At 44.2% G+C, this 71,569-nt stretch overlaps 1 protein-coding gene across 1 annotated transcript; it reads left to right on the forward strand.

Moving 5' to 3' along the window:
* Nucleotides 1-18,481: 18,481 nt before the first annotated feature.
* On the forward strand, nucleotides 18,482-55,981 carry RPIA (ribose 5-phosphate isomerase A). The gene is made up of 9 exons (XM_077766693.1): nucleotides 18,482-18,803; nucleotides 30,180-30,240; nucleotides 31,627-31,682; nucleotides 41,414-41,473; nucleotides 44,640-44,704; nucleotides 46,339-46,407; nucleotides 47,139-47,280; nucleotides 49,642-49,741; nucleotides 55,060-55,981. Exons 1-9 carry the CDS (start codon nucleotides 18,519-18,521, stop codon nucleotides 55,155-55,157), a joined length of 936 nt encoding a protein of 311 aa, XP_077622819.1. The 5' UTR covers nucleotides 18,482-18,518; the 3' UTR covers nucleotides 55,158-55,981.
* The last annotated feature ends 15,588 nt before the right edge of the window (nucleotides 55,982-71,569 follow it).

Below are 71,569 nucleotides of genomic sequence, written 5' to 3' on the forward strand. Positions count from 1 at the left end.
CTTTTTCCAGGTTAGTAGTTTTCTAACTTGACGACATTAGATTTTTAAAATCCTAATGCTCAGACTATACCCTAGACTGACACAATCGGAATCTCTGGGAGTGGGAAGGAGTCATCAGTAATTTTAAAATCTCCCCTGGTGATTCCAGTGGGTAGCCAAGTTTAAGAACCAGTGTCTGGCCAGTACTGCTCAAGCTTTAATATTCATACACATTACCTGGGGGTTTTGTTAGAGTGGAGATTCTACTTAAGCACAAATAAGGCTTGAGAGTGCATTTCTTAAAGCTCCCAGGTGCTGCTGCTCCTATTGGTCCGTAACTCACTGGATTAACGAGGTACCAGAAGCTCTGAGTAGGATACCAAGATTTCCACTGGGGGTAGTGTCAAGATGAGGTAATAGTGGATGCTGGGGACTGTGCCTCTCCATGTCTGTTCTAGCCTCTTCTAGTGTGCCTTCCTGCAGTGCAGAGGCAAGAAACCAGAAATTTCCTTTCCCATTGCATCTAGGGCTCTGAATCTGATTCCTATCCCACCAGTTGTAAACACTCAGTTGATATTTGAATTCAGAACTAAGTGAGGCAGGTCAAAGAATAAGAGGCCCCCATGTTGCCCTGTGGGTTGTAGCAAAAGTTCTAGAGCTGGAGTGGGGGGGGGCACCTCCTCATGCAGCAGAGCCCCTGGTAGACCATTTCCTCGGTACGGACTTGGGGGTTGTTCCTGAATGCTCAGCCTTCTGGATTCTGTGTCTTCAAGCCTTCCCACAGTGCTGTAAATTTTAAATCTAGATTTTAGATCTATCTTGAATTAGATCCTTTCTGCATAAGCTAGGTAGCAGGAGTTCCGTTCTTTGAAACTAAACCTTGGCCAATACACCAAGTGTTTAGAATAAGAGAAAGCCAATAACTTTTAATGGACCAAGAGTAACATCTGTAATACTGAAGAAGGAGGAGGAGGGGGAGGTGGTGGAGGAGGAGAGGGAGGAGGAGGGGGAGGAAGAGGAGGAGGGGGAGGAAGAGGAGGAGGAGGAGAAAAAAGGAGAAGGGGAAGGAGGAGAAAAGGGAGAAAATACAAGAAGCTGGGGCCCAAACAGATGCAGCTTATAAGGAGACAAATGGTAGAGCCCAAAAATTCTCATGGACATGCTTGATGGCATCCAGGGTTCTTTTAAGGACACGGAACTCTCTTATATGTGAAAGTCTCCCATGTTTTGTTTTATTTAGCTTTGTTTTCTACTAGTCAAAGCCAAAGACCTTTGAACTGGCATCCAACCCCTAAGAACTACTAGAATTATCAAATGCTTATTTGGAGGATTTTGAAAGAATGCCTTTCTAGAAGGGTGAGAGGTCAGAGCTGACCCTGAAGGAAGAGTTGAGGGGTTAAGAAAGGGACGCTCCCTTGTTTTCCTAAGATCCCAACTGAATGGGAGTTTCCCGAGTTTGGGGTAAAGTTGTACCTGGTGGCCAAGCTACCTTCTCCTTTGTAGCATGTTGCATCCCAAACTTAAGAACCAAGAAATCACTGCAAGGTGCCTGAAAACCCACACAATCACTAAGCCTTTGGCTGTAGGCTGAATAAATAGTGTCATACACTGATATATGACAGTCTCATAAATGTAGAAATGACACAATTATTAAAATACAACTACATTTAAAATCATCAGAAAATTTACAGTAGATATTTTTAAAGTTTATTTATTTATCTTGAGAGAGAGAGAGTGCGTGCGCGTGCACATGGGGGAGGGGCAGAAAGAGAGGGAGGGAGAGAGTCCTAAGCAGGCTCTGCACGGTCAGTGTGCAGAGCCCAATACAGGGCTCCAACTCACAAACTTGTGAGATCATGACCTGAGCTGAAATTAAGAGTCGGATGCTTAACCCACTGAGCCACACAGGCACCCCTACAGTAGATTTTTAATTATGAGCTTTGTTCAGTCAACAAATAGTAGAAAAACAACTACTAGCGAGTAGAGGTCCACAAGATGTTTCCTTACATAAGTAAAAAAACAAAAAGAGAGAGAGGGAGCACTCATACTCAAAGATTGGGTGTCCTTTTTTTTTTTTTTTTTNGATTGGGTGTCCTTGCCCCGTCCTTCTTGAAGTAGAGATTGGATGTTCCAGCTGCGATACAGGTATAATAGGAAGAGTTTGTTCACAGCTGGGCAAGCAGAGGAAAAAGTCCAGAGGGTCTGAACAAAGGGCAATAGCCCCACCACTCACACTTCACATAGAGACTCTGGGTCTACTGTTCAGCTCAGAGGCCGTGGGTTTTGTTTTAATTACAAAGTCTCCATTCTCCCTTTGATTCAAGGTCATAGTGGGAGAGAAGTCCCACTTGGAAGTAGTCTGTGGTAGCAGCTTAAAAAAAAAAAAAAAAAACAGAAAATTCCAGACCATAGTACAATTATTCACTCATTCAACAGTCTTGACTATCAATTATGTGCCAGGAAAATTACTCGACTCTGAGGGTGTTTGCTACCAGTCCTGTCCTGAGGAAGCTCACAGCTGAGTGAGGGAGACACGCAAATACGTGGGTGACCAAATACAATGGTAAAAGTGGGATGTTTTTAGGGGCACCTGGGTGGCTCATTTGGTTAAACATCTGACTTTGGCTCAGGTCACGATCTCACAGTTTGGGAGGTTGAGCCCCGCTTCGGGCTCTGTACTGATAGCTCAGAGTCTGGAGCCTCCTTCAAATTCTGTGTCTCCCCCTTTCTCTGCCCCTCCCATGCTCATGCTCTCTCAATAATAAATTTTTAAAAACATTAAAATTTTTTTTTAAAAAAGTGGGGTGTTTTCAGTCAGGACCATGCTGAAAGTGATGGTGGCCTATGAATACAGAGAGAGAGTCAGTCATCTGTCCTTCATTTTATCCAGACTCCACCTCAGACTTTACCAAAGAGTAAGCAAGGGGAAGCTTATCTTTATAGACACCTGTCTGTTCCCCCAGAGCCTGAATGAAATGACTGTACCCCCCAGCCCTCAAGGCTGGAGGACAGAACAACGTAGGCTGACAACGCCTTGTGATTAGCTCAGATGAAATTTGGGTTCCCCTCCCCATGCTCACCTCCACCCCCTCCCCCACTGCTGCCATTCTCAGGTGGCCCCGTTCTCAGGTGGCCCCATTCTCCAGCATGGTCACTAGCGCAGCTATGAGTCATTATCACGGGACGTCTGTCTCTGCTCCCACCCTGGTCCTGCCAGATCAAACACACTGGCCACGGAGGCAATTAGCCATGGAGCCCTGAGCCTTGTTTACCTTGAGAACTTGGCACACTCCCAGCAGCATATCCATTATTGATCTATAGGCTGTGTACCAGGCAACTCACTGGACTCCATGCCCTGGCCCAGCTTCCTCTGTCCCATTGCCCCTCTTTGTTTCCGGCATTGCCCACCCAGGTGACGGCCTTTGCGACCCAGGTGGTCGACGTTGGCGCGATGCCCCTCACTTCTTTCAAGTCCTGATTTGGTGGCTGCTCTGAACCACACTGGACCAAATGCTCTTCACAACAGAACGCAGAGCTGTGTGTCTCACATGCTCCTTGGCCCCAGAGGGGTGGTATTGCTGAACACTGACCATGTGTAGTTGAGTGTTTTCATTAGCACCCGCTGACCCGCCTCTGTCTGCCCCGACTTTCATTCCCAAATCACTGTCCATCTGCCCATGCCCAGTCCAAAGGTGAAATGGGGCTCCCAGAAATGCAGGCAGCAAGACCAATTCAGGAATCTGTTACAGTCCACTCACTCTCTTGCAGCTCTTGCCTTTGCTACCCAAATTCTCAGCACTGCCCTGCGGCCGGGGTTGGGGTGCCTCTAAGCTCCACTGCTCTCTAGAACCTGACCACTCCAATGACTCGGCATGTTGGGGAGGTGCATCTGCCGCGCTGGGGAAGGCAGGTTCTGTGTGCCCACCCTTGTTCATTTCAAGGACTCTAACAGTTGCATCCTGAGATTCTGCAAGAAACTTCCCATGATTTTCTGCTTCGCTCCACATCACATGGGAGACAAGGGGGAAACAGGGGGAATGGGGCAGCAAGTGTGCATTTCAGGACTCAGAACACTGAGAGTGTTCATTGCTTTCATGTTTCTCTTGTTGCTCTACCACATCTCCTCACTCTCCCATCTCTCTCATCAGGGTGAAGTAGTGTGGACAGTAGCGTTCCACATGCTTGGCATCTATATCTGGGGACATCATCCTGGGGCCATACCACAGACTCTTGGTGAGGTCTCAGGCTGGATGACTCAGCTGCTACTTAGCTACAAAGTAGGCTGTGGGAACCCAGGGTGAGATTCTGGTTGAGGGGATGTAGGTGGTGGTCCTCTTTCCTTGGACTATGCTCTGTGCCTCAGATGGCGGTAGGGGGATTCTTCCCAGTCCAACACGGTGAGTTTGATTCAAACTGAATGGTGTCTCCACCATTTCTGTGCCAGCTCCCTCACTGCCCAGTCTTCCCACAGTAGCTAGAGAGATCTTCTTAACAACGCAAACTGGGTCATGTCCACCCCCCACCCTCACCCCCACCCCTGCATTAAGACTCTCCAGTGGTTTCACTTTATCAAGAACAAAACCGAGATTCCTTCCCAAGGCCCAGGAGACCATGCCTGAACTGGTCCCTGCCTACCTTGACAAACTCACCTCTTCTTCCACTCCCTTTTCACTCTGCTCCAGCCACACTGAGAGGATTTTGCTTTTCACCAACACCTGTGTTGGGGACTCGGCAATTAGGGACTTGGCCCTTTGTCTGTCATGCTTTTCCCCAGAATGTTAGATAGCCGCCTCCTTGTCTTCATTTGGGGCTCAGCTCAATGCCACGTCCTCTGAGTGACCTACTTCTGACCTTACCGCACTTTCCTAGGCTTTGCTGTCTCAGATTTGCTTGTGGACACTGTTTCAGATTCCAAGTGTAGCCAAGGCCTACCCAACAGCTAGAGGTGGTGCCCTGGTTGGCAGGCCACCTTGTAGGACTTTACATAGGAGGATTTAATAGAAAAACACCTTGTGGTGAGCATGCACACACAACCTACAAGCAAATGTGCCACATAGCATGAACACTTAACATGGCTCTGGTCCCCAGCCCTTTACTCATATCTGTCATAGGAGCCTGGGTAAATATTTGCTATATTGTTGAACCAAGTTTAATTGAGTACATTATTGGACAACATTCAAAACCCCAGGGCCAAAAAAATCTGGGGAAATTGGGCTGTTCCAGAAATTCTTCACAGCAGGAAACAGAGAAAGACTTCATAACCTAAATATAGCTGGTTACCATTGTCTCCAGTGACCAAACAGATCCTGCAATAGAGAGGATGGTCTGCCACCTGGTGGTAACTTTTAACATCGCTCCCCAGTAAACCACAATGAATTCCTGCATTGGCTCAAAGTATCGCAGAAGGTGAGAGCTGGGAGAGTCCCTAGGTTATGACTATTATTTCTAACCACTAAAATAGAAAAACCTGACAAAGAATTTAAAACTTTTTAAAATTTCGGTATAGCTGGCATACAATGTTACCATAGTTTCAGGTGTACAACATTCTGATTCAACTTCTATGTACATTATGCTATGCTCACCATCTACTGTACAACGCTATTACAATATCATTGACTAAATTCCCTATGCTGTGCCTTTTATTTTTATGCCTTATCCATCCCAGAATTAGAAGCCTGTGTCTCCCACTCCCCTTCACCTATTTGCCCATCTTTTTACACCCCCCCCAAATATTTTTAAGTGATTTGTGAATTCCTTTATAATGGGGCATGCCATAGCAGGATAGGGAAAGAAGGAAAACAAAAGTCTTTGGAATATGTATGTGAACTAGACACTCTACATAGATTGCTTCTCTTCACAACAACCTTGTAATATGGATAGTCTTGTATCTGTTTTACAGATCATGAAACGGATACTCAGAGAATTCAAGACGTTTCTCTGAGATTAAACAAGAAAACAAAGGGCACAGCCCAATTCTTTCTGGCTCCAAAGCATGAATTCAGGCTTTCCTATTGCATTTTCCCAAACATTTAACAGATGACCTTTTAAAAAATTAACTTCATTGCTGTGTAGTTCACATACAATGTAATTGTATGTTTTAACATTTTATGTTGAAATATTTACACGTTTACAGGGAGTTGCAAACATTTTGCATCTTCTATAACTACAGGAAAATTTCAAACCTGGAACATTGATATCAGTACAGTGTTTGTGTATGTTGTTTTATCATTCGTGTAAATTCACGTAACCGCTCAAGAGACCAGCACCACAAAGGCCCCCTTTATAGTCACACGGTTCTGTGCTAGTCTCAGTCTATCGACGGTGATGCCATCGGCTAGAAATGCCTGTACTGCCTGTACTGTGAGCCCCCGCAGACATTCCCCCTTTTGGAGCCAATGGCATGGCTGGACTGGCCCTTGTGGTTTTTATTATGATCATTAGACACACCTCATCAACAATCATTAGAGAACTTTGAAAAAACAAAGTTTGTTACTCACAAGTCCTGGAGGGTACCCTGCTTGTCCGGGGCCACACAGTGCGGTTGTGGGTAGAGAGAAACAGCATGGACCTGGGGCTCTGCCTCTATTGGGGTTGAGGGTGGGGGTCCTGGGGTCTCAGTTTCACCCTTTGAGGGAATGGAAACACGGGAGGGAAAAGCAGGGCCACTCAGATGGTCAGTTATCCAGGGCAACCAGGGCCTTCTAAAAGGGGCACCTCATGGGTGGGGCAGTTTGGTTTTTTATCTAGTTGTGGACTTGGCAATGTGTTTATTGGAAATGGAAAGGGCTTAATGGCAGGCACTTACATACAATTAAAAAAAAAAGGTGATGGTTAGGCATTGACACTACACAAAGTCACACCTCTCTTGTCCGCCATTCCTAAAGCCTAGCACCATTAACCTATTCTATAATGTCATTTGACAATATTATTTAATTGGAACCAGACAGTATGGGTCCTTTTGAGATTGACTTTCCTTCACTCGGCATACAACTCTGAGGTCTATCCATGCTGTCATGTGTATCAATAGTTTGTTCTTACGTGTTGCTGAGTCTAGTGCCATGGAATGGATGTGCCACAGTTTGTTTCACCATCCACTCACTGAAGGCATTTTAGTTGCTTCCAGCTTTTCTTATTAGACATAAAGCTTTTGTTGGGCACCAGCGTGGCTCAGTAGGTTAAGCATCTGACTTTGGCCCAGGTTATGATCTCATGGTTCATGAGTTCGAGCCTTGCATCAGCATCTCTGCTGTCAGCATAGAGCCTGCTTTGGATCTTCTGTCTCCCTCTCTCTCTGCTCCAATCCTGCTGCTTCTCTCTCTCTCTCTTCCTCTCTCTCTCTCTCTCTCTCNATCATGGTTCATGAGTTCGAGCCTTGCATCAGCATCTCTGCTGTCAACATAGAGCCTGCTTTGGATCTTCTGTCTCCCTCTCTCTCTCTCTCTCCCTCCCTTTCTCTCTCTCTCTTTCACACACGCACACACACACACACACACATACACAAAAACATTAAAAAACAGAGAACATGTTTGTGAACATTTATGCATAGGTTTTTGTGTGGACACGTTTCCGTTTTTCTGGACTAAATGCCTAGGAATGCAACTGCCAGGTCATATTATAGTTGCATGGTTAGGGTTTTTGAAGATTTTTAAAAAATGTTTATTTATTTATTTTGAGAGAGAGAGTGTGTGTGTACATGAATGGGGAAGGGGCAGAGAGAGGGAGAAGGAGATCCCAAGCAGGCTCTGTGCTGTCAGTGCAGAAACTAATGCAGGGTTCAATCTCAAGAACCATGAGATCATGACCCGAGCCAAAAATCAAGAGTTGGACACTTAACTGACTGAGCCACCCAGGCTCCCCTCAGGTTTAGTTTGTTAACGAAAGCAGTTTGGCAAACCCCTTTCTGGAGTCATGTACTATTTTATCTTTCTACCAGCAGTGTAACAGAGATCCACTTTATCCACATCCTTGCCAACATTTGATATTGTCACCCATTTTTATTTTGGCCATTTTTATAGATGTAATGTGATAACTCTATGGGGTCTTAATTTGCATTTTCCTGATGGCTAGTGATGTTGAAAATCTTTTTGTGTATTTATTTGTCTTCAGTATATCCTCTTCAGTCAAATGAATTTTCATGTGTTTTTTTTTCAAATTCTAATTGGATTGTTTAGTTTTTTTCTTCTCTCTCTCTCTATAATTTTTTAAATATGTATTTATCTTTGAGAGAGAGAGAGAGTGCGCACACAAGCAGGGAAGGGGCATAGAGAGAGGGAGACACAGAATGTGAAGCAGGCCCCAGGCTCCAAGCTGTCAGTACAGAGCCTCACATGGGCCTTGAACTCACGAACCGTAAGATCATGACCTGAGCTGAAGTCAGACACTTAACCGACTGAGCCACCCAGGTGCCCCCCCTTTTTCTTACTGTTAAATTTTGAGCATTATTGCATTCTTTTTTAATCCTAGATATGTGTCTTTTTTCAGACTGGTGGTTTGCAAATATTTTCTCCTAGCCTATAGCTTGTCTTTCCATCCTTTTCATCATTAACAGTATCCTTCACAGAGCAAAAGTTTCTAATTCTGATGGAGATCTATGTATCGATTTTTCTTTTATAGATTATATTTCTGGTATCATGTTTAAGAACTCTTCACCAAGTCCTCGGTCCTGAAAGCGTTCTCCTATGTAGTTGTGGTATTGTGATATAATAGGAAATATATTTTGGTCTTTATCCATTGGCACACAACTCCTAAAACCCTTGTAATTTCCTAAGTGATAAGAGCTGTAAGAACATCCTTTGTCATAGTATTTAACTTTTGTTCCCACCTCCTGAGATAGCTAGAGATCATAAAGGTGAAAGGAATGTCTTGTGTTATTCATTACAATCCCTTTTCATCCACACCTGAGGTCAGGTTAATGTAGTGACTTAGGCAGGGTTGGGGAGAAGCTGGTTGCTGGGGGAACCAATCTTGTGATTAGAGAGTTGGAACTTTCAGCACCACTCCCACCTCAGGGAAGGGGAGAGGGGCTGGAGACTGTTTAATCACCAACGGCTAGTGATTTAAGGAATCATGCCTATGCAATGAAGCCTCCATAAAAATCCCTAAAATAAGGGGTTTGGAGGGCTTCTAGGCCGGTCAACAATTGCACCTGCTGGGAAAGTAGTGCCCCTGGAGAGGGCACGGAAGCTCAGAGCCCTTTCCCACATTCCTGGCCCTATGCATCTCTTCCATCTGGCTGTTCCTAAATTGTATCCTTTTATAAGAAACTGATAATCTAGTTAGTAAACTGTTATCGTGAGTTCTGCGAGCTATTCTAACATATTATTGAACCCAAAGAGGTGGTTGTGGGAACCTCCAATTTATAGCCAATTAGTAAGAAGCCTAGGTGATAACCTGGGACTTGTGATTGGCCTTGAAGTGGGGGCTGTCTTTTTTTATGTAATTTTTTTAAATTAAAGTTTATTTATTTATTTTGAGAGAAAAAGAGAGGGCACGGGGGTAGGGGCAGAGAGAGAGGGAGAGAGAAAATCTCAAGCAGGCTCTGTGGCACTGTCAGCGTAGAGCCTGATGTAGGGCTTGATCCCATGAACTGTGAGATCATGACTTGAGCTGAAACCATGAGTCAAATGTTTGACCAACTGAGCCACCCAGCTGCCCTGGAAGTGGGGGCTGTCTTGTGGACTGAGCCCTTCACTTGTAGGGTCTGCATTTACTCCATATAGGTTGTGTGAGAACCGAATCAAATTATAGGACACCCAGCTGGTATCTGCATAGAATCAGAGAACCTGTTGGGATAGGAAAACACCCACACATCTGGTTTCAAAAGTAAAGTATTGAGAGTGGCAGTTAGAGCAGAGAGGAGAAAGAAGTTTTCCTTTTTAGGGGTCTTTTAAACAATTGTAGTTGTATAGTTTACATTTAAATCTATGAGCAGTCATGAATTAATTTTTTGTATAAAGTGTGAGGGTTAGATTGAGGGTTTTGTTTTTGTTTTTGTCTTTCTGTTGTTGTTGTTTGTTTTGCTTAGAGTTATTTGTTGTAGGCTGAATAGTGATGTCCAAAACCTAATATCTAGAACTTATGAATGTTACCTTATATAGAAAGAGGTATTTTGCAGCTGTGATTAAGTTAAGGTTCTTGAGAAGAGGTGATTATCCTGGATTATCCATGTAGGCCAGGTGTATCCACAAGGTTTCTACAAAAGGGAAGCAGGAGATGAGAATGAGCAGTAGGAGATGTGACCATGGATCAAGATCTTGGAGGGTTCTTGGGTGGCTCAGTTAGTTAAGTATCCAATTTTGGCTTGGGTCATGATCTCATGGTTCATGAGTTTGAGCCCTGCAATGGACTGTCTGCTATCAGCACAGATCCTGGAGCCCACCTCAGATCCTCTGTCCTTTACCCCACTCACACACACACTCTCTCTCAAAAATAAGTAAACATTAAAAAAAAAAAAAAAAAGATGACGGAATGATGTAGGAAGGAGCCACAAGCCAAGAAACGCAGACAGTCTTTACCAGTGAGTACAAAGACAGAACTAAAAATTAGTTCTTCTAACTCAATTCCTTTTCTTTCCATTACATCATATAGTTCTACATGCTGTTATATGTTAATTGTATATGTTATATACGTTAAATCGTATTTTGATAAACTGTAAGCAATTATACAATTTCTTGGTTGAATAAAATTTTAACATGTTCATTTTGTCCATTCATCATCCATCCATTCATCCATTCACCCCACCAATAACCATACACTGAATGTCTACCTTGTGCCAGCAAAGAGCCCTGAGGATATGGACATAAGAAGAGCAAGCTCCAGGCTCTGAATCAAGGAGCCTGACCTCTAAGTGGGCAAAAAGGGCATAGGCACATACTGTGTTTCAGTGTGAAAAGTAGTGGTATGGTAAGTTTATTCAGTAAGCAAGGCCTGAGCTGGGCCTCAGAGGATGAGTAGGAGTTAGTCAGATGACAGTGCAGGCTGGGGGGATGGCAAGGTTGTGGAGAGGACACTCTAGGCGGAAGCATCAGGTCTTCCAGAAGCATGATGGCCTGACAGACCGTGGTGCACTGGGGAAACTCTGTTGGCTGGCTACGATGGGTGGTTGGTCTCTGAGGATGCTAGTGAGGGAGGACAGTGCTGACAGAAAAGGCAGGGGTCAGCTCGGGATAGCCCCTACGCACCTTGTGAGGAAGTTTGGAACTTAACCTGAGCACCATGAGGGGCCATTGTAAGAGTTAAGCAGGGATAACATGATCAGATTTGGTTTTTTAAAAATTGCTCTGACAGTTGTGGAAGGGAGTTGAGACTGGGGAAAGGGACAGGAGTTATGAAGCTGCTGTGGTGATCTAGAATTGATTGACAAGTGCCTGAACTGGGGAGGGCCATTGAACATAAAGACAGGGTCTGGGCAGACAGTTACAAGGGAGGCAGGACATGTAGGTAGAAAGTGGTTAATCGGATATAGTGAAAGAGGAACCTGTTCCTAAAACCCTGGCTTGGAATTTGTTTATTCTTCATTACAATGGTTCTTGTTTGTTTGTTTGTTGCCTAAATGTATCATCTGCAGGGAAATAGAGACATCTCCAATGATCTGGTGTTGGTTATGATAGTACTTAACTAGGATAGCATTGTAAATCAACTTTCCCTTGCTTTGCGTCAAATATCTAGAATGAAAATTACCTACAAAAAGATTTTAATTCCAGCTATATTTTTCCTTTACCACGTTGCTCATTCACAGACCATGCCCCTGACATTAGCAGAGGGTGGCTGTGTAAAGAGTAGCTGCCAACTCATTTTAACATTGTATTGGTTGTTTAATGTATTTATAACCCCACCTGTTTCCAGAAGGAGTTCGGAACAGTCTGCTTTGAACCACAAACTAATACAATAAGGGTGAACACAATAGGAAAAGATTGATAGAATTGGTGCTCCAATGCACAAGTGGCCATCTGTTATTTTCAACTTGCCAGCATCCATTTCTTTCTCCCATCCAGTAACAGTGCCCTAATTTTTATTCCACCCCTCCTTTCCACAGTCCTTAGGCCAAGGTGACTCTAGCTTCTAAAGAATTTGAGGCTCAAACTAAACAAAACCCACGCCACCTCCCACCTCCACCCCTGTTGACTGAGTGGGCATATTCCCTACATTGGTCTAATTAAAGTAAAGCTGAGGGCTTTTGCTCAGAGGATAGGAATGTCTGGAGATACCGTTGGTCACAACTGCAAGGTGTGGGAGTGCTACTGACCTCTAGTGAACAAAGACCAGGGATGCTACAGTTCCTTAAAACAATTGTGTGGTTCAAAATATCCACAGTGCTGAGTCTGAGAAATCCTGTGCCAATTCCCTGTAGCTTTAGAGAGAGAGCATCCGTAGGAGCCTTAATTTTAGCATTGTAGGGAAAATTTTGTGCTTCGGTGGAAAACTCTGCATTGTCTAGAGGGTAGAGGACACTCCTCCAGGTTATCTGATTCTATGAAAGCTACGTGGAAGGTCTGTAAGCTGTAGATAACCAACAGCAATACACAATTCTTCCCATAGGGAGTCTGCTCGTCTATAGCCATCCTTCTCTTTGGCCATGGAAAGTCTGTCTAGCAGAGGTTCAATTGACGACCCTGTCCCACTGTGGAATAGGTTGTTTTGCCCCCACCGGGGTGTTCATTTCAACATCCAACTCCATATAAATCTGTGATTTTTTTTTTTTTTTTTTTACTTTAAACTCGTTGTAACGCCTCACTCGTTTCCCTCACTCATGAATTACCTGGAACAGGAAACAATGTATTCATTTTTAGCCTGTGTATGAGTGCTGCTTTACCTATTTTTGTAGACTTCTCTTTTAATAGCATCATCTGCCTTTGAGGCGCTAAGGGAATGGGGTCGCTTCCGTTGGAAGATGCTCTGGGTCTCAGCAATGGAGGCAGGAACCTGAACTTGCATGTGAGCTTCAGAACAACAGGTGTTTGTGTGGCCCATTGCTGTAGTCCTGGTGGCTAGAGCAGCACCTGGCATGCACTAGATGCTCCATAAGTATTTGTTGAATGAATATATGAGACAACGGAATGGACACCTTCTGCTTAGGCTGAGTAAATGGAGAAAGGAAAGGGAAAGGGAAGACGTGTTCTCTGTGGGAACAAAGAAAGGCAGATTTCTTTAAGGAGAGGGAAAAATTGGTAATTTGTGTTCAAAGTTGTAGGGTGTTAGCAAATTGTGTGTGGGGGGCCTTACATCGCTGGCAGCTATCTTATTTGGTGCATATTGCATGATTCAGTCGAGGCAGTTGAGCATAATTTGAAAGAACAATGGTGACTTCTCTCCCTTGTGGATAGTGTGGCTTTGAGATAAATGTATTTCTTTCAAAGACTTCTGGTGTAAAAGTCAAAGCATTCATAAAATACAGAAGGTGCAGTACTGCCTGTATTTTGGTCTCAGGTGAATATATAAGGGGAGAATACAAGGTAATCTTAAACATACTGGATGAATAGGAAGTGTGCAAAATGTAGGAAAAACTTATTTAATCCACCAGCTGTGTTTCATTACTGAAAGGTAGAAGGTTTGAACTCCTGAAAAGCCTGATCATAGCTCTTGTTATCTAATAGCAGGAACTTTTCATGTTAACCAGGAGGAGTACACAAAGATTCTTGGGACCTGAGCTCTAAGGGAATTTGTTACAAATAGTTCTGGAACATGCAAAAATTAATCTAGACACAGACCTTATACCCTTCATAAAAATTAACTCAAAATGGACTGCAGACCTAAATATACAATGCAAAACTATGAAACTAGGAGAGGGAAGACATAGGAGAAAATCCAGAGGACTGTGGGCTTGGCAATGATTCTTTAAATGCAACACCAAGAGCACAAGACATGGAAGAAAGAATTGATAAACTGGATTTCATTAAAATTAAAATGTTCTGCTCTGTGAAAGACACTGTAAGAGAATTAGGAGACAAGCTACAGACTGGGAAAAAATATTTGCAAAAGACATCAGATAAAGGACTGCTGTATATACATACACAGAGCTCCTAAAACTCAACAGTAAGAACACAAACAATATGATTTAAAAATGGGTTGGGGTGTCTGCCTGGGTGGCTCAATCGGTTAAGTGTCCAACTTCCACCCAGGTCTTGATCCCGTGCGTCGTGGGTGCAAGCCCCGCGTTGGGCTCTGTGCTGACAGCTCAGAGCCTGGAGCCTGCTTCGGATTCTGTGTCTCCCTTTTTCTCTGTCCCTCCCCTCCTTGCACTCTGTCTCTCTGTCTCCCAAAAGTAAATAAACATTAAAAAATGGGCCAGCTGCCTTAACACACACCTCACCCAAGAAGAAATAGAGATGGCAAATAAGCATATGAAAAGATATGCCACGTCATAGGTCAACAGGGAAATGCAAACTCAAATAACCATGAGATACCACTACACACCAGTTAGGATGGTCTAAATCCAGAATGCTGGCGAGGGTGAGGGGCAACAGAAAGAATCATTCATTGTTGATGGAAATGCAAAATGGCACAGCCACCTTGTTTTATGTTTATTTATTTATTTTAAATTTCAATTTTACTTAGTTAACATGCAAAATGGTACACCCACTTTGGAAGGCAGTTTGGCAGTTTCCTATAAAATGAAACCTCCCCTTAACCATATGACCCAGCAATTGTGCTCCTTGCTGTACCCAAATGAGCTGAACACTTATGTCCACACGGAGATCTGCACATGGCTTATGGCAGTTTTACTCATAATTGACAAAACCTGGAGGTAACTAAGATGTCCTTCAGTAGGTGAATGGATAAATAAACCGTGGTACATTCAGACAATGGAATATTATTCAGTGTTAAAAATAAGTGAGCTATCAAACCATGAAGAGACATGGAGAAAACTTAAATGCATACTATTAAGTGAAAGAAGCCAATCTGAAAAGGCTACATAGTATACGATTCCAACTCTATGGCATTCTGAAAAAGGCAAAACTATGGAGACAATAAAAGATCAGTGGTTTCCAGGGATCAAGGGGGAGGGAGAGATGAACAGGCAGAGCACAGAGGGTTTTGAGGGCAGTGAAACTACTCAGTACGATATTTCAGCGGTGGGTACATGTTCTTGTACATTTGTCCAAATCCATAGACTGTCCAACACCAAGGGTGACCCATAATGCAAGCTGTGAACACTGAGTGATGCGTCAATGTAGGTTCATCAACTGTAATAAATATATCGCTCTGGTGGGGGACATTGATAATGGGGTAAAGCTATGCATGTGTGGGGCAGACGGTATATATGGAGTCTCTGTACCTTCTGTCCAATTTTTGCTATGAATGTAAAACTGCTTTAAAAAGTAAAGTCTATGGGCATCTGGGTAGCTCAGTCAGCTAAACATCTGACTCTTGGTTTTGGCTCAGGTCATGATCTCATGGTTTATGAGTTCAAGCCCTGAATTGAGCCCTGCACTGACAGTGCAGAGTTGGCTTGGGATTCTCTCTCTCCCCTTCTCTCTCTTTCTGCCCCTCTGGTGCGCTCTCTAAATAAATAAATAAATAAATAAATAAATAAATAAATAAATAAATAAATAGTAAAGTCTATTAAAATATTAAACTCCAAACATCTGAGTCCTAAACCCAATAAATATTTAGGTTATAATCTAGAAAAAATCGAAGCCTGGGAGATCCTGGACTTAACCAACTTTAACCAACTTAAGAAAAACATGCTGATGGGGGCGACTGAGTGGCTCAGTTGGTTAAGCATCTGATGCTTGGTTTTGGCTCAAGTCATGATCCCACGGTTTGTGTGTTTGAGCCCCAGATTCTTGATCTCTGCTTGTGCTATCTCAAAGTATATAAACTTAAAAAATAAAAAAAAAAAGTACTCATTTCCTACAGCTTCTTTTCCTACTAATAGAACTTTATGTCAGGCCACTAAAATGGTATTCAGGTTGTATCCTGCTTTTCCCATGGGATCGGGGTGGGGGAACAAATGTAGCTGACCTCAGGTCTGTTCCTCTCCTGCTTGCACCCTACGCCGGTGTGGTGACACCAGGCTCAGAAGCCTCTACCTGAAGGCCCTCTCCTCTAAGCTGTGGCTGAGCCCGGAGTCAGGGAAATCGGCAAGGAAACAGTTGCTGTATAAGACATCAGGAATGCCATGCAGAGCATCCAATGCCTGCAGTGTGCTTCTTACACAGCCAACAGCTCCTGAGAGGCAGGAAAAACATTTGAAATGGAGTTATTTTGGTCTGCTGTTTTATCATTGTTTCCTGTAAAACTATTTCTTAAGCTCTTAAAACTGCCTGTAACCTAATCAAAGAGGGAAATTATTCTGTGCCATATCTGAGGTGGAGTGGGGGTGAGGGTGGAGAGTTGGTGGGATGAGGGGAAGGAGGAGCCAAGGGTTGATGCCCTATATTCATTCAAACAGAAGACACATTTTCTTTTTTTTTTTTTTTAAATTTTTTTTATGTTTTATTTATTTCTAGGAGAGAGAGAGAGAGACAACGTGAGCAGGGAAGAGGGAAGAGGTCAGAGAGAGAGGGAGTCACAGACTGAAACAGGCTCCAGGCTCTGAGCTGACAATCAGCACAGAGCCCGACGCGGGGCTCGAACCCACGAACCGCGAGATCATGACCCAAGCGAAAGTCGGACGCTTAACCGACTAAGCCACCCAGGCGCCCCGGAAGACACATTTTCTGTTTCTGTTCTTGAAGGGGAAAATACAGGCAATAAAGAAAGAGATTACTTAACAAGATGATGTTAGAGCAGAATAGGAAGATATGATGGGTATGGGGTGGGGGTTGGGAGACTGAGGATTGGGGCAGGGGTACTTTATTAAGTGAGCAGGAAAGACCACTGAGCAGGCAGACACCTGAATGAGGTGAGGGTGCTAGTGGTGTGAGGGTCCCTGGCTAAAGGTACGGTCAGTCTTAGAAGGGGCCCCTCTGCCTTATCTGGAGAAATTGATATACTGAGGTGGCAGAACAGGTTATTTTCTTTCTTTCTTGCCTCCTTTTTGAAGTGAGACACAAATCCACTCCTTCTGTGTGGCTGGGTGCCTAGTAAATCAGACTGATGCTGCTCAAGGCTTCACAGAGACAAATTCTCGTGAGACAAATGAAATAACATATATGGGATCCTGAGCTAAGGAATAGGATAAGTGACGTAGGCCTCGAAGGGGAGAAGGGCAACTCACAGGGCAATAAGAGAGATGTTTGGTAATTAGACGTTTGCCCTGCTATGCACGTGTCAGGTAACATTTATCATTGGTAATAACTCTAGAAAAGACACCCAATTTAGATACTTCTAGGCAGTTAAGGAGGGGCAAAAGTTTCTCTTGAGTTCTTCAGGGTCTGGATTGCTTTTAGTTCAAAATAATCCACGTGACAAAGTGGCACATTTTGGGGACACCTGTTCTGAATCCTTTCGTAAGTCATCAGCAAGGATTGCCAAGTCTCTGCCCGCATACTTGTATGTGCGGGGCCAGGCTCCATCCTGAAAGAAAGCCATCCAAAGCTGTCTGGTGCAAAACAACCTCTAAGGTTGGGAGTTCTAAACTTGTAGTCCTGGGCCTTCAGCTCTAATGATAAGATCTCAGCGTGTAACAGCACTCTAACCGTCTTAAGGGTTAACTTGCTTCAAGCTTATGCATTCTTTGCTTGCTGACCTAAGTCCCTTGGTCTACAGCAGAACCAGCCTACTTTGAGATTTTCAGGCCTTGAGAAACGAAGGCCCAAGCTTTCTCAGAAGATAAGGCCTTACTACACTCAGAAACAGCCGCCACTAACGCCAGCAAGTCTGTTTAGGGTCATGTCCACATACGACTAGCTGCCTGGGCACCTGCTTCTCTGCACGTAGCCCTCCTCCCTTTTCCAATGCCTTCGCCTTTAAAACCCTCTGGCTTTGCCTGATCGGGGACGATGAGTCTTTGAGAAGTTAGTCTACCATCTTCTCAGGTTGCCGGCTTCCTGAATAAAAAAATAGCCTTTTGTTTCCCCCACTGTTACTTGTCTCTCGAATATTGATTTTCCAGCAGGGAGTAGCTGAACCTGGGTTCAGAACCTGTTCTCTGTCCAATAACAAGCCCGCGCAAACCGCTTGTATATTTCCCCAGGGAGTGTCTAGAGCAGTCGCTGTCAAAACGGGGTGATGTCTCCAGAACAGCGACTGGCCTAAGGACTCTACGGCCACATTCCCACCTCTGGGAAAACCGACGAGGTCAGCTCTACCACCCCTTCGCGGTTGTGAGGGCAGAAAGAAAAACCCTCCGAGCCCACCCAAGCGCGGCATAAACGCGTCTCGGCTGGGTGTTAACGCCTAGGTTCAGGCTTTGGCTGCTCAGGCCGCACGCGCCTGCGCGTCGAAGCTCGTCGCGGGCTATTGCGCGCCAGTCGCGCAGCACTGTGGGGCTGGTAGTTCCAATTGGTGCGTGGTTTAGGGCTGCCAAAGCCACAGAACTACACTTCCCAGTAAGGACCCCGGCAGCAGCCGGCGCGCGCGGCGTGCGTTAGCGACCACACTTCCGGACGAGCCGGGGGGCGGGACCGTGGCGGCGGCTGGAGCTGGGCGTCGGGATGCAGCGCCCCGGGCCCTTCAGCACCCTCTACGGGCGGGTCTTGGCCCCGCTGCCCGGGCGGGCCGGGGGCGCGGCCTCAGGCGGAGGCGGGAACAGCTGGGGTGTCCTGGGTTCCCACGTGCAGCCTCCCGGACGCGCGCAGTCCGGGACCCGCGCCGGCGTCGGCAGTACAGGTACCCACGGCGGGGACGCCAACAGCGCCTGCCCGGCCCCCTCCACGATGTCCAAGGCCGAGGAGGCCAAGAAGCTAGCGGGCCGCGCGGCCGTTGAGAACCACGTGAGGGTGAGCAGCTCCGGGCGTGGGGCTCCCGTGCTCGGCGTGACGGGCTCGTGTTGCGCGCTCTGGGCGGGGGCTGCGTGAGAGGGGCGAGGGTGCACGCTTTATCCGGGTTTAGATCCCCCCCTCCTTTGCCTTGCTCCTTAAAGGTCTTTTAGATGTGGGATCAGTTGGGGACGAGTTTCCTAAAAGTTGAGCTTTCTAAAAAGACTCCTTCCGTGTCCGGCCGGGTAACAGTTTGCATAGTGGAGTCTGGTGGTGTCTGATGTGTTTGGAGTGGGGCTGGAAAGTACGTGCCGTGCGGCTTCCTTATCAACAAATGGCAAATGGAGTTCTGAGGCTGCCAAGAGATCTTCGTTTCTCTTGTGTTGGGAAGCCCGGGGAGAGCCTGTTTGCAAATTGCGTTGAAATTTCACGTCCAAGGAGGTTCGTAGCTTGGCGCGCGCTAGGTCCTGAGTGTACTCGCTAGTGAGAGATACCGGAAGACTCATTCAGGCTTTAAACCTCCTTGCCTTTCACAGGGCAGGGTGGGCGCTTGGATTTTGGAGGGAGCTGTTCTTTAAGGTGGGGCGCAGAGATGTCTAGGCGTTACCGGTGAGGTCGTGTGGCCCCACTTGTTAAGTGGCGGGTGTGGTGCTGTTATAGTGAAGTCTTTTGAGTGGATTTGCTGTCATCAGTCAAGTTAATTGTCTTAATTGTGGTACTTTACGAGCGAAGTGGAGTATCTCTGCCCTTTGGGGGAGTTTCCTGGGCTTTGTTGGGCTTTTTGTCTCTCTCTTCTATTTTCTTAGAAAGTGGTATCCGGGTCTCTTTCTCCTTTAATGATAGTTCTTTACATTTGTTAACGCTTTAAGAGATACTTTCCATAGGTAGATGATGTTTGATCCTCACACCACTTGACTAAGTCGGAGGAGGGACCAGTGTGGTAACCTGTTTCTACAGAACCGGCTTGTTCTGTAGAGGAATGGCCAAGGATCCTTGGGGATCCAAACTGAGTGACTCCTGTTCCAGTGCCCTTCTACCAGTTCTGCAGCCGCTCTGTTCTGGTGTATTTTGTTCCAGGACTGGTTAGCAGTGGAGTTTTCTATGGGAATCCTCAGAGATAATGCAAAATGTGCAGTCTGGCTCTGCTTTTGGGATTCAGTGCCTCAGCGGAAAAATTGGGACAGTAAGCTGAAATTTCAAAATGCCTGTATAAAGTGAATAATTAATAGACAGGTAAATGAAATCTGTAAATATCTTAGTTTTCCTATGAACTTAGTTACATTAATACTTGCTGACATCAGTATTCTCGACTTCAGTTAAATGTATTTGCTTACATAAAAATCTGTGAGCCCCCATCTCGGGCTAGAGCTACAAACCACTGGATTCCAGCCACATTATTCTGTGAAATTACCAGGTGGTCATGGGGAGATCTTCATTGGCACTTTCAGGGCACCTCACCCCAATCTCAGGGGCACCCGCTTTGCCTATGAAGCTGCTTCCTGAGATGCTAACATTACCTGAATTTTGTATTTTCTGCTTTTCAACGTTGATTTGTCCATTTCATTTGTTTGCCAGATATTTGAGTGCCTAGTATGTGTCAGGCAGTTGGTGTGGTGGTGGCCAGAAACGTGGCTTCAGGGAGAAGGAAAATCATGTCCTGGATACTTGGCAAACAGGAGAGTTCAAACCTACACATTTACAGAACATAGTCATGTGCCTAATCGTCAAGGCTTAGCTAGCTGCCCTCTCCAGGGTGGGTATCCTTTGCCCCCATCTAAGCCATGTTTTCTTCTAGTGCCTCGTGTCTTGAAATTGTTCACTCGTGTCAGTTTGTCGATGTGGTCATGTGCCAAGTCCTGTTCCTTCCACCTTTGGATGTTGTTACAGCTGACCCTTCTCCCTGACCTGTCACCTTTCCCAGTTTAAGCTCTTCCCATGGCCAGAGGATAGCAGTTGCCCTTATCTTGTCCCTTCTGCCAATCTGTCGAGTGATGCATTATCTTCTGAAGCTCTCATCTGCTCTTGTCACAGGGACCCCTCAGGGGGCGTCATTTTAATGTCCACGTAACATATCTGAAGTATCTATTGTGAGCCAGGTACTGGGCCAGCTGGAGAGAATATGCAGATGAGAGGCTGTGGTTCTTTTCCTGAAGCCCACAGTCTTGTTTCCTTCTATAATCCTTTGTCCTCCATGTACCAGAACGTTGGAAAAGTCAGACTACTGGCATACAGTGTGTTTTAACATCACTACACTCTACCCTAGAATGCTCGCTCTTGTCCTCTGACCTTGCCTGTTAAAATCATATTATGTCCTTCAGGGTTTGGTTCAAAGACCATTTCCTCTTTTCAGTTTTTTCTTAGCCTCCTAACTTTGGGGGAGACCTTTTCGGTTTTGTAGTGCTTTATACCTCTTATGTGCTTTATGGTGTCTTCCGTTCTAGTCATCTGTATGTTTCTCTCTCCTGTCTTCCTAAGGAGTAAGCTCTTAGTGGATAGTTAACCTCATCTTCTCTCAGTGTCAGTTGCAGTTGGGCCTGCCTGGTAAATATTTGCTGAGTTGGTGGAATGTGGACACAAATATGGATTGTGGGGTTATTGGTGGCCCTTTGCTTAGTTAGAATCTCTGGAGTGTAGGCTTCGCAGTTGCCCAGCCCATTGGGGTTCCATTGTGGTGACTACTTCCACATCTGGATGGATGGAGAACTTGTAGAGTTCTCAACTGAACCCTTCTGGTAGCCACCCTGACCTCAGCTCTGCCTGTTTCTGGGAGTTTAGCCACCCAGGACCATGCAGGGCTGTGTTCTCCTGAAGGGCTATAGCTCCCTTTGTTTTCTTGGAGCCTGGCTTTGTTTTTTGACTGGCTTAGCCTGAAGTTGGTGAGCAGTAGCTCCAGTTGGTCAGCGAAACTATTTCCAAGTTACCCTACTGGACGTAGTGAAGTTCCAGTGTTGCAAGTATGGCATGTGGTTTAGTATTGTCCAGCAGAAGGGGCCTGTTCCTCCTGCAGAGCTTGCTTGGTGGCTGTCTGCCGTTGCGCCACCTCATAGGCAGCCTTTGGCTATCTCTGTTTCGCTTTGGCTAGGACGCTGATTTCTGGGCCAGTCATTTGATTCCATGGTAGGAGAACCACGTGGTTGAAGAGCTTACGCCTGGCAGGCCCCTGTAATTCCTGGCCTCCTCCACAGAGGGAAGGAGAGCCTTGCATAGAGCTTGCCTGACTCACCAAAGTTCGTCTGTGTGCCACCTGGCTGCAGGGAGCTTGTGAGTGACATCAGTGTATGGTAACGAGGATTACTGTATAGCTAAGTGCTGTCAGCTTCAGGTTAAGTGTGAGAGTTAGGTCGAGCCTACATAGGCATTAGTATATTAAGTAATTTTCTCATTCTTGAATATATTCAGCTATTTTTTTTTTTTTTTTTAGTTTATTTATTTTGAGAAAGGTAGGTAGAGACAATCCCAAGCAGGCTCCGTGCTGTCAGCAGCATAGAGTCCGACACAGAACTTGATTTCATTGATTGTGAGATCATGACTTGGGTGGAAATGAAGAGCCAGTTAAGTAACTGGCTGAGCCACCCAGGCACACCCAGACATTCAGCTGTTTTGAATGTTTTTGTGTTGTGACATACCATTCACTTGTCTTAAAGACCTTACTGTTGACATTTGTGCAGGTAGTTAAATAACTACTGGATGCATTACCTTCATGAGGGCATCACTGAAGATGGAATTCTTACCTGGGACAAGCTCTCTTCTGAGGGCTCTGTGGTGTATTTGGTGATTTGGGAACTGTGAGCTAGTCAAAGTGATTTCCATCAGGTAGCAAACAGAGGCTAGTGGGTAAAGCCATCTGTAGGTAGAGGCCCAACTGGAAGTGCTTTAGTGGCTGGAGTATTAACATTTGATTTCTTTTTTGTAGCTCTCTCCACTGGCTGGTCATTCTTTCTAACTAATCCTTTACAGTTTGAGATGTGGTCTTGCTTTGAGAAGGACCACATCAGATATGGGCCCAGGGGCTGGCATTGGGTATTTGTCCTGTGGGGAGTGAGCGGTGTTGGCTCTGGCTCTCAGTTTGTCCTGAGTTGCCCCCAGGATTTTTCTTGTCTCCTATGAAGTAATAAAAAACAGAATTCAACAGTAAATCTTAAAGAACTATTGGCTTTATTCAGTGATTCATGAATCAGGTAGCATCCGACCTAGCACATAGAAAGGAACTCCAAAGAGCTTTGCAAAATGAAAGACTTTTCTAGTCAGAAAGGACAGGACCTAGGAAGTCATACTAGGCATAAAAGCAGGTTGTTTATTGTAAGGTCACTTTGCTATAGGGGATGGCAGAGGTCTCTTAGGCACGTTACCTAGCTAGTGCTGATCAGACGGTTCCCGATTGACTAGCTTAAGATTCCATTTCTGGGAGAGCCAAAACTGTAATTAAGTCAAGTCTTGGTATGGTGACCTGCAGTTTAGCATAAGTGACTCCATTTTGGGCCTTTTTTTTTTTTTCTTTTTTTTTTTTTTTACACTCCCTACTTCCTATCAGGCAAAAGATTTAACTTACTTAAAATGTTCAGTTTAAGCTGGCTTTACAAAAATGTTCTGCAGGTGAGTACTAAAAGGTTCCTGGCTAGCCCCCAGGGGCAGTCAGAAAGGAAAAGCTGTACAAAAAACACAAAGCCTAGGTTCACCCTAAGAGTGAAAAGCAGAGTTATCTAGCTTCAGTGACTTTTCGGGGACTGATCACAGGCAACTTCAGGTTGGTGGCATCACAGGAAATCTTCAGGGGGGGTATCAAGCCCACCATCTAGAGCCTCCCTGAAGTCAGCAGAAGGGGTAGAGTCCAAAGTAACCATTAGGGTGATGCAGGCTGGCCTGGTCTGGGGAACTAGAGAGGGTCCCTCAGGACTAGCCAACAGGATCCTTGGCTTCACACAGGATCAAAATCAAATTCAGGCTGGTAGGAAGTGGGAGCAGAGTTTATTGAATAGTGTGAGTGATAGGTTATAGCAGAATCTGAATGTGTGGGAGACCCAGGAAGGAAAGAAGAGACTCATCTTTGCTTGGGGGCCAGGTTTTTTGTTCTTTTTTTTTTGAGGACAGTGGCCTGCGGTATGTGCCTCTCAAACATCTAGTAACTGGTCAAAACAGGGATGAGTGTGGGGTGCTTCGGTGCCTCTGTGGCTCAGTTAGGTGAACATCAGACTCTTGATTTTGGCTTCCAGGGTTGTGGGATCAAGCCACGTGTTTGGCTCTGTGTTGAGCGTAGAGCCGGCTTGAGATTCTCTCTCTGCCTCTCCCCTACTTGGCTCACTCTTTCAAAAAATTAAAAATAAATATTTTTTAAAAAAAGGATGAGTGCTCAGGTGTCCTCTATAAGTCACTTATGCCTATGCCCTGAAGCTAGGAGTCTCAGAAAACCAAAACCATCACAGTAGTGATGACCCCACCCCATCACTACTTAGATATTATCTATTGTGCTAGAAGACTAAAGATACCATGAACTCCCTGACCTTTACAAGGAGGACATACTTTTAGCCATACCATAAGGCATGTCTAGGGTGGGGGTGCAAGTCCTAGTGATGAGGTTGAAGTGGTGGGGCTGAGGGTCCAGAGCCAATGGCCAAGAAAGAATTCTTGAGATGTCTTTGGTGCCAAGATGACTTTGTTAAAGCTTGGGGACTGGACCAGTGGGCCAGACGAGCTGCTCTGGGGTTCTGACTGATTATATACCTGGGAGTTGGGGGAGGGGTAGTGTGTAAAGGCAGTGGGAAGTTCCCAAACTTTCATATGCTAAAGAAGACTCCCAAGATACTGGAAGCCTTGCTATTGTTGAACTAAAGCTATTTTTTTCTAGCAAAACATTAACATTAAGACAGTGAGGAGTTTCCAGAGGAATGTTTTACTCTGCCTATCTCAAGTGTTAGTCAGTGGGATGCAGGTTATAAGGAAATTTAATTTTATCTACATTTTCTTCTTGCCATTGTTCCCCACATCATTATGGAGGAGGAGGGTTATGTTAGGGTTCTTGGAAATGGAGTGTGTAGGTTTCTGGAGATTGCCTTTTTTTCTTGTAAATCATTAAAACAGATAGTTGCAAACTGATGGAGACTCCTGTCCTCTGTGACTGTGATCTCTCTCAGTTTGTGTTTCCCTTTCCTTTGTGCTTGGGCAGTCTGGAGCGCCTGAGGAGCGTCACAATGTCCCACTGGGGGACAGGGGTTTCGGGGGGTTAGCTTGTGCTTTGCCCTCAGCTTGCCTTTGGCTCCCTCATCACTAGCAAGAATAGAAGCAGGAAAAGGAGCAAAAAAGCACGTTTTATTTTTTGTTTTGTTTTTTTTTTAATAGGGTCTCTTCAGTTACCCTGTCTGAAGGGGATGGCGCATGTTCTGAAATAGCAAACCACGTCAGCATCTGTCCAGTTGATGCCAGAAGGTCCCTATTTTGCAAAAGACTGCCTCAGAATATGGGAAGAGGGTGAAGCTTAGTTAGGATTATGAGAAAGAGTCTTCTCCTGCAGTAGGGACAGTGGGTAGGAGCGCTTGTGAGTACAAAGGACAAGAAGAGGCCTGACTGAGCCTGCAGTCCGAAGAAAGGGGGAGGATCCCTTGAGCAGATGAGGGGCTGCATAGGGGCCCAGCCAACTTCAGTTAGACCACAAACAGCAAAACAGGTCAGAATACTACAATTAGGAAATAATGTGGAGCTCAGTTCCTAAGCAACTTCCTGCCAGTCTAAGGCAAAACAGCTAGAAACCAAAGCAAAACTACCATCTATCAATAAGCACTTACCAAGAATGTTTAGAATGTTTATTAAATGTTAATATCAGTCAAATCTCACAATAATCCCTTGTGACCTCAAGACTAATTATCCCCACTTTAGGGAAGAATTCAACACCATAAGGCAAAATTTAAGAAAATGAGCAAAAGAGAGGCACCTGAGTGGCTCAGTTGGTTAAGTGTCTGACTTCGGCTCAGGTCATGATCTCACGGTTCGTGGGTTTGAGCCCCGCTTCGGGCTCTGTGCTGACACCTGTCTCTGAGCCTGGAGCCTGCTGCTGCTTCTTTTTTTTTTTTTTAAACAAATAGTTTATTGTCACGTTGGTTTCCATATAACACCCCGTGCTCATCCCTACAAGTGCCCTCCTCCTTGCACATCTCCCCCCTCCCCTCCCCTCCCACACCCATCAGTCCTCAGTTTGTTCTCAGTATTCAAGAGTCTTTCATGGTTTGCCTCTCTTCCTCTCCCACACTATTTCCCCCCTTCTTCTCCCCCTTGGTCCTCCGTTAAGTTCCTCCTAATCCTCCTATACGTGCAATCATATGGTATTTGTCTTTCTCTGCCTGACTTATTTCGCTCAGCATAACACCCTCAAGGTCCATCCGTGTTGCTGCACATGGCCAGATTTCATTGTTTCTCATTGCCATGTAGTATTCCATCGTATAGATAAACCACATCTTCTTGATCCATTCGTCTGTTGATGGACACTTAGGCTCTTTCCATGTTTTAGCTATTGTTGAGGTACTGCTATGAACATTGGTGTCCATGTGCCCCTATGCATCAGCACTCCTGTATCCTTTGGGTAAATTCCTAGCAGTGCTATTATTGCTGGGTCATAGGGGAGTTCTCCTGTTAATTTTTTGAGTTACCTCCACACTGTTCTCCAGGGCAGCTGCACCAGTTTGCATTCCCATCAACAGTTTAAGAGGGTGCCCGTTTCTCCACATCCTCGCCAGCATCTAGAGTCTCCTGATTTGTTCATTTTAGCCACTCTGACCGGTGTGAGGCAGTATCTCAGTGTGGTTTTGATTTGTATTTCCCTGAGACTGAGAGATGTTGAGCATCGTTTCGTGTGTCGGTTGGCCATCTGGATGTTCTCTTCAGAGAAGTGCCTGTTCATCTCTTCTGCCCATTTCTTCACTGGATTATTTGCTTTTCAGGTGTGGAGTTTGGTGAGTTCCTTACAGATTTTGGATACTAGCCCAGAAAAGGGACTTTAAAGACAAAACTATAGAATGCCATGTAAACTAAAGCTGGTTTGACGCATTTAAGAGAAGGGTTCTGTCCACTTTGCACACTAACGTGGCTGTACCTGAGTAAGTGTTTAGTTAGGGCTTGCACCCATGGCCCCAGATTGCGCAGAGGGACAAGCAGCTTGAGAGGAAAGTCATTGCAAGTGACCCAGGAGCCTGGCAGAGTGAGCCAAACTCCACAGCACACCTGGGTGTAATGGTTAATTTCATGTGTCAGCTTGGCTGCACCATTGTGCTTAGTTTTTTTTTTTTTTTGTCAAACACCAGCCAAGATGTCATGGCGAGGTATATTTTAGATGAGATTAAGATTTGAAGCAATAGACTTTGAGTAAAAGTCTATTGTGGGTGGGCCTCATCCAATCAGTTGAAGGCCTTAAGAGAAAAGGCTGAGGTCTCCCAAGGAAGAAGGCATTCTGCCTCTAAACTGTCTTGTGACTACATCAACTCTTCCCTGAGTCTCCAGCTTGCCGGCCTGCCTTAAAATGTCAGATTGGCCAGCCCCTGAAATCACATGGGCCAGTTCCTTAACATAAGTCTCTTTCTTACTCTCTATCTCTGTCTCTACATACACACATACACACACGTGCGCGCGCGCACACACGCTTGCTCACATCCTGTTGGTTCTGTTTCTCTGGAGAACCCTGGTCAACACAGGAGGTGACTTGCCCACCGGGACCAGTTTTCCCCATTACACACACCCGGTGTGCTAGTGGGTTTTAGGCTTTGAGAAAAGAAGTGTAACATCAAGGGGAAAACTATGGCGCAGAAAGCCCTGCAGCTCTCTGAGGAGCACCCCCTCTGGAGTGAGTTTCCTTGCTGGCCAGGGAGGAGACATCCACGGGGAAGTCAGGTAGGACGTCTCCGTGAATGCGGGCAGGCGGTGAGCGAGCAGTGGGGGAGCAGCGGCAGCCTGTGGAGCAGGACCATGTGAACAGGGTGTGGGTCTGAGCAAGGCAGGCACTGTCCGTCTAGCCCTTCTGTTCGAGAAGAAGGAAACTTAACTAGAACTGCAAAGTGGCCAAGCCTAGGGAGCACGGGGACTATACCTGTGAGCATCCCAGGAATATTTGTTAAAGACTTCGTGTAAAAGCACAGAGTGTTGAGCCTTGTACCGTTACCATCAATGGAGCTTTACTCTGAGGTCACTTGCTAGCGGGGTTTGGACATGTGGGTTACATTTGCCTGGTACCAAATTGATTGACAGTATTTTGGTACAAAGGAGCTACTTACAAATTCATCGTGGTGAGATTGGCTAGAAACATGGAATCAGGTTCTCAGCAATACAACCTCCTCCTGGGTTAAGCAGAGTCAAGTCGGTTTCCTGTGACTTCTCAGAGACTCTAAAACAAATGTGCTTGGGGTGCCTGGGTGGCTCAGTCGGTTACGTGTCCTACTTCAGCTCAGGTCATGGTGGTTCGTGGGGCCCAGCCCCATGTTTGCTCTGTGCTGACGCTCAGAGCCTGCAGCCTGCTTCTGATTCTGTGTCTCCCTCTCTCTCTCTGACCCTCCCCTGCTCATGCTGTCTCTCTTCTCTCAGAAATAAATAAAGCATTAAAAAAAAAAATGAGCAAAAGAGATTACTGCACATCCTTTCTTGGAATGCCAGAGCCTGCCATTGCCTTCCACTAGGCTATATACAACTCTGTGGAGGGACCTTTAACTTGTAGAACACTATTAGCAATGCACATAATTTTTGTTCATAGAAATGCAAATTTTATGAGAGTCAACTGATTATTTCCCTAAAGATCTTGTAAATTCATTTCAGCATTTCTTGACTGTATATGAATTTTCGATTCTAGGGTTCTTCCTGTGGATAGGTTGTAACATCTTTTTCTGTTCACTCAGTAATTTAATGAGCTAAATGAAATCTATGACCTATTCATTTTATATTGATACAAGCCTGTGATTTTACCTTCCTTTTTTTTTAATCTTTTAACAACATCAGTTACCTCCTACACAACCTTACTTTGAATAAGCAACTTCGGAGGAAGTTCGATATGCTGAAATATTTTGTGTCAAATTTCGTAGAATTCCAGCAACTGATTAAACATCCATTGAGCAAGGGGAAGCCCATAGTGAATCTTTTTTTGTTATAAATAATGAAGTTTTGGGGTGCTGGTGGGTTGGTCCAGAGCCGACAGCCAAGAAAGAATTTTTGAAGATGTCTTTGGAACAAAAAGATGATTTTATTAAGGCATGGGACAGGAACCATAGACAGGAAGAGCTGCACTGGGGTCGTGAAGGGTAACTCATTATATACCCTCAGGTTGGGAGGGGGTCAGGGTTAGAGTAAGTCTCTAAGGCATTTTGGAAGCAAGGTTTCTAGGACCTTGAGGGACTAGCTGTTGGCTAGGCAAAGGCCATTATTACCATTTAGTAAAACCTCAGTCATGAGACCCTTCAGATGTGTATCGGGGGCCATAAGCTTGGAGTATGATTGCCAGAATAGATCTTGGGCCCTTGAGATAAAGGAAGTAGACTTATTACAGGATCCTTGAGGTCGGAACAATGTTAAGCCAAGGTTCTCTTTTGCCCCTAGCAAAGTGCCATCATCGAGACAGCTGAGCTCCTAGAGGGAGGTCACTCTGCTGGTTTCAAGGACTTGTCAAAGGCCTGTAGGCAGTAAGGAAATTTAATTTTTCATTTGCCTTAGTTTCTCACATCACCATGGCAGGTACTTAAAGCTGTTTCCTTTGTTCTTGGGTAGCTGGGAGTGTCTGGGGGAATATCACACATATTCCACCTGGGGAGTGGTGGAGTGGTGCCAGCCTGTATTTTGCCCTCCACTTACCCCATGGTCCCTCATCAATAAACAAGACAACAGGCTCCAAATTAAGTCACTTGTATTAAGCCTGTATCACCAAAAGGAGACTTAATTACAGTTTCAACCCTCCCCAAAATGGAATGTTATATTAGTTAGGAATTGTCTGATCAGCACTAGTTAGGTATGTGCCTGAGTAGCCCCTGCCATCCCCTAAGGAAAAGTAACCTGGCAATAATAACCAGTCTGCTTTTTTGCCTGCTGTCACCTCCTTGTTCACACTTTCCTCTGGCTATAAAAGTCTTTCATTTTGTGTAGCTCCTCGAAGCTCTTTCTATCTGCCAGACTGGGTGCCGCTTGACTTGCTCAAATAAAATTCTTCATATGCCTCAGTTTATCTTTTTAACAGGAAGAAATGGTGATGTTAGTGTTAGATGAGAGTAGAAGGTGCTGCTGATAAATTGCCATGGGTATTAGGCTAAAGTGCTCTCAGGTGGTTCTGTTCAGGGCTTATGTTGCTATAAAATGGGCACCCCACCTTGATCTAGGAAGTGGGCTAAAGAGAGTGTCACATATGGTATTAATGACTTTTGCTTTTTCCTCTCCTTTTTTTGGCAGAATAACCAAGTGCTAGGGATTGGAAGCGGCTCTACAATCGTTCATGCTGTGCAGCGAATAGGTATGCTCTTGGGGTGTCTGCTGTATGTTTTGTGGGGGACAGTGGGGTGGGGATGTGGTGGGGCGGAGGAAGGAGGGGCAAAGCATTGGCACCTGCCCAACTCTGCTCTTCTCTGAGAGATATTCTTGGGCCTCTTCAGCTAACTTTGGGGGATGCCCTGGCTTTGTTTACTTTGCTCATGTGGAGGGTGGGAGTGGATTTAGGATGAGATCTCAGCAGAATTTTAATCCTTATGTGTGGCCCCTAGGGCCCTGGGATAAGCCTTCTAAAGCCGTTGGGTCCCTCGGTCAACCTCAGGTGGACATACTGAGCTCAGAGCAGGCTCACCCTGTCCATGACCTTGGAGTGGATATGAGGCACCCAGAGTTGGTGGCTCCTTCCTGCAGGTGCTGGCTTCTTACTGATTAGGGTGTCCTTGAGCTTAGGAAAGGCTCTGGACTTATCAGCCCGTGTGGCTGCTCAACAGGTTTTACTGCTCTGCTTTTGTCTGTTAAAACAAAGCCCAGAGGAGAGACTTGCCTGAATGCTGATTGCTTCTTCTAGGTGCCAAGGGGGGCAGTGCTCAGGATACAAAGTCCAGAACACTTAGTCTTTAAAAGAGTGGCTGTGGTGCTGGCGTGATGGCTTCTGGAATCCTCATTGGCTTAACACAGGCTTTTGTGTTGCATACCTTTCTACCTTAGCACTGAGTGTATGGAGGATTGTAGGGCATGGGAATTAGTGTGCATTTCATAATAGTGGCTTCTGAACCTGCCATGATGCAGACCCAGTGATTAAAAAGACTTGAACTTTTAATAAAGTTTTTTTGGTAAGAGTCCCTCCCCACCCCCTGAAATGTACAAATCCAAAAAGAATAAGTAAACCCTGCTTAACCACCCTCTGGGGCCTATAAATGATTATATGTATTATGCATGTAAAAGTAAAGTACAAGGAAGAAGTAGTTAAGACTGGAGCTAGACTGCGTGGGATGTCAGCTCTGCCACCTATTAGTGACATAACTACCCAGTGGCTTTACCTATCTGTGCTTCAGTTTCCTCATCTATAAAGTGGGAGTAATAGTTGAAACTTAACCTTTGGGTTGTTAGGATTAAAAGTTCACATGTAAAAAGCATTTGAATATTGCCAGGAACGTAGTAGTCACAAACACCTGACATGGCTCTATTTGTAGTTAGTATTTAGTCCTCAGGCTTTTGAATGTCCCTGTCTTGTGTGTGTGAGATGTTTGTTCACAGAGTTTTTCACCAAGGCTGGGGACACAGAATGAAAGGCAGCTGTCAGTAGGGAATAGACCTTTCCTTTTCTGTTGGATTTGAGCAGATGTGCACATGACAAGAAAAATAAAGTGAGGAGAGTGAAAAACCACCAACGTGGCTTTTGTCTCCACAGCTGAAAGAGTGAAACAAGAGAATCTGAACCTCGTCTGCATTCCCACCTCCTTCCAGGTATGTCCTGCTTTCCATTCTGCACCATGGCATTTGGCTGCTGAATCTTCTGGATCCCGAGGACGTGGAGGTGTGGCTTGGTTTCTCCCTTTGCCCTCAGGAACCTTCCTTCTCTTCTCTTTTTTGGATCGCCCTGTTCTTGGTCCTGTTTCTTGTCATTTCTTCCCCACCCCTTTTGTTTCCTTCACTTTGGGTGAAGCACATCTTTTAAGAAGCTGTCTAAGTGTGTGGGATGCCAAGTTGTTGACAACTTTGGATGTCTGAAAAATGTCTTAAATTTTTTTATTTTAATTTTTATTTTACTTCTTTTTAGAGAGAGAGAATATTAAGCAGGTTCCACACTCAGTGCAGGGCCCGATGTGGGGCTCGATCCCATGACCTTGACCCTGGGATCATGACCTGAGCTGAAATCAAGAGATGGATGCTCATCCAGGTGTCCCTGAAAATATCTTTATACTAGCCTTCCTTGAAGTTGGTTGTTTGGCTTAGAGAATTATATATTAGATCTTTTCTGAGGAAATTTGAAGGTATTTCTCTATTCTGTAGTTTTCAGTTTGCTATTAAAGGAGTTTGATGCCATTCTGATTCTTGATCCTTTGTATGAAACCAGTATTTTACACTCTCTGAACCCTGATACCCTGATGTTATCTTTTCTTTGTGTCCAGTGTTCTGGCATTTCACCATAGTGTGTTTTAGTGTGGGTTTGTTTCATCCATGCTCCTGGGCCCTTGGAAGGACATTTCATTCTCTAAACTCATACTCTTCATTTTGGGGGAGTTTTTTTCCTATTGTTCAATTTTCTTGCCTCTGTTTTCTCTGGTTTTTCGTTCTAGGATGTTTGTCTTATTCTTCGTGCTTGCAGGCTGTTTTGCCCTATTATCTTTTTAGCTTTGTCTTTTCTAACCCCCTTTTTTTTTAATGTTTATTTATTTTTAAGAGAGAGAGTATAAGCTGGGGGAGGAGAGAGAGAGACACAGAATTTGAAGCAGGCTTCAGCCTCTGAGTTGTCAGCATGGAGCCTAATGCGGGGCTCGAACCCACGAGCTATGAGCTCATGACCTGAGCCAAAGTCAGACACTTGACTGACTAAGCCACCCAGGCACCCCCTCTAACCCTTCTATTGAGCTTATTTTACTGTCTCATGTTTAGTTTCCAATGAGATCTCTTTTTGTTTTGTTTTCTGAGAGTTTTTTTTTTAATTGTTCTTGTTTAATGGGGTCAGTTTTTTTCAGTGTCTCCCTTTATCTCCATTTGTTTTTAACATTTTTTTCTCCTTATATATCTGTTTTCCCAAAGTTTGTTGGAAGTATAATTTAATACAGTAAAATTTATTCTTTTTTGCATATGATTATAAGTTTTGACAGATCAACCAGCACAGTCAAAATATGGTTAGGTTGTTTGGTGTTTTATTTTATTATGTTTTTGCATTCCTGATTCTGGCTTTCCTTAGCTCTCTGCTCATTCTTTTTTTTTTTTTTTTTTTTTTTTTTTGTAAGAGGGGGAGGGGAGCNCCCAGGCGCCCCAGCTCTCTGCTCATTCTGAGGACTGGTAGACTAAAGCTGATTGGAAAGTAGCTTGTAGGATAAAGGTGGTCTTTGCTCCAGGTTTGTCAGCCAAGCCTGTTGAAGAGCTCCTTATGTCAGATTATTTGTCTTCTGGCTGCTCAGATGTCTCAGAGAAGACTGGCCAGTGCCCCTGTGGGAAGAGTATGCATGGCCACCTGTGTCCCGGGGTCCAAGTAGACAAAGAAGCTAGAAGACCTCTGTCATTATTCTGGATATAAACTTGCTCCCAGTTTTCAATGAAGAACCTGTAATAGTTGGGAAAGAAGTGTCTGCACCATTTTGCAGTATCTCTTTGACTCTGGGCTTGATTGTGACTTGCTTTGTCATTGGGATGTGACCAAATGATATTCCAGTAGAGGACTGAAAGGCACTTTTGTGGTGGGGCTTGGCCCTTCTTGCTGCTGAAGCCATTTTGCCACCATGTGAACAAGCCTAGGCTACTCTTCTGGAGGATTCAGGGCTGAGCAGCTCCAGGTGTGCGAGGCAAGCCTTTTTCCTACACCTATCAGCCTGTTCCAGAGACTTCCCAGTTAGTCCATGGAATCATGAGAATTGATATATATTTGCTCCTTTTTTCAAAATTAATTATTAAAAAAATTTTAATGCCAGTTTAGTTAACATACAGTGTTATATTACTTTCAGGTGTACAATAAAGTGATTCAGCAATACCATACATTACTCAGTGCTCATCACAATGAGTGTACTATTAATCTGCTACCTGTTTATCCACCCCACCCCCATCTCCCTTCTGATAACCACCATTTCTCTGTAGTTAAGAGTAGTTTTTGGTTTGTTTTGTTTCTTCAGTTCCACATATGAGTGAAATCAAATGGTATTTGTCTTTCTCTGACTTACCTTGTTTAGCATTACACTCTACATCCATCCATGCTGTTGCAAAGGTGAAGATTTTATTCTTTTTTATGGCTGAGTAATATTCCATTGTGTCATTTTGTGTGTGTGTGTGTGTGTGTGCGTGCATATATACATACACACCACATCTTTATCCATTCATCTGTAGATGGACACATAGGCTGCTTCCATAATTTGGCTACTGTAAATAATGATGTAGTAAACATAGGGGCTCATATGTCTTTTTGAATTAGTGTTCTGGTATTCTTTGGGTAAATATTCAGTAGTGGAATTATTGGATCATACAGTAGTTCTATTTTTAATTTTTTGAGGAACCCCCATACTGTTTTCCACAGTGTCTGTACCACTTTGCATTCCCACCAAGAGTGTATGAGTGTTCCTTTTTCTCCACATCCTCATCAACAGTTGCTATTTCTTGTGTTTTTGATTTTAGCCATTCTGACAGATGTGAGGTGGTATATCATTATAGTTTTGATTTCCATTTCCCTGATGATGGGTGATGTTGAGTATCTTTTCTTGTGTCTGTTGGCCATCTGTATATGGAGAATGCAGAGAAATGGAGAAATGTCTGCAGTATTCTCTCTTTTAAGCCCCTGAGTTTTGGGGTAGCTACTGTGCAGCAAGAGCTCGCTGAGGGAGGGCCCTCCGTCTTCAACTGTGCCTGCAGGCCAGTTCCGAGACCTGCTGTTTGACCTTCTCCAGAAAATAAATGAATAAATATGCTGCTTTGGGAGTAGTGGAGAAAGAGAGATACAGCAGGTTCGTAACTACGTTTTACTCCCACTGACAAGTCTGCTTCCCAAAGTTCGCAGTGCTGTGGAACTCCGAACCTTTTGGGAGGTTCTTTATGTGCTATTTATTTAGTGTCTTCTTCACTTCTTCCAGTGCTATTTTAGGATTTGTCTTTCTTTTTCATTTTTGGCAGTTCCCATTGTCCATCAGTGGTCCAGCTTTTAAAAGTTTGCTACTATTTTCTCCTCTTTTTGTTTATGTGTTTTAGAAAATTTCCTTTATTATAGTTTTACAGAGGTTTTGGGAAAGAGTTGAGCTAAATAGAGGTGTTTAAATTGCTGTTTTTAATTGGAGGTTTAGTACTGTGTTCTTAAAATAACATCCTCCTAACCCACATACATTTTATGGTGGTAAGTGATAATAGTGTACCCAGAGTGGAAAATGCCGGCCAATTCCAGTAGATTCAGTGGAGGAGTCATTCACAGTCATAGAGCTTGTAAAAATTCATTTGTTCAGAGTTACCGTTTTTTCCCCCCCCCTCATATGCAAACTTATTTCTTGTTAAGTTTAGCTAGATACAGACTCCTGAAATGATTGAAAAAGTCAAAATACTCCATGCTTTACCTTCTAAACAAGTAAACCTATAGAGATTTAAAGGATTTTTCTGTAGATTTTTCCTTTAAGGTTAAAAGTTTCTAGAAGAGGATAATAAAAAAAGGTACTTAAAAGTCAGACTTGGTCTAGGCCAAAAACTTTATTTTTCATGTCAGCTTTCGGTGCACCTCAACTAGATGATTGAAAGGAAAATATGAACTTTCCTATTTTATTGTGAAATTTATGAACAACAGGGCTGCTAGTCTGCCACACGCCACTGTCCTTAGTCACAAGAGGCTTTTGGGGGCCCTGCTGTGGGATTGCAATGATAAGGCCATTGGCTTCTTTTTTCCAAAAGCACAACGTAAACATTAGCTTACTGCTCCCTGTGCTTTCAGGAGCTGGAAAAGCAGACATGGGTGTTTATGCTACACCTTCCGGAGACCTTTAAACTTATAAGTTCAGGGTGTCTGGTATAAAGGAGACACTGGTGTCACCCGAGCACCTGTGGCTGCATATGTGCTGACTAAGCCAGTGTTAGTTCGATACCCCCACAATTGGGCTGTCGTGTGTTGTGTTGAAGTCGGTATATTGGTCTCCTAGGGCTGCCGTAACAAGGGACCACAAACCCAGTGTGACTTAACCAGAATCTATTGTCTCTTCAGTTCTGAAGGCTAGCAGTTTGAGGTCAAGTAGGAGAATCTGGTGTGCCTTTCTCTTAGCTTCTGGTGGCTTTCTGGTTGTCTTTCGCCTTGCTTGGCTTATAGGTGCATCGCCCTGATCTTTGCTTTCATGTTCACATGCCTTTCTCCCTGTCTGTGTCCAGATTCTCCTCCATGGGACACCAGTCATACCAGTCATATTGGATTAAGGCTCAGCCTAATGACTTTGTTTTAACATGATTACATCTGTGAAGACCCTGTGTCCAAATAAGGTCACATTCTGAAGTACTGGGTGTTAAGACTCCAGCCTTTTTTTTTTTTTCCCCAGGGGAACACAGTTCATCTCATAACAGGAAGTTCATGTTGTTTGTGGCTCTGACTGTCTTGTGTGTGCAGAGCCACTCGCAGGGGACCTATAGGGAGTCCAGTCAAAGATGGGGAGAAGGGAGAGTTGTAGGACTTGCAGATGGGAGCCGGTCCTACCTCTGTGACTATTGAGGTCAGTGTACAAGAGTTCTCCACAATCTGGACAGGGGTGTAGACTGTTTAAAGCTAGGACAGATCCTGTCCTTGTATTACTGCTTATTGTCCCAAATGAGGGATCCATGGCTTGCAGGAGTTGGGGTGGGGCCTCCCAGCCATACAACATTTACAGGGTTTCTTTCATATGCTGGACTTTTTTTTTTTATTTTTTATGAATATAATTTATTGTCAAATTGGCTTATATACAACACCCAGCGCTCATCCCAGCAAGTGCCGTCCTCACTGCCCATCACCCATTTTGCCCTCTCCCCCAACCCCCATGCACCCTCAGTTTGTTCTCTGGATTTAAGACTCTCTTGTGGTGTTAAGTTTCTCAAGATCCACTGAGTGAAAACATAATATGATATCTGTCCTGTGACTGATTTATTTTACTCAGCGTAATGCTTTCCAGTTCCATCCATGTTGCTGCAGATGGCATGATTTCATTCTTTCTCATTGCCAAGTAGTACTCCATTGTATAGATAAACCACATCTTTATCCATTTGTCAGTTGATGGACATTTAAGCGCTTTCCATAATTTGGCTCTTGTTGAGAGCGCTGCTATAAACATTGGAGTCCATGTGCCCCTATGCATCATTATGTGCTGGACTTTGGATGAGAACTAAGATGGGTGGCTGCTGGTGGTGGTGGTAAGGAGGCAGAATTCAGTTGGACATAGCGATCATTGAGGATGTGCGTAGTATTATACAGATATGAGGCTCCTATGCATGGGAGCCACCATCTCCAGTGCCCAGTGTGGTGCCTGGCTTTTAGGCACTCTGTATGTGGTTGTTGGATGAATTAATGCTACATTTATGTGTGTCATTATTTACAAGTAAATCGTAGAGAAGTAGAGATAATGTGGCTTTTAGAGGAAGGAAAGCCTACTCCTTGCCCAGCAAATTGGGGAGAGCTTCCCGGGAAGGATGACATTTGAGCTGGGTGTGTGGGGCTGGAGTTTGGGAGAAGGTGGAGGAGGAATGCCAAGACCTCAAAGAACTCCTTTTGAAATTGTTATCTTTAATAGCATGTTATTATATAAGATGACTTCAATTCCATTTATAAACGGGCCTGTCCTCTCTGCTTCTTGTTCTTTTACCATTCTCTCTGTTTTCCTTTTCTTCTGATTCCCTTCTTAGTCCCTAGATAAGACAGGAAGGCAGGAGACTATTTCTGGTCTTCAGTCTGTCCCTAACTTACCACTGTGACCTCTCTGGGCATCCATTTCTTCCTTAAAACAGGGGTTTGCACTAGGTAACTCCTAGAATGAACTGAGAATGATTGCTTATTTACCCAGCTATTGGTTCAAATGATGCTAACTGCTGTTGGGTAGCAAGGATGTGGAAAATGTGCTCTCTCACACTCTGATTACAATCCAGATGGACAAGTAAGACATCCTCATGGAATAGTAACACTGTCCAGTGGTGCAGGCAGTCTTTGAGCTTAGGAAATGTTAAATTAAAGTGATATATTTGTACAGGACTTTTTCCTTAGGAATTCTGGTAGACCAGTTTCCTGACAGCCAGTTTCTATGTGATATATCTGAATGCAGTTTCATATTCTTTCTAAAGTGTATAAGGTTACTAGGAAATCATAGTACATCACACAGTTGTATGTGCATGGGAGACTATCACCCTGAACCCTGTGCAGTTTGTATATCAGGTTTCTAACGCCATCTGTGTTCAATATCTGTTGCTATGGAACCAATTACCCTTAAATTTAGCAGCTTAAAACAACAAACATTTATTATCTCTAGTTGCCACGGGTCAGGAAGGGTCAGGAATCCACAGTGGGTTAGCCAGGCGGCCAGGCTTCGGTCTCTGACGAGCTTACCGGTAAGCTGTTGGCCAGGGCTGTGGTCATCTCAAGACCCAACTGTGTGTCCAAGCTCTGTCACATGGGTGTCGCAGGCCTTCATCCTTCACAGGCTGTTTGGGAGGGCCTCTGTTAGTGTCTCCAGGACGTGGCAACTTTTTCCCTGCTGTGTGTGATAAGAGAGGGGGCAGAGGGAAGAGGGAGGGATCTTGTCGAGCATGCCACCCTTACCCACCCCTCAGCATTCTTTATAAACTAATCTCTGAAGTATCTTGCATCGCCTTTGCTGTGTGCCATTTGTCACTCAGACCAACCCTGGGACTTTGTGGGCAGGGATTATCCAAAAGCATGAAGACCAAGAGGTGGGGATGGTCATCTTAGGGGCTACCTTCCAGACTTTCCCATTGTTCTTATAGCTTCAGGGTCTGGAATTAGGGTGCTTTCTACAGCACTACTTTTGGAGACATATAGGAACTGAGAAATAATTATCCAATACCATTTTTATTGTTTTCTCCTTTCATTATGTATTTATTTTGAGAGAGCAAGAGAGAGCAGGGGAGGGGTAGAGAGAATCCCAAGAATTCTCTTGCCGGGCTCGAACTCACAAACCACGAGATCATGACCTGGGCTGAAACCAAGATCAGACATTTAACCAACTGAGCCACCCTGGCGCCCCAGAATCGGGTTATTTTTGTTTTGAATTTGCTATTTTCAGTAAGTATTTTATTTTAGCTTTTTATGTGGAAATTTTCATACTTCAAAAAGGATAAAGAACCACATAATGAACTTTCATGTACCCATCACCCAGTATTAGTAATCACCAGTTCATGGTCAGTTTTTGTTTTTTTTTTAAACAATATTTGTTTTTCTTTTTTTTAATGTTTTATTTATTTCTGAGAGAGAGAGAGACAGACACAGCGTGAGCAGGAGAGGGTCAGAGAGAGAGGGAGACACAGAATCTGAAACAGGCTCCAGGCTCTGAGCTAGCTGTCAGCACAGAGCCTGACAAGGGGCTCGAACCCATGAACCGTGGGATCATGACCTGAGCAGAAGTTGGCGCTTTACCGACTGAGCCACCCAGGCGCCCCAGTTTTTTTTTAATCTGAACCCCATTCTCCTCTACCTTGACTATTTTTTAAATTTTATTTATTTTTGAGAGAGAGAGAGAGAGAGTTGGGCGTGCAAGCAGAACAGGGGCAGAGAGAAGGGGAGAGAGAGAATCCTAAGCAGGATCCCTTCTGTCAGCATAGACCCAGTGTAGGGCTCTATCCCATGAACCATGAGATCATGACATGAGCCAAAATCAAGAGACAGATGCTCAACCAACTGAGCCACCCAGGCACCCCACCTTGATGATTTTGAAACAAATTCAGTCATAGTATAATTTCATCATAACGATTTCATTATGTCTCTTTGAAAAATAGGGAGGCTTTTAAACATCTTTTAATACTAAAAAATTTAATAATCTTTGGTAACATAAAATAATCTTTAGGGTTTAAATTTCCCCTTGTCTTATCGTTTAAACATATTTTTTAATTTATTTAGGATCCCAACAAGGACCATATATTGCAAATTACAGGATCTTTTTTGGTTTGACTCTTAGGATTTTGGATTTGAAGATTGACATTGGTCATTTCATCCATCCCAAGAAAACTTGCCAAGGGTCATGTGGCTGGTTCATTTAAGAGTAGAGTTGAGACCTTCTGATTCTTAATCTCAGATGTTTTTCATTTTAAACAAAATATTTTCAAGACATGCCTTTGGAAGAAAATTTTTTATCCTTTGGTCCCTCTGCTTATGGTAAGCAATGACATGAATACAATGAATACAGATCCTTATCACTTGGATTTGGGTGGTCAAACTCGAAGATTCAAGGTGTATTTATTCCAGCTGTGACTCCCACGTGGTAGCAGTAATCACTGCTCTTTTTTTTTTTGTTGTTGGCCTCTTTGAAAGGTTAATATGAGGCATGTCTATAAAGTAAATCTCAGGTCTCTCCCAGTGTGGTGTTCTCCATTTGCTCAGCCCTTCGCTTAGTCATTTGAACATCCTGCCTTTAATACACTGTATGGAGTGTGTATATTCTTTTGTTTATTTTTTATTTTTAAACATAAGTTATGTTTTAAGTTTATTTATTTTGAGAGAGAGTGCACACACGTGCATGCAAGTGGGTGTGGGGCAGGAGAGAGAGAATCCCAGCTGGGCTGACAGCTCGGAGTCGAACGCGGGGCTTGATCCCAGTAACCGTGAAATCATGACCTGAGCCGAAATCAAGAGTTGAATGCTTAACTGACTGAGGCACCCAGACACCCTTTTTGCTTATTTTTATTCAACATTATAGCCTGAAAATCACTCTATTCATTCAGTTCTTATTTTAGGAAGTTTTTGTTGTTGTTGTTGTTTTGTTTTTTGTTTTAAATACTGTATTACCATAAGCTTTAGGAGTCCATGGCATTGTCTTTTTTAAAACTTCTTTTTATTTTAGAGAGAGTGTTAGTGGGGTAGGGGCCAAGGGTTGGGGGGGAGGGGAGAGGAAAGAGAGAGAAGGAAAGAGAGAGAGAGAGAATATCTTAGCAGGGTCCACGTTCAGCACAGAGCCACATGCGGGGCTTGATCCCATGACCTGGGGATCATGACCTGAGCTGAAGTCAAGAGTTGGATGCTCAACTGACTGAGCCGCCCAGGGGCCCCCATGGCATTGTCTTAAATAGCAGGTCACAGAGGAGGAATCTTAGCCTGGCACTCGGGATCTTCACCATATGCTATTTGCCTTCTTCTGGCTCCCAGGATGAATTAGCTTAGTTTTGCCCTTCATAGAGCTAGATCTCCTGCTCTTAGTGGGCCCAGTTGGATTTGGGAGAGAGCCTTGGTTAGGACTCCATGTCTGACACTTAAATCCAAAAGAATGCTGAGAATCTTTTCTACGTGCTCAGAGTAAATGATCATGGGTGCTTTTTCCTGTCCTCCATAGGCCCGTCAGCTCATCTTGCAGTATGGCTTAACTCTCAGTGACCTGGACCGACACCCAGAGGTAAGAGAGTTGGGCTGCTTTGTCTTTCTGTCTTTTTTAAGGCTGTCACTTGCTCATGGACTCAATGTCCTGTTGAGTCTGGGAGAAAGGTCAGTGAGTCATGCTACATTTTCTCCAGGGGTTTTGAATGTTAAATTTGGCTGACCTCACGAGAGGAGAGGTTGTTAGTTTCCGGTACATTCCCTGTGGTTAACCCTGAGGGCTCAGTATGAGTGTGGTGAAGGGGGATTGCACAAACCCAGGGCTGGATCCACGGCTTCCTGTGGTCCGTGTACAGAAGTGTGAGAGTGAGCCGGCCCATGGGGCTTACCACTAAGTGGAGAGGAGAAGTAATTTTCTGAGGCGGCCATGGACATTTGAAAACAGGTTGCAGTTAGGTGTTATAGCAAAGCTGGTGAAACACACAGAGGAGACTGAAGTTGAGGAGGGTGAGCAGCAGACTCACAGTTAGCATTTGCTGAGCCTTCTTGTATACCATGTATTGTGCTAAGTGTTAGGCCTGTATTAAACTACTTACTCTCCAGTAGTCTTGAGGGTGCATACCATCATTATCCCATTTTATGGACGTGTAAAAGACACAGAGAGGACAAGCCATTTGCCAAAACCACACCTTCTGTAGCTGGTAGTGAGCTTAAATATGAATTTGGATGCTTCCGGCTCTGGAGCAATGCTACCTGGAAGGGTTTGTGGGGAGAGGTAAAGTTTGAGCAGAACTGTGAAGGCAAGGAAGCCAGGGCAGGAGAGAGCATTCCAGAGAGGAATAGATGGGAACTCCGGGAGCAGTTCTGCCGGGAGCCGTGCCGGCCTCTCTGGATGGCAGTCGCAGCGGGGAAGTGGCAGTGTTTGCAGCTCCTGCCATGAGAAACGAAAACTGGTATCTCCTTCTGCTACTACTGGCTCATGTTGGGTATAAGCCTGCTGGTATTGACCAGGCCTCCCAGTATTCCATATCAGACCCATATTCTGAACACAGATACCTCATAAGGAAAAACATACTCCTGCCTTTACAAAAGAGACTTTAGATGAAAGCTCTGTGGGTGATTGTCAAAAGGCTCTTCCTATGGGCCTTGCAGACCCAAGACTTGGATGATAAAGGGGGTTAAGAACACAAGAGTTACAATTGAGCCTGGTCCGGAGACAAAGAGCCTATTTTGGGGTTAAGGGCAGAACATAGTTACTACATATATCTTTGCTAATTGGTGACGCATAGTAGTCCCTTCCTCGAGGCCTACATTCCACAAACACCCTCCCTTACACTGGCAGCTGGGATGAGGATAGATAAGAGTAGCTAAAACATAAACCCAGGTGCAAAGACTGACACTTTTAGGGCCCCCATGTTAGTTTCCACAAACAAGCCAATTCAGAAACATTTATCCTCTTGAGAGCCAGACAGAATGACTCCTAGCTTATCTATATACAATTTAACTTGTATGTTATCCTATTTTTCACTAAGAACATTCTTTTATTTCCTTGGTCGGAATAATTCTGCAGTTGATATCACAAAAGGCCTCCCATTGTAAGAAATTCTTTTCTCTGACTTCATGTCGTTGCTGAACTTTTAAATAAAGACACCAAAACCAACAGGACAGAGATGCCTGCCTGGTGATCAGAAAGAATCTCGGGGCTCTCTCACTCTCTCACTGACACCGTCCATCCTTCAGGGACCCCTGGACCTGCTGGAGTCAGCTCGGCCTCCAGCACAGTTCCAGGCAGCTTATGTGGACAGTGCCTGGGTTGGCCTGGGTGGTAAGGACTGGGTAGGTGGAATGCATTGGTGCACAGTGGGCAAGGTTGGATTGCAGGAGGGGGGAGGGGTTATGGCAGCGTGCAGACCAAACTGCATAGGAGCCTCTGGTCTACTAGCCTGTGTCATTCCAGAACAAGTGGGCCTTAGAGGGGTTGGTAAGAACCATGGGAAGAGCTTGCTGGGGGATTTCTGTGGACAGAGCAGGCCACAGTGTGCATTTGTGTTCAGCACTGTGAGGAGGGTGGTTTGGGCCAAAGGTGGGCCTGCAACTCGTACAAAGAAGGCTGCAGCCTTCCAGGCCCTGGAGAAGTGGCGCAGTCCATCTCTTCAGACAGAGGGCGGGAGCTGTGAAAGGATGGAAGCACGGCGAAGCTGAAGCTTTGGACACTTTACTTCTGTGCCAGGCCAGGCAACTTAAACTGATTTGTACCCTGGGGTTTTTTATACCGCTCCTTTAAATAACCAGGTTTAAGGCTCCTGCCTTGTCCATGGAGAGTTAGTAGTGAAGAGAAATATAGAGCTTCCTTGATCTTAAGTTTTGAAAGATAAATGAACCCATTTTGCCCCTGACTGCTCTTGGCATTGGTGGTGGCATTTCCTAACAGTGGGACTGGACAAGCCCTGACAGGTGCTTTGGTGGGGTCGTAGTGGGGGTGCTTCAGCTAATTTCCAATTGCAGATCATGTCTTTTTAACTGTTCATTGGGTTTTCTTGTGTCTGCTTGAAATTGCCTTTCCTTTTGCCACTAATATGGAGACTTCTGAATTCGTGTTCCTCAGCCTTGTATCTGTTGCCCCTCTCCAGTGAAATTTATGTTTTTTTAAAGATGTTTTATTTATTTTTGAGAGAGAGAAACAGGGTGCGAGTGGGGGAGGGGCAGAGAGAGGGAGACAGAGAATCCGAAGCAGGCTCCAGGCTCTGAGCTGCCAGCATAGAGCCTGATGTGGGGCTCCAACCCATGAACCCCAAGATCATGACCCAAGCCAAAGTTGGATGCTCAACTGACTTAGCCGCCCAGGTACGCCCCCCACCCCCAGTGAAATTTTAATACCATAGGCATACTGTGTATCTTTTTCTCTTCTTAGGGGTGATGTCACCCCATGTTGGAGTTGTGTACTTTCAAATAATTCTAGCTCATCCACAGAGAAGCCCATCAATAAGGAAAGGGAATTAAAAGCTGGGTAAAAGCTGGACCCAGGTGTGATTTCTTGGCCCCATATTTGTTTCCTGGTGACCCTAGTAGACTAGCTTAACCTCTCAGAGCCTCAGTTTCTTGACTGGTTAAAAGGGAACAACTGAAACTAGCTAATAGGGCTGCTAAGGATCTGATGAGTTATTGCATGTCCAAGCTTTGCACAGAGCTTCGCTTCCAAAGGCTCTTAGTAGTTTCTGTATCTTTCCTCCCTTCCCCCAATGCAGATTGACCTCGCAATTGATGGTGCTGATGAAGTAGATGCTGATCTCAATCTCATCAAGGGCGGTGGGTAAGTGTTGTAGGGACTTTCTTGCTGAGGAGTATGCCAGTTAATCCTTAGCAAAGCAGATTGGAAGACAGAATAAACAAATTGCTACTGTGATGTATGTGAGCTTGTCTTTGTACTAGAAAGTTGATACCCTTTGGCTATAGAGCCAGCTTGGCATTTCTAGTCATGAGTAGCAGTCTGCTGACCAGGAACCTGGGCCTCTCGGTGAGATTATTCATCCTAATGCATTCTCTGTATCTACAGTCTTCAGCTGATTCAAATTTTAAAAACTGTACAGATTAAACCAAATATATTGCTGGGGCTAGATTATTAGGTCTGTGGGTAGGGGAGTGTGTGATCTTTGTTTTAAAGCTGCTCTTAGCCTCTTTGAGCACTTGCTTATGTATATATTCATTCATTTGGAAAGCATTTCTTTTTTTTTTTTTGTAATTTTTTAAAATGTTTTATTTATTTCTGAGAGAGGGACCGCGTGAACAGGGGAGGGTCAGAGAGAGGGAGACATAGAATCCAAAACAGGCTCCAGGCTCTGAGCTAGCTGTCAGCACAGAGCCCAGCGCAGGGCTCGAACCCATGAACCATGAGATCATGACCTGAGCCAAAGTCAGGCACTTAACTGACTGAGCCACCCAGGCACCCCTGAAAAGTATTTCTTGAATGTTTTTTTTTTTTTTTAATTGAGAGAGTGTGTGAGTGAGCACTAGCGGGGGAGGGGCAGAAGAGAGAGGGGGACAGAGGATCCGAACTAGGCTCTGTGGTGACGGCAGAGAGCCCGACACGGGGCTTGAACCCACCAACCTTGAAATCATGACCTTCGCCAAAGTCAGACACTCAACTGACTGAGCCACCCAGTACCCCTGGGTGTTTCTTCGATGTTGATACAGAGGGTAGGAAATGGTGAGTTGAAGAAGGTGAAGGCCTGTTTGGCAGGGAGCAGACTGGAGTGAGTGACACAAAGTATGTTAAGAATTTCACCGTGCTCCCTCTGCTTCATCGCCCCCACCTGGCAGGTACTGGACAGGACAGGTTGTTCACAGCTTGTCCTCAAGTCATAGGCCCTTCCATTCATGCCCTGCTCAGATGACTTTTCCCTGAGCACAGCTGCATCTTAGAAGGGATTGTGCCTGACCTGACTGGGAGCCATTCCTCCCAGGCCCAGGCTCACGCTTTCACAGTCCATTTCGTAGCTCGGGTTGCCTTAACAAAATGCCACAGACTGGGTGGTTTCAACAAACATTTCTCAACAGTTCTGGAGACTCTGGCATGCTGTTGGCTGCTCTGTCATGGTGCCCTCACAGGGTGGAGTGAGAACAAGTGAGCTCTCTGGTGTCTCTTCTTAGAAGGACACTAGTCCTGGCAGACGCAGGGCCCCGCCTTTATGACACATTTAACCACAATTACTTCCTTTGAGGCCCCTTCTTCCAAGTACATCTTCGAGTTAGGTAGGGCTTCAATATATGAAATTTGAGAAGGACACAGTTCAGTCTGTTGCACAGCATGATGGAGTTGGGGATCTTCCTTTAAGAATCGAAAATTAAGTTTCTCATTAAGTGGATTTGGGTTTCCTGTATCTGACATTAGTTTTCAAATTGAGTTTGTGTCCTACCTTGTGTTCATTTGCCTCTTCCCATCCCCAGAGGCTGCCTGACCCAGGAGAAAATTGTGGCTGGCTATGCCAGTCGCTTCATCGTGATTGCCGACTTCAGGTACATTGTTCAGTGTTCTGAGCTGTCCACTGAGGAGGTAGATCAGACGCCAGGCCTTGTCCCCATGTTATGGAGGAGGAAGTGGAGAACTGGAGGGACTGTGGCTTTCTGAGACTTGATGGCTAGGACTTAGGGCCATGTCTTGGATTTTGCTTTGTTTTCATGCTGAAGGGAGATACTGTTCTGTGACGTGTCCATTGGAAGGAGGAGGAAACAAACAGCTTAACAGCTTGTCACTCTTGTGACAAGAGCACGTCTTCATATACCACTCATTTAATCCTTGCAGGGAGCCTCAGAGGAAAGATAGGCCCTGCCCATGGGCAGTGACTCAGCACACCTGCTTCCTCTGGGCCCACGTGTGACTTGTGTTGTGTATCGTGTTTGACCAGGCTCTCAGATTGTCCTTCAAGGAATCTGATAGAAGGCGCTTATGCTGAGCTTGTTAATTAAAAAGAAAATTGTGTGTACTTACAAGATACTGTAGCTTTAGAAAGAATATAAATAATGAACACCTGTATAATCACAAGCCAGTCATATCCACTTTTAACATTTTTGTCGTATTTACTTCAAATACCTCATTACTTAAATAGTAAACTATAGCCAATATATTTGAAGCCCTGTGTCCTTGTCTGTGCTCATGTCTCTTGCCCTCTTACTATGTCTGGATCCGGTGTTTATCTGTGTCATTGAGCTTATTTATATTTATTGTACTTTTTTACTTACATTTACAGAAAAGATTCAAAGAACCTTGGGGATCAGTGGCACAAGGGAATCCCTATTGAGGTCATCCCAATGGCTTATGTCCCAGTGAGCCGTGCTGTGACCCAGAAGTTTGGGGGCGTGATTGAACTTCGGATGGCCATCAACAAGGCAGTAAGTGGCCAGGGAGGCTTCTCAGGGGCATTCCAGGCTCTCAGTGTGCTTCCGTTAGATCCTCTGTGCCTAGCCTGGGTAGTCAGCTTTTTATTTTTTCTTAATCAGGTTATTGGTTTATTTTTAGAGTACTGGCTTTACTAGTCACTGTATTCAAACTCGCGTAGAGAAGGCTATACTTAATGCAGTGCGTGTCCTCTGTACAAGCAGGGAGGTGAGTCTGTCTTTCTGTCCTTTGGGGTCTGATGATCCTCAGGTGATCTGACCTTTGCACCTGCGGCCTAGACCACCATGATTAACAGCAGCTAAAAGTGTGCTTTGGGAAGCCCCCCACACAAGGCAGGAAGTGTTTCAGGTTTCATAGTGTCATTTTCTCTTTTTCCTCTTATTTTAATCTCTTATTAAATGTGACAAGAATTTGAGTTTCTTGAGGGATATGAACCGTACCCTATGAATATGCTCCAGAAACTTAGGGCAAAATGTTTCTCTTCAAATTTGAAAGTGGGCTGCATAGAACTTTTTTTTTCCTCTTACACTTAAATCACCAAACAAGCAAAAGTAATAGCCCAAAAACTAAGTGTAGGTATTGACATAACTGTATAACAAGTTTGAAAGATACAGAAAAAAAATCATCTGTAACTCTACTGTGAGGAATTTTTATATTGGTGTATTTTTTTGTTTCCTGGTGTCTTGTGTCCCTAATCCTAGTGGTTGTGCAGAGTGTGGTTCCCCTTGTAGCAGAAGAGCCTGGAGGAGACTGTTGGAGGTCCTCTGTCACCGCTGCTTTGACGCCAGACAAGAGCCCCAGCCTCCTGCCTTCGTGGGGCTCTTCACTGAACTCCCACCCCTCCCCCTCTATCGACAGGGAGGCCTGGTTTCCTTGCCTGTGACTGTAGTGCTCTGGCAACATTTGTTCCCAAATGCCTTCTAGGGCCCAAAGCTGTGAGGAATTTTGGATTAAGTAAAATGCCCCCCTGTTCTGAATACTTGTAATTCACGATAGCCACACTTTCTGTTTCATGGAGGAAAGTTTTATTAATTATAAGGGAAAGGGAATATATGGAATTAAACAATTATAGTAAACATAAGGAGGAAGAGAAGTACAGAGAAAGATAAAGAAGGGTTAATACATCAAATCAGGTACTCACAACATCCAATCTTCTGGCTGGGGAGGCCCCACAGTGAACATCCCGGTTGGAGTCCCAATTGAGGATCCACCCTCAGGTAAGGTTTCCAACTAGCTGTTCCCCCCAGGGCATTAGAGAGAGATCCATCCGTGTATGATCGTGGCTAGTCATCAAGTTTGCCTACATGTAGTCTTGAGCAAGCTGGGGTTTTTCTCTTGTCATCTCTCACAGTCTTAGGAGCCTGGGCGTTTGTTTGTTCCTCTTCCCTCCCAGATCCATCCCAGGGGACCAGCCAGGTCTGGCTCCAGGAGGAATGTGAGGCACCAGGAACAGAAGGGCCAATTCTGATCCAGAGGCCAGATACAGAACACAAGCCAACTAAGCCCCCCCATGAGTGTGTATGTGCAGCTCTGGGCAGAAATGCATGACAAGTCACACAGACAAGTTGTATACAACCTGTATTTTTTGACCCCAGAACCCATCTCTGCTTCCTGTTTTGGTGGGAGCACCTGCTTCAGGAAGCCATGGGTGCGATAGCATTGCCTTATTTTGCATTACCCGGCACTTGATGTGAAGTGGTGAGAATGTTGCCCTGTGTTGATGGCCTCTTGCTGTAGTTTTTCATTCTAACAATAGCTGAGAATTATTGAACCCTTACTGTGAGCCCTCACTGTGGTAAATGCTTACCCATATGGTTTGTACATAGCTGCCTTATGAACTATATATCATGGTCCCCTTTTTGTAGTTAAAGAATCTGAGGCTCACAGAGGCTAATGGCTCTTCTGAGCCTCCTCTATGCCTCTGTAGCTTCAGGACTCAAATTCTGACTCCAGAGCTCCTGCTCATTACTTCAGAGCACTGCCTTCTAGAAAGCATGAAGTGAGGGTACTGGTTGGAGCGGGTTAATTAAATTTTTTTTTAATGTTTTATTTATTTCTGAGAGAGACAGCGTGAGCAGGGGAGGGTCAGAGAGAGAGAGGGGGGAAGATACAGAATCTGAAGCAGGCCCCAGGCTCTGAACTAGCCGTCAGCCCAGAGCCCAGCGCGGGGCTCAAACATACGAACCATGTGATCATGACTGAGCTGAAGTCGGTCGCTTAACCCACTGAGCCACCCAGGTGCCCCTGGAGCGGGTTAATTAAGATACTTGTCTTTGGGCATCGCCTTCACTTACCTGCCCCTCTCCACCTACATATGTCTATATCCTTTGTAAATGTGGAAAATTTCCTTCTAGGGTCCTGTGGTGACGGATAATGGAAATTTTATCCTGGATTGGAAGTTTGATCGGGTGCACAAATGGAGTGAAGTGAACACAGCTATCAAAATGATCCCAGGTAATGTGAGTGGTGTTCATTGAGCATAGACACCCAAGTACTTCGTAACTGTTTCCCACCTCTGACTGTAGGAGGCACGAGAGGTGTGGAGTTTTCTAAGACTTGGTTGGAAAGAAGAATTTCCTTTGTACCCTGCTTGGAGTTTCTGACTTCATGCCTTTGCTCCCCAACCCTACCCCCCAAATAGTTCTTGCCTACCTAGCAGCTTTGTTGGTTGTACATTCCAGCCCATTCCAGTTGGGATAGGCCTGGAGCTGATGGAGTGTCAGAGGGGGTTGGCTTGATATAAGCACACCCCCTATGGAGAGAGCTTCCCTTCTAGAAGCCTAACTATAGCCTCTCTGATTTTGTGAGCTTTCTTCTTAAGCAGTGGGGAAAATGACTCCATTCACCCACACTTACTAGTTACAGACCACAGGCCAGGTGCTATGCTGCATGTTACAGGGAATGCCCCCATTTCTAGAACATGAATCTTTTCTCATGGAAAGTTCATGTATACCTGGGGACAGCTGTGTGTGGCTGTGTAGAAGCCACGCCTACAGATAAGGTAGAATGTGCTACATTTGCTAGAGAAATACCAAGAGTCTAGAGTGTGCACAGGTTGATTCCTTTGGAGAGTGTGGGAAGTTCCAGGGAAGAGAGGTGGCTTTTAACCTCTGCCTTAGCAGAATAGTGTAATCTAGACACCGCACAAAGTGGTTATAGATCCTCCAGTTGGCTCAGATAGTTGGAGAGTAGGACAGGGATCAGGGAAGGTTCAACAAATTGCCTAAGGGCTGCAGGGGCAAGAGGGGGCCCTGGGTTGTTTACCTCTAGACTCTGAACCTTTAGTCCTTACTTCCTCAAGTGCCAGGTTGAAGAGAGGTGTCTGTCACATGAACACTGGCATGGGAGAGCCTCTATTGCTTGTAGCAGGGATCTGGGGCCCTGTGTAGGGCTGGGGGGTGAGGGAGGACAGTGTGGAAGGGAGTCCTGCCCGCAGGCCAGAGGAAGTACTGAAGGGTGCAAGGGGATCAGATACAGGAAGCAGGTGTGAGAAACATCATATGGTACTGAGAGACTAAGGTTCTGACTGGGACTGTTCCATGGCATAGGATGTTTTTGAGCCAGAACTGGCTAATGGGGCAGGTAAGGTCACTTTAGCAGATTGTAGTGGCTAGGATTAGATCCAGGCTGCCTGGATCAGGTTCCTACCCAGCCTCACTCTGTCAGTGTGCCTTTGTGCAGTTAGTTAACGTCTCTGTGACTCCTTTCTTTCTCTGTAAAAGAAGCTAGTGTTAGTGCCTACTTCATAAGATTGTTGGATTAAATGTGTTAAAATGGTGCCTAGCACATAAGGGAGTGTTTGTTGAATGAATAAATCTCCAGGAAGAAAGGATAGTATCGTCACCATTAATTAAACATCCTGGGTTCTAAGTTATCCATGCTATTTAGGAATGAAAGTGGTGTCAATAAAAGCCATGTAATAAGAAGCTAATTATCCTTTTTTTTTTTTTTTTTTTTAATTTTTAATGTTATTTTTGAGAGAGAGAGAGCAGGGAAGGGGCAGAGAGAGACGGAGACACAGAATCAGAAGCAGGCTCCAGGCTCTGAGCTGTCAGCACAGAGCCTGACGTGGGGCTCAAACTCATGAACTGTGAGATTATGACCTGAGTCGAAGTTGGATGCCAAACTGAGCCACCCAGGTGGCCCAGGAGCTAATTATTCTTACTTTAGTCTGCTGTTTTAGACTTTGACAATCTTTGAGCTTGTAATGAGCCAATAGAGCAAGAGGAAGAGAGGATGTAGAGGTCACTAGTCACTGTTAGTAAAGTGGGAGCAATCGCCCCTGATGATAATGCAGATAAGCCCATGGGGCGGTGTAGTAGCCACTCACCAGTGTGGGCCTGGTTCCTGCAGGTGCATTTCTTGCAGTGCCCACTAGGGGGCTCTGTTGCTCCTGCTCAGATCTTTCTTGACTTACTGAGACATGGAGCTGTCATTCGTGAGGAAGTTTCTCCTATATTTGCCCTCTGCCTCATTAAGTAGAAGCTACAGCCTAGAGATGTTCAGAATCTTAGTAGACCCTTAAACCAAAGAAAATGAGAAAAGAGAGGCTAGATGTTAAATCCTTCAGTACGATGCCACCAGAAGCATCGATGTGGCTTGTTGCCTCCTCCCATTCTCTTATTTCCCTCATTTGGTCTGTTAGGGTACTAACTGCTGAACCAAAACCCAGGGAAGGGAAGAGGGCAGGGTTCCCTGTCTGTCCCTCCTGCCCTGCCCTGCCTTGCCCTCCCCTTGCCCGTGTACGTGTGTGTGTGTGAGGATACGCAGAGGACAGCTGGACTGGTACTTAGCTGGTCACTCTGTCTGTTGGATGTTCCGTTGGGTTCCACCTAGAGCACAGAGCTCTGTAGAAGGGCCAAAGGTCACGGACACTGTGCTCACAGTGAGCCATCTCTGCCCTTTCTGCCACTGGGGCGTGGTCAGTAGCCTGAGCAAGGATGCTCTGAGATCAGATCTTCAACTCTTGACATTCATCTCTACTCTTTCTTTGAAGCCTTTTCTGAACCTGGTTTGACTTTCTCTTGGACCAGGAGGAAACTGTCACCTTGTATTACAGAATTGTTGGGTCTTACATGGCCACTTTGTTTCCTTTGGGCGGCTTCAGGGGTGTTGGTACAGTGCTGTGCCAGGGACCTCTGGGTTTCAGAAGCTCGCTCTTCTGCTTGGTGGCTTGTCATCACTGATAGATGATTTTGTTTATGTATGTATTGGAGGCCCTCTTGCAAAGTTTTAATTTTAAAATTCATTTTAATTTACATTGTTCAACATTACAAGAGTAAACAGTGAAAATTCCCTTCCTTCTTTCCCTCCATCTTTTCCTGTCTTAGATGGTGCTAAATTGCCCTCCATGGATCGTACCAATTTGCCCTTCTAACGATTTTCCCTACATACCCATTCATCAAACTTTATTTTCCTGATAGTTGAACAGTATTATCTCATTGTGGTAGATGTGTATGTAGGTAAAAAATTTTGGTAAATGTTGCATACATTTAATTCGCATCACGGAATAGTATTCCATTGTATTTATGTGTGCGAAAAAAAGTGTGTGTATAGCAAGTCTATTCTTGATGAGCATTCAGGTGTTTCCAGTTTTAGGCTATTAGAAAAAGCGCTGATGTGAATATTCTCATACATGTCTTTTGATGACCACATGTGTGTCTAACAATTGCATATATACCTAGGAGTAGAATTGCTGGATCGTTAGGTATGACTATGTTCAGCTTTAGAAGATGTATTAACAGATGTTTTCCAAAATGATCTTGCCAATTTCCTCCCACTGTGAGTGAGTGGAAGTGTCTTTGCATTCTAGTCAAATTTCATTTATGTTCATATTTGCATTCTTTTGACTAATTAGTTAGTTTGAGCATCACTTTTTATGTCCATTGGCCATTTTATATAGCTTCTTTTGTAATGTACCTCTTTAAGTCTTTTGCCCATTTTTCTACTAGGTTTTCTGTCTTATTGATTGGGAGAATTGTTTATATATTTTGATGTGGGTCGTTTGTTGGATATATGCATTGCAAATGTCTTCTTAAACTCTGGGGGAGACTTCTAAGGCTGATAGTGTGATGGAAAATAACTGGGAGTGCAAATAGCCAAAGCAATGTTGAGAAAGAAGAGCAAGGCTGCAGGTATTCCAGATTTCAAGCTATATTATAAAGCCGTAGTAATCAAAACAGATTGGTACTGCCGCAAAAAGAGACACATCAGTCAATGGAACAGAATAGAAAGTCTAGAAATAAACCCACACATCTGTGGTCAGTTAACCTACGGTAAAGTATACGTGCTGCCGAAGCGAGCACTAACCTATGATAAAGGAGGCAAGAATATACAATGGGAGAAAGACAGTCTCTTCAATAAATGGTATTGGGAAAACTAGGCAGCTACATGCAAAAGAATGAAACTGGGTCACTTTCTTATACCACACACAGAAATAAATTCACAGTGGGTTAAGGACTTAAATGTGAGACCTGAAGCCATGAAATTCCTTAAAGAAAACATAGGCAGTAATCTCTTGGACATTGGCTTTAGCAACATTTTTTCTGGATCTTTTTCCCAAGGCAAGGGAAAGAAAAGCAAAAAATAAACTATTGGGACAACATCAAACTGAAAAGCTTTTGCACAGCAAAAGAAACCATCAGCAAAATGAGAAGGCAGCTTACTTTAATGGTAGAACATATTTCTAAATGATATATCCAATAAGGAGTTAATATCCAAAATATATAAAGAACTCTTACAACTCAACACAAAAAACTAATAATCTGATTAAAACGGGGCAGAGGATCTGAATAGACATTTTCCCAAAGAAGACATACAAATGGCTGACAGTCACCATGAAAAGATGCTCAGCATCACTCATAATAGAAATGCTGATCAAAACCACAAAGAGATACCATTTTACACCTGTCAGAATGGCTAGAATCAAAAAGATAAAAAATAACAAATGTTAAAAAAAAAAACTCAAATGTTGGTGAGGATGTGGAGAAAAGGGAAACCTCATGCTCTATTAGTGGGAATGTAAATTGGTGCTTCTGTTATGGAAAACAATATGGAGGTTCCTCAGAATATTAAAAATAGAAGTATTACATGATCTAGTAATTCCACTAGACATTTATCCAAAGGAAATGAAAACACTGATTTGAAAAGGTATATGCACCCATGTTTATTGCAACATTATTTACAACAGCCAAGCTATGGGAGCAACCTAAGTGTCCATTGAGAGATGAATGGATAAAGATTTGGTGTATATGTGCAATGGAAAGTTACTCAGCCATAAAAAAGAAAGAGATCTTGCCATTTACAATAACGTGGATGGGCCTAGAGATATTATACTAAGAGAAATCCAAATACCGTATGATTTCACTTACATGTAGGATCTATAAAACAAGACAGATGAACAAACGGAAAAAGAAAAAAACAGAAGCAGACTAGTGGTTGCCAGAGGGGAGGGGTCGTCTGATATCTGAAGAACCATCCCCTTGAAGTGCTCAAAGATGACTAGTTCAGCAAGCAGAATAGCATGAGCAAAGGCCCTGAGGCAGGTCAAAATTGGCACATTGGGTATAGAAAGATGGTAGGGGAGAAAAGATAGTAAGAAGAAATAAAAATGATAAGAATCTCTTTTCATTGTTCTGGGAAAGGAAAGACTTCAGACCTGTCATTTGTCCAGTGCTGCTGACAGTAGTTGCTCCTACTGACCCTACGATCCTTGACTCTTCTTGCCTTGGGAAGCTGAAATTTAATGCTTATTTTCATCCTTCATCCTGCAGGCGTGGTGGACACAGGCCTCTTCATTAACATGGCCGAGAGAGTCTACTTCGGGATGCAGGATGGCTCAGTGAACATGAGGGAGAAGCCTTTCTGTTGACCGTGCAGGAGCGAAGTGTGTTCCCCTTGAGTCCCCAGCCCACAGCTGAGGAGGACATGCCTCTCCAGGAGCCTTTGCCTTAATGTCTCTGTGCCAGATAGACCGCTGGCAGGGTGGGGGGTGGGGGGGTGAAATCCAGTCTTCTGAAGTATTGTTATTTAATGTCTTTTTAAAAAGAGAAATATAAACATATATATTTTTACTATTAAAAATACTCGGTTTTTTTTAATAAAGTAGAACTTGATTTCATGTTTTATATGAAACATTTACAAAAAAAAAAAAAAGGGAACTGTCTTTTAAACTTTTAACTTGAGTCTGCTGGTAAAGCTTCTGAATATTGGGTTTGCCGAGAAATGTAAATCGAAACTTTTCTTTAAACTGGTGGAATGAAGGGCCCAGCCAGCAGTGATTCCCTGATGCCTTACTGGAAACACTGGAGTTTACTTTTCTACCACACCATCTTGTCTTTAGTTTGTGTTGTGATCACGTCCAACACTTAGATAGCATATGTTAAGGTGAGGTTTACAGAAGCTGGCGAGTGGAGCGGTGTGGTATAAAGCGACTCAGAGCATCAACTGTCAGGGAGAAAATGTGGTTCTTTTGCTAAGATCCGGGGTTTTCTCAGACCCCCGTTGCGGGAAGCTATTGGCCAGAAATACTTGCCAGTACTGCCAAAGCACTGCTGTGAAATGTGAAGTACTTTTAAATCAATGTCTTTTTGTTATTGTTTCTGTTCCTTTATGGTTACCTGCCTGGGGCATCAGAAGCTGTCCTCTCGTTGTACCGATTGAGGGTTGAAATAAAACAGTATGGTGCCATCGTGACTCTTTGTCTTTACTATTTGCACTTGTTTGTGTTTCTTTTTTTTAATGTTTTATTTATTTCTAGGAGAGAGAGAGAGACAGCGTGAGCAGGGGAGGGTCAGAGAGAGGGAGTCACAGACTGAAACAGGCTCCAGGCTCTGAGCTGGCAGTCAGCACAGAGCCCGACGCGGGGCTCGAACCCATGAACCGTGAGATCATGACCTAAGTGAAAGTCGGACGCTTAACTGACTAAGCCACCCAGGCGCCCCTATTTGCACTTGTTTTATAGTAAAATAGGTATCAGTTTTGCTCACCGGTTTACACTGGATTTTTGATAAGGGGTGGAATTCACTCGAGAAATCATGAGCCAAAGACTAGATTAATATTTCCTTTATTTCTGAGAGAGCTAGACGTCATTTTTATGCCATAGACCTTTTTCAAACATTATTTTCCTTGTTAATAGAAGATAACTCAGCTGAACAAAAGTCACAAGTGATCCCCAACTGTTCTGTTAGACTTTTGTTTCGCAGAAGCTGACAAGCATCAAGCGGGTTTCCCGTATTCTCTTTGTTCTCCTCACCAGGCTTCAGGCCATGTGCCTAGTGAGCAGCAAACTGCCAGAAAGCCTCACAGACAGGGAGAGGTGATTATGGATGGGACTGAGGAAGGCAGCCTGCTAAGTGTTGAGGCCCATGGGCTTCGTCTCCCATGTGCTGACCTGCACGAGACTCGGAACAGCCATCTCCCTCAGCCTACCCCCGGGCCCTGAAGCTTGGATCATAACTACCAAGCTGGCCTCTCAGTTCCTGCTAAACCTCTTAGCGCAACAAAAGTGAACAGAACCAGCATTAAAGAGGCCCTTTTTCTTGCTGACTTCCTTCTCTTTCTTTGCTCTTAAGGTGCTATTTATTTTTATTTTTCTTAGTTTATTTTTTTTAGAGAGTGCAAGCTGGGGAGGGGGCAGAGGGAGAGAGCATCCCAAGCCGCCTCCACCCTCAGCATGAAGCCCCACACAGGGCCCGGTCCTACGACCCTGGGACCATGGGCCCCAGCTGAAATCACGTGTTGGGGGCTCAACTGACAGCCACCCAGGCGCCCCGGGATGCTCTATAAAAGTGGCTGCCTCATGCTTTCTAAGGAAACCTATTGTTAGGAGTGCTTTAGTTTTCTTCAAGCCTGTTCTGGACTAGATGATGAGTTTTGCACAAACAAGCACCAGATCTTAGCTGAGAAGACTTGATAGAACCAGTTTTTTGAAATTCTTTGAAGCTCTTGTGGCATGGGTTAAATTTAGGGATAGAGATAACCAAGTCAATGGTGGTGTCTGAAAGCCACCGGTACGCTCCACATCCCGTGGACATTTTCAGTGGGTTTCAGGGGCGCTCACACCTGTGGCCAGACTGCAGTTCCGGGGAGTTACTGAGGTTTCCCTTCTCTTGAGGTAAACAAGACATCTGCTGTGCTTTTAGGCACACACACACAGAGTGCTCTGTTCTACAGGTCAGTTTTGATTGGAGATTCTTCCATAAAATTGTAATGAAATGTAGTCTTGCAGGTGATACGTCGGATGGAAAAAGTTTCAGGCACATGATGAATCCAAGGGGCACAGGGCCACCTGCAGGTTTGGCATTTGGGAAAGGATGTAACCGAGTTAAGCTGCCACACTTCCGGGAGGCCTCAGAGTGGGGGAATCACTTGCATTTGAGTGAGACCTCTTCAATTTTGGTTTCAGCTAGAGCTCATAAAGTTTTGATTCATATACCCACCTTTTTCTGAGTTCCCATCACACGGCAATTCTTAGTTAAGACCGCTCTCATGCTCTAGATGCTTCCGCCCTGGTGGATGAGCCCAGCAGGTTGACTGAGGAATGCCAGGATGGAGCAGTGATGGGAAGGAATTGTCAGCACAGTGGGGAAGAGGTGGGCCAGCAGGTGGGAAAAGCAGTTATGGGCCGACGGTGACAGCCCCCTACTCCCCTTGTACCAGGTGCTGTTCTTGGCCTTTGCCCTGTTAACCGTGCAACAGCTTCATGGTGTGTGTCCTTGTAATTTGCAGAGTGAAAAACTGAAGTTTGGCTTAACTTGTTCAGGTCATACACTGGAAGGCAGGCCAGCATTAACTGGCTCCAGGCCTTACTTCTAATTCAAGTGGTTGTAGGACTCTGAATAGTTTGTATTCCTTAATGCTTGCGTCCATCATTTGCACCTTGGCCCACAAGTAATTTGTTAAAAGACTGAAGTTAATGAAATGGTGTGTGTGTGTGTGTGTGTGTGTGTAGGCTCATGAATCATCCTATAATATTAATTTCTGTTTCTGGATGAGCTTTCTTTAATGGCAGAAAGGAATAGAGCATTGCACCAACTAGGATGGGCCATGGGAAAGTGCACTTTGGAGAAGTCCTCCTCATCTACCGCCATTGACTTTTCTCGTCCTCTGTGCTTGTTCCCTTTTCTCCTTTCCAGGCCTGGGGAATAGGTAGGCACAGTGGCAACCAGCAGCATGACTCGCCTGGGAAAGCGTGTTTGTGGCCAAGGATTGTTAGTTTCCTTTAGCCAAAGACTCTTTCAGGAACGCATGGTTGAACAGAGCTGGTTTTATCGACCCGTTGAATTAGGGAAGTCACATGCCAGGCAGGGCTGTGGGGTGTCTCAGTCAGAGGCTGTTGGGGCCTAGGGGATTTGGGTCTGTGTCTGGTGCTCTGTAGGCATGCTCAAGGAAGCGGGGCTCTGCTCTGAATTGGATCAGGTTGGATTGAAATGGATTGGAAGCAGGAAAGTTCTGTGTTCGAGTATTTTCATTTGTACCGAGAAGGTAAGAAGCATGAGGCTAAAAATCTGGGACTGCTAAAGAAGCAGCCAGAGTATGGAGATGTCTGGTCCTTGCTGTGATTTGGACAATGTTCCGTTTTTGTCGTGTTGAGATGTAATTGTGGAGCCATCTGGCTTTTGTCTTCATCCATTCTAGTCCCAGAGTAGTTGTGTCTGATGGAGTTCTGTGAAATTGTTGATGTTCCACAGGAGGACACCACAGCTTTGCCGTGGGCACCAGGCCCGCCTGTAGCAACACCAAGGCCTGACTAGAGCTAGTACAGGGCTACATTCTCCTCAGGATATGCATACCCCAGGATCCAGGAGGCCCGAGCATTCTGTAATCAGTTCTTCTCTCTGATGAACAAGAGTTGAGCACTTGCTGTGTACTGGACACTGGGATGGAGGAGTCAGGCCACAGACACCCATGATGTGGCTCTGGACTCCAAAGATGTCATCAATGCCATGACAACCAGGCCTCATACCTCTTCTCAAATGCCTAAGTTTGCTCACTTCCTGTCACACCCAGCAGCCGAGGCAGACCGATTTAGGACACATCAGTCTCCACTCCCCACTGACCCGGTAGTCAGATGATGTTTTTGTCACAGGTTCAGTGCCTGTGCTTTTTTAGTGGCCGGGTTGTATTGCAGGGCAGCAAAACACTCCAATATAGCCCAGCATTCAAATGTGCCCATGTTGCCTCTGCAAATAAACATCTGTAATGGTGCTTTGAGAAGGGCGGAAGTGTGTGTTAATGTGGGCAGTGGGGGTGGGGGGAATCCAGAGAGGGAGGGAAAGGCCTTCCCTGGAAAAGCAATTCCAGTGTCCTGTGGTCAATATATTATGCAGAATCCTGCACGAAATAAATTCAGTGTTGCAATTGATTCCTTTATGTCAGATCACTGAGAAGCATCTCTGGGCGGCAGCAAGGTGAGAGGAAATGGCCCCATCTCTGGGAACTAGAGCCCTGGCTGTGCCTCTGCAGGCCTTGGCCTAGACTCCCGAATGTCTCCCTGGTGATGGAACTGCATTGGAGGGCGTTCCCAGGTTCAGGGGTATCCTGGCCAGAGTTTCAAATAGAGTTGCACTCATCCACATTTTATTTCAGAAGCTGCTCTTAGTGGCAGGTTGGACTGGTCTCCAGTGTCGCGTGAGTTCTGAAGGTTCCAGAGCTCTGATCTGATTTCAGCCGCACTCAGCCCGTGTTCCTTCATGGAGCTTGCCCCTGTGAGAGGCATTGGTGAGGTGAGAGCCCACAGGGAGCTGGCATCCAGCGCAACACTGGTGTGGTCAGGAACAGCCCTGCCCAGTTGGAAAGCTGAGCCACACATGTGATTTTAAATGTTCTAGTAGCAACACTCAAAAGGTGCCAAGGAACAGCTGAGATTAACTTTGATAAAATCTCTTATTTAATCCAACATATCTAAAATACTACTAGTTTAGGGATGCCTGGGTGGCTCAGTAGATTGAGTGTCCCACTGTTGATTTTGGCCCCGGTCATGATCTCACGATTTGTGATGCTGGGTTCTGTGTCAGGCTCCATGCTGGGCATGGAGCCTGCTTAAGATTCTCTCTCCCTCCCCTGCTCTGCCCTCTTGTGTGCACTCTCTTTCTCTCTCAAAATAAATAATAAACTTTAAAAAAATTATCATTTTAACATTTAGTCAATATTTGACATTTTGTACTCGTCTTCAAAATATAGTAAGTATTTGACTTCACATCTCAGTTTGGACTTGTCACTTTTCAAGTGTTCACTAGCCACACTGGTGAGTGACTATGTACCAGTGAGCACAGATCTAGAATTTCAGGCAACTCTAGTGTTGTCCTTGTTCTGCCTTTTTATTTTGTTGTTGGTGTTGTTTTTGTTTGTCTATTTATTTATTTAGAGGGAGAGAGACCAAAGTGTGTGCTAGAAAGCAGAGGAGGGGCAGAGAGAGAAAGAATCCCAACCCAATGACCAGGCTGTCAGCCTAGAGCCTGACGCGGGGCTCGATCCCACAAACCATGAGATCATGACCTGAGCCGAAATCAAGAATTGGACACTTAACTGACTGAGCCACGCAGACACCCCTGTTGGCTTTGTAAAGGCTCCTTTGATTTCTTAGAGCAAGGACCTCCCCTGGCCTTGGACATTTCTTAGAGCCCACTGAGTTGAGACAAATGGAGGGCTCCCCAGGAGTCCACTCAGTAGCCCCAGTTTACACTGAGACCATCTGTACTTCATCTGTGCTTCTTGACCTTGTAAGTGGCCTTAACTGCAGGAAACAGAATACCATTCCTTCAGCTTCTAAGGTAAATGATTACGTTAGTTGTGTTATACTGCTTTTTCTGAGAGAGGTACGTGTGATTAAGATTAACCTCAGTTTGGAATATAAGTCTCCCACTTAGTAGCTATTGGAGAGGTTATTTCACCTCTAACCTTGATTTCTTCGGAGTAAAATGGGTATAATAATGTTACCTTTTAGGATTGTTTCCAGGATTAAGAGTGCTGCTGAAATGCCACGTGTTTCAACCAGTTACAGGGACATAAAGCATTTAATAAATGTCACATTGCTATTAGGCTGCTTTGGATTTACAGCTTCCAGGTTTCTTGCTGAAAATTTGGTGGGGTTAGGGGGTGCACAGTGGATAGGGAAGCCATGAGCTAAGTCATAGGGACATGGAAGTTCACTGCTCTCTACTTTTTTATTTTTCTTCTTTTTTTTAAATATCTTTTTTTTTTTGAGACAGAGAGAGACAGAGCATGAGCAGGGGAGGGGCAGAGAGAGAGGGTGATACAGAATCCGAAGCAGGCTCCAGGCTCCGAGCTGTCAGCACAGTGCTGATGCAGGTCTTAAACTTGTCAACCACGAGATCGTGACCTGAGCCGAAGTTGGGCGCTCAACCGACTGAGGCATCCAGGTGCCCCCACTGCTCTCTACTTTTATATGTATGCTATTTTCCATAAAATTTTCCTTAAAATGGCTTGCCAAGTTCTGTTCTGGAATTTGCTGAAAGGAAAAATTGTTACAATAATTTTACATGCCCCAGTGAAAAGCCATATAGGTTTACTTGAGATAAGTATATGTGTGTGTTCTACTTGGGGAAGTCAGGGAAAGACTGGTACAGTAGGTGGTCAGTTTGCTGAATCTTTAAAAAAAAAGTTTAAAAATTTTTTCAGCTTTCGTAAGATTGAAGTCCTGTTTATAAGTACCCATTTGAAGTGTAAAATTCAGTGTTTTTTAGTATATTCACAGAGTTGTGCAACCCTCACAATCAATTCTACAACATTTTCATCAACTCCAAGAGAAACCCTGTGTCTGTTAACAGGCACTCCCTCTGTCCCCCAGCTCTAGGCAACTGTGAATACACCCCTGTCTCTATAGATTCCCACCCTACTGGACATTTCATATAAATTGAATCTTAAAATATATGGTTTTGTATCTTGCTGCTTTTATCGAACATAATGTTTTCAGGTTTGTCCATCAGTACTTCTTTTGTTTTTGTTTTTGTTTTTCTTTATATTGCTGAATGACATTCCATTGTGTAGCTGGACCACATTTTATTTCTCCATTTGTCAATTGATGAACATTTGAGTTGTTTCCATTTTTTATGGCTAATGCTGCTGTGAACAATCACGTAGAAGTTTCTGTATGGATGTATGTTTTCATTGTCTCCTTTTTGTTGTTGTTTTGGTCTTCCTTTACTATCTTGATTTAAATAAATATAGCATACCTTTTTGATTCCTCTGGTTTTTGTTTTTTTGGGGTTTTTTTGTTTGTTTGTTTTTACTGTGTATGTTTTAGGGGCTTTCTTAGCGGTTGCTCTAGTTGCTGAATCTTGAAGGAAGAGTGGAAGCCCACCAGGCAGGGGGTGGTGGCTGAGAGAAGAGTGGAAGAGATGGAAAGAAGGATTCCAAAAAGTGGGAACAGAATGTGCAAAGACAATTGTTAGTGAGGACCTGGTGGGTACAGATAATGTGGAGGAGCTGTGTGTGGCTGACCAGTGTGTGGCTGATCAGTAATGTCTCCAGAGAGAGAAGAGATGGAAGGCAGGGGACACATACTGAAGGGCCATGTTCACCATAGCTAAGGACTTTGGCCTTAATTCTGACAGTGGGAGTAATTGGCAGTGGAGTGGCATGATCGGCGTCCTTGCTGGCTTCAAGGAGGTGGGTGGGATGGATGGGGAAGAGTCTGGGCCAGGGATATCAGTTGTGAGTCTATAGAAGTGGTTCTAAGGAACTTCCTACTTTACCTGAAGACTTTCTTTAAGGATGATGGGATGTTCTTTCCCATGTCAGGGCACAGCAAATCTGGGTTGGGAGAGAAACTTCGAATACCACAGCCAAGAAACATTTTTCACGTGGGTATTTTTTTAATGTTTATTTATTTATTTTGTGTGAGAGAGGCAGCAGGAGGGGGAATGGGTGGGAGAGAGAGACAGAGAGAATCCCAAGCAGGTTCCATGCTGCCAGCTCAGAACCCAATATGGGGCTTGATCTCACGAACCATGAGATCATGACCTCAGTTGGAATCAAGAGTTGGTGCTTCACCCACTGAGCCACCAAGGTGCCCCCTCATGTGGGTATTTTTTCTGAGACATCATGCAGTGTTGCTAGTTACCCCGAGGGCAGGGGGACTCTGAAACTCCCTAAATCCAGTTAACTTGAAAGTGTTTCCATTGAAGTGGTCCGTTGTTTAAGAATCCTACAAATAATTCTTGGGAAGGAGCCACAGTTATCCCTATCTGTAGAGAAAAATCAATATATAAAAAGCAGATACAAAAGACAGGTACTGAGTTTAACAGAGTTGTTTGTTTTCCCTACTATCTAAACCCCCTCTTTCTATTTGGGGAATTCCTCACTGTAGGAACTTGCTGTGGGCATATCTCTCCTGCTCTCCACTGAAGTGGAAATGTCCATTCTCCCTGCTCTTTGGCAACCAGGGCACAGACCTAGCTTTTGCCAATTGGCCGTTCCTGCCCAAGATTTGAAGGTAAAGACAGTGTCTCAGTCTTCTATTGCTGCATAACAAATCACCTCAAAATGTAGCGGCTTAAAAAAAACACCACTGTTCATCTGCACACAGTCCTATAAGTTGTTTATACCTTGGTGGGATGACTCATCTCTATTGCATGTGGCTTCAGCTGGGGCAGTTTGGCTGAGGCTGAAATGTCTGGGGAATGCCTGGGCCTCTCACTCTGTTCACTCCATCTTGGGCTTCCTCCCAGCATGGCGGCTGGATTATTGGAAGGGGAATTCTTGTGGAAGCTGCAAGGCTTCCTTAGAAATTGTACAATGTCACTCTCACTTTTATTGCTTAAAGCAAGTCAGAATGCCAGCCCAGATTCAAAGAAGTGGAGAAATAGACTCTACTTCTTTTTTTTTTTAATTTTTTTAATGTTTTTTTTTATTTATTTCTAGGAGAGAGAGAGACAGCATGAGCAGGGGAGGGTCAGAGAGAGAGGGAGTCACAGATTGAAACAGGCTCCAGGCTCTGAGCCGGCAGTCAGCACAGAGCCCGACGCGGGGCTCGAACCCACGAACCGCGAGATCATGACCTAAGCGAAAGTCGGACACTTAACCGACTAAGCCACCCAGGCGCCCCGAAATAGACTCTACTTCTTGAAGAGAGAAGGAATTGATGCAGAGTTTGCAAGTTGTCACAGGGAATGACAAAGGTACAAGAAGAGTTTAATGTTCATTTTGCTGGTGGCATCTAGAATTTGGTGGCAGGCAGCAGCAATGTCAAGAACACTCAGGATAGCAGCATCAACACTGGCATTTATTGAGACCTTTTCAGGAATAAGTTCTTGGTCATATTTCCAGCTTACCAGGTTCCCTTAGTTCTGTTTTTTGAACCTAATTTACCAGCCTTCCTATCCATTTTGGGGTTGCATAATATGTTTGATAAACCCCATTTCTGCTTAGTTTAGTCAGAGCTAACTCCTGTTGTTTGCATTTTAGAACATTGACTGATACCCTAGTCAATAAGAGAATGACTAAGAACCATATAGTAAAATAGATAATTTACGAAAGAGGAAATGCACAAAAGAGACTAATAAGCACTTGGAAACTGTTCTACCTCACTAACAATGAAAACACAGAACAACTAAGTTAAAGCAGTAACAACAACATGTCTTTTTTGTTTGGTTTTTTTGCCGCCCAAATTATCAAATAAATTAATGTTATGATTAGAGTTGCAGAAAGCATAGCGAGAGACCTCTGGCTGGACTGTAAACTGGTCTAACCTTCCTAGGGATTTTTGGGTGATGTTTACCAAGAATTTTTAAATGGATCATTCCTTTTTAATCCTTTCCAAGGATCCAGTTGAAGCAAACATTTAGAAATGTACATATAAATGTATGCATGAAAATTTTCCTACCAATGTTACATTTTAGCAGACATTGGAAACCTGAATGATGCAAGTCAATGAAGGTGTGATGTAATGAGATATTATGCAGCCATTAAGAAAGGCTTGTAAAGAACTAAAGATACAGGAGAACTCTTATAGAATAATATTGAGTGATAAATTAAAAATTATTGATGTGACATATATCAGTCAGGATCTAATCAGGAAAGTAAACCACTCAGGTATTTCAAACAACGGGCATTTACTGTAGGAAATGCTTCCTAGGTGATGGGAAGGCAGAGAAGCCAATCATTATGTTGAAGCAACCCAGAAATAAGCCCCTTCAGTCCCAGGACTGGAGAAGGTGGTGTTTCCTGAAGTTGGGCAGTTGGTGGAATCTACAAACATAGAGGAGATAACAGCCACTGATGGAAAAGTCCTCCTCAAAGCAGAGAAAGTGACAGATATCTTGGCTTATCCCTTCTTCTCACTTTCCAAGCTTTTACCAGTGGCCCCCCATTAGCCAAATCTAGCCAGAAGCTAGTTGGCATTGGAGTCAAGGGCAGGAAATGGATCAGGGAGTAGATGGGCAATGACTGCCACACAGCATGATCTCAGCCAGATTCAAATTGTGCATATTACATGATGTTAAAAGTAGTTATTTTTGCTGATGGGATTAGATACGATTTATTTTCATATGTTCTTCTGTATATTCTAAAGAACCCAAACGATGTCATTGAAATAAAATATGGCAAATGTGTCCAGGGGAGACACAAAATAACATTTTTATGAAGATAATAAGTATGTTAAGTGTGGATGTGATGCAAACAACAGAATCTCATTAAGCTGCAGACTTTTGTCAGGGGCCTTCCAAGGGCTGGGTGTTCTCCGTTGGTGGGTGCCAGCAGGGGGCGCTCTATCCCAGCACACCAAGGCCTCCCAGGCTGAGCCTGATAAACTGGGATTTGCCCAGCCATTGCAGGGCAGAACCCCAGGGAGACATTGCCCTGTTGGCTGGCCAGGGCCCCCAGAGGTTAGCCTCGACCAGTCCTTCAGAGTTGCCCCTTTTCATAGGCTACTGGGAGGACTCATGGAAAACCCAACCACCACCAGAACTCGTGGGTCCTTCCTGGGCTCTTTGGAACGTTTGTCATGGTGCCATTGAACTTTAGGCCTTACTCTAGTGATTCTGCTTGCACAGAGGTACTGGGTCACTGGGGAGAGCTTTAACCCTAAGTGTCCTAAATGAATAAATGCTCTATAAAACCATCTTGGCTTTTTCCTAAACAAGTACCTCAAATTGATGGGTGCTAGGCTCCACATTTTACTGTTTCTGCAAGGCATCTCACCTAAAGTGACCAACTCTGAGAGATCAGTTTGGGCCACTTAACCAGCAAAGTGCCAGGAGTAGTAAGAGCTGTGTTATTCAGGACATTTCTTTGCGTTAAGGTGTGTATAATCACTCTTTGGTACTTCTGCTCTCTTATCTCTGTCTTCTCTCTTGGGTGCACAGAGCTCTCCCACCACCCAAGGGGCAGGCTGAGCTGGGCGGGAATTCCTGCCTGCCCTGAAGTTCCTCCAGGAGGTTTTCCTGGACATTTTTCCTGGACATCTACATACAGGTTCTCAGGGTCACAGGACATAATTCAAGGGAATGCAGAAGCTTTCCCAGGGGAGAATGAGTCAGACTTTGAGTAGCAGACATTGCAAAAATGTAATGGGGCTCTGATATTGAAAGCACCTGTAGCCTCATGAGGAGTCATCCTGGGCTGCCACTAGGGGCCCCACAGTAAGTGCTTTCAACCTGCACCTCCTACAGAAACTCTGGGGTAAGAGCTGGATGCTGCCCCGCCCCCTCCCCCCCCCCAGGCTGTGTACCCATCACGGTTTGCTGCGTGCGTGCGTGCGTGTGTGTGCGTGTGGTGTGTTGAAAAATCCAAGAGAGGTCCAGTGAGATGGGAGAATCATTTCATGTAATTGTGGATAGTCTGTCCTTTCCCTCCCTTACTCTGTAACTGAGAACATATGCTTCTATTTGTGTGCTTTCCCCACTAAGTAAGTACAGGATGCTTTACAGCTTTGCGCTTTTCTTTTCTGTTTTGGGAAACAAGATAAAAGCTCTTAAAGGAAAAGATTGCTTTGATGAAATGTCAATAGAGTACGTAAGAAAAATACAGTTACTAAGGGTAAATAGGTAATGGATGCAATTTCAGTTGTGAAAAATAAGCTCATTTTCATCAAAGTAAACTGTATCAGGCATGAAAAATGGAGTCTCCAAATAAGCAATAACTCAGGCTGATAATGTTTGCAAGTGTTGATCTTGAAAATTCCTGAGGTACTTTGCAGAGCTGAGAATTGTGTTCTCTGGGTTAATGCCTCTGATTACCTCCTTTCTTTTAAGTATAGTTGTCTTGGGTTTTATTTAATGCATTCTTATTTTTTTATTGAGATATAATTCACATATAATACAAGTCACCACAATGCATTCTTATTTCTAAAACAGATCACTATTTTATAGACGTGGGCATAGCGAGTTTTATACTTATGTTTAAAAATTTTGGGAAGAAAAGAGGAATCCTTTTTCTAAGTAATCTTATAGATTTTGTTTTTAATTATACCCATGTGGCAAGTACTGAGGAATTGTAAATTTGTTTCATGGGGCAAAATATATTTTTGTGTGTTTTCCTTTCTGTGGAAACTCAACTAGATCATGTCTGAGTGTGTATCAGAGTATAAATAATGGCAGAGAGTAAATGATCCCAAACATTTATCCAAATAAAAGACTGGATCCTAGAACTTACTTTCCTAAATCATTTTCTGTAATGAAAATAATCAACACTTTTATAATCTGAATTGTATAGTAAGGATAATTTTAAATCAATCTCCCACATTTTGGTTTTAGATGTTGTTCAAGAATTCTTTTGCTCTGCAAGGAGAGTTTATAGAGCTTGTACCTCCAAGTCTAGCTTGTTATGTTTCTTCTAACATACTCGCTTTTGGTTTCAATCCACTTTTATTTTAAAAAATCTACTTTAGAGCCAAAATGCTTTATTAAGAATTTCTTAATCTGGAGGATAATGGAGCAGTAGAGAGGTTTGAAGGTTTTACCAAGGGCATGTATTACTGTTCCCAAAATAAAATGGAAACATGTGCAGTAATCAAGAGGGTAAAATATTTTGATCCACTGTAGTGTTTTCATTAATGTTTTCTTGGTCTTTTAAATACTGTCAAAAATGGAATGGGACAAATGGATATGAGCAATTGGAGAGAAGTGACTTGACTAACTAAAACATGCATCTATCCCCAAACGTGCCGTTGTGACTTTAATTTAGACAGTCCTCAATCCAGAATGGTGAAACATGTTTTGATCGTTCACATGTCCCTTGGCAATAAAAGACAATTTAGGACCCTAAGAAGTATTTGTTGTAACTGGTGAAATTTTATCTTTAAAATCAGTTCACACTGTTGGGAAGTCATTAGCTTTTATGTTCCTCTGGCTAAGTAACAGTGCTTTACTGTGGGTGCTAGGGAAGGTTCTCCACGGCTGTGGAATGATCTGACGGGGGGGGGGGGGGGGGCCNGGTTTTATCAGAATCTGCAAATAAGACAACAGTTTGTTTCTGACTTCCACTGTGCAGTGTCGGAAAGTTGTTCCCCACCTTCTGTTCCTGAGTACTACTTTTTGGAAAAATGATATTCTGACAAACATTTCAAAGGAAGAAAATCACAATCTTGCACTTTAACACAGTAGTCTTAGCATTTTTGTTGGTGTTTTTTTTTTCTCCCAATCTTTGTTCATAAGCACATTTTTTTTTACATAGAGCTAATTGTAAGGTGTGTAGAATTGCACACCTCGTTTTACAAATGCCCCACTGAGTTTTCCATGTTGCCACTTAGACTTTAGAGCCCTCTTCTCGAGGATAAGAATGAGTTGGCTTTTTATTATTTCCTTGGCACATTTCTCTGATTTGTAGGCATGTAGGATTTTTCTAATGTTTGCTTTTTAGACTTAAAATTATTGAGTTCAAGGGAGTAAAGTTCTGTGGCTTTCAATATGTGTTACTAAATTCCTTTTCTGAAGGCTATACCCATTTACAGGGCTAACTGAGTGTTTCACACTTTTTCAACCATATGAGGATTGTTCTACAGTTTATTTCCACACCTTTACATCTCTCCCCTCCACCCACCCCATAGGAAAACGTGTTTCAAGGTGAGGTAGGATATACGTACATACATGTATGTTTACTGTGAATTACTAAACTTCACATACTAAATTCTACATTATTTTCTCACTGAAAAATATGGAAACAGCCCACTTAGCTCCAGGCCTCAAGTCTGGCATTAGTTCCTGTACCACAGCCCGATTCTGTTACGTTTTTGTCACAAAGTCCGCAGAGTAAAGTGGAAACTTTGACTTTCTGTTTCTGACTGTGATTGCAGGTGTCTCTCCAAAAAGAGGGAGTTGAGGGAAATGGTTCCCACCAGTCCGGTTCCAGGGGACTCAGTAAATACTCAGCGTGGAGTCAGGAAGGAGAGCAGGTCTGTGGCCCACCACATGTAGAAGAAACAGTTTCACCTCACACTGCTGATGAGGCCAAAAGGTGCACGGTGTTGCTTTTCATGAAGTGAATTCTGCGTGCCGCCCTGGGAGCTGTTGTTCAGAAGGCTGCAATACAGTACGCTTCCCAAGAGTTTCCTTGAACTCTGTGTGACCATTTGTCAACATAGTATAGAGCACAAGCAAGCTTTTTTTTAATCCCCAATTTAATCTTAGACGGGAGAGACTTATTTTAGATTGGGAGAAATGACCCCATGAGCATCACACAGGAGCAGAACCAGAACCAAGTAGAAGCCTGCCTTCAGATCCAGTGTCATTTTCCTAGGTTTTATCTCCATTTTAGGCCACTTGACTTTTTCAAAACATGCCATTTGAGGGTAGAAATCTCTCAGCATCCACAACACTGATGAAGGGAAGACTAGATCAGTTGCCTTGGCGATTTTGTCCAGTGTTGACGTTCAAACAGGATAGTTAGGGATTCTAGATTTCATTTACGCTTTCTTCTGACTATATTGTTTCTATCATCTGGGTAACCTTCTGGTCTCGCTCTGGGACTTTGCTGGTGTATTCTCAGCATCCACGTGGGTGAGCACATGTTGTAGATGGTAAGCTCCTACAGGCCTGCGGAGGTCTGCCACAAGTGGCACATGCCAGGGGAGTCCTAGTTTAATCTGCACCGTGGGCCTAGTCTCTGGCATGGTGTAATCTTCATTTCTCTTTGGCCACTCATCTCCCCTAGAGCAGTACCTCTTCAGATGCCATTTCATTTGGTGAAACCTTAACAATGTTATGAAATGAATTTTGTCAGGCCTCTTTTCATATTAAAGTAGTTATTTTTACATTGTAGATAGCAAATCAAGTTCAAAGAAAGGACTTAAAAGTTCTTCATATTTCCCTGTGAAAATCACTGCATTGTTTAGATCTGGAAGGGACCTTCTTACTCAGTGCAACCCCATCATCTTACAGACTGGGAGGCTGAGGCCTGGTGATAGCCTCAAGATTGTTAGCAAGGTGATGGCCTAGGAAAGACTCTAGTCTACTGCTTTTAACGACTATATAGCAAGCATCAGATGCTCACTATTCTACAAAGGGGAGCAGACAAGAGGAAAAATGTCCTAGGTCAGAAATCAGAGGCAAATAATAACTACAGAGCCTCCATACGATTATAAAGCCCTTTGTAGTTTCTGAAGCTCTTGTAGATGCAGAAGTATAAATGCATAAAATGAAATTTAGTTGGGGCGCCTAGGTGGCTCAGTTGGTTGAGCGTCCGACTTCAGCTCAGGTCATTATCTCACGGTTCGTGGGTTTGAGCCCCACGTCAGGCTCTGTGCTAACTGCCAGCTCAGAGCCTGTAGCCTGTTTCAGATTCTGTGTCTCCCTTTTTCTCTGACCCTCCCCTACTCACGCTGTCTCTCATTCTTTCTCAGAAATAAATAAAACATTAAAAGTTAAAAAAAAAATTTAGTTGGCATTTTATGAAATGGATTTTTTAAAAGTTTATTTACTTATTTTGCGAGACAGAAGGAGAGGGCATGAGTGGTGGAAGAGCAGAGAGAGAGGGAGAGAGACAATTCCAGCACTGAGTCTGATATGGGGCTAAATCTCAAGACCATGAAATAATGATGTGAGCCAAAACCAAGAATCAGATGATTAACCAACTGAGCCAGGTGCCCCTTCATAAAGTAACTTAGGTTTAGGTTCTGAAGTGACTTCTGAATTATTAAAGAAAGAAAATTACTACAGAAAGGAAATTAGCTCTGCTGGTTTTATTTCACTCTAGCCAGAGTCTTTTAAAATCTATTTAGTTTATTTTAATTAGAAAAACCCATTCGTTGAGTAAGGCAGTTAGCAGGGAATTTTCTGAAGTTGCTTAACAAATTTTGTCGATTTCCTCAGTTCTGCATTGGGTATT

Source organism: Crocuta crocuta, unplaced genomic scaffold (assembly GCF_008692635.1).
Source record: "Crocuta crocuta isolate KB4526 unplaced genomic scaffold, BGI_CrCroc_1.0 scaffold275, whole genome shotgun sequence".
Lineage (NCBI taxonomy): Eukaryota > Metazoa > Chordata > Mammalia > Carnivora > Hyaenidae > Crocuta > Crocuta crocuta.

What these genes read in the sequence shown, in the direction of transcription:
- RPIA (XM_077766693.1), top strand. Translation starts at nt 18,519, where the DNA reads ATGCAGCGCCCCGGGCCCTTCAGCACCCTCTACGGGCGGGTCTTGGCC. An exon ending in ATCGTGATTGCCGACTTCAG is followed by an intron (nt 46,408 to 47,138) that starts GTACATTGTTCA and finishes TTACATTTACAG; the next exon opens with AAAAGATTCAAAGAACCTTG. An exon ending in AGCTATCAAAATGATCCCAG is followed by an intron (nt 49,742 to 55,059) that starts GTAATGTGAGTG and finishes TTCATCCTGCAG; the next exon opens with GCGTGGTGGACACAGGCCTC.